The sequence below is a fragment of the Lathyrus oleraceus genome, chromosome 7 (genome assembly GCF_024323335.1).
Source record: "Lathyrus oleraceus cultivar Zhongwan6 chromosome 7, CAAS_Psat_ZW6_1.0, whole genome shotgun sequence".
Taxonomy (NCBI): Eukaryota; Viridiplantae; Streptophyta; class Magnoliopsida; order Fabales; family Fabaceae; genus Lathyrus; species Lathyrus oleraceus.
The window spans coordinates 505172494-505244582 of NC_066585.1; the positions used below are offsets into that span (position 1 = coordinate 505172494).

The following is a 72089-nucleotide window of genomic DNA, read 5'->3' on the forward strand; positions in this document are numbered from 1 at the left end:
AATGAGAGTGCCTACAACAACCATGACAACAGATAGCATGATCCTTCTTCTACCCATGTCTATTGATTAGACATATTGCATAAAACTTCATGCGTGCAATAAAAGATAAGAATCTTCGCAAGAAGGTGGTGAATGATGGGTATGCTCTAACTCAGCCATCATTCCAATATTATCGTGATGAAATTGGATTATCTAATGAAGACGCGGGAAGATCGCTGAATAACATACCAGTAGAGCAGTGGACAGAGGCATTTGACAGAGGTTATCGATGGGGCCACATGACAACAAACCTTGTGGAATGCATGAACGGGGTATTCAAAGGAATTAGAAAACTGCCAATAACCGCCTTGGTCAGATCAACCTATTATAGGTTGACTTCTACGTTCGCAACCAGAGGTGAAAGATGGAGTGCGATGTTAATGTTTGGGCAAGTATTCAGTGAGTGTTGCATGAAAGTCATGAAAGAGGAGAGGATCAAAGCTAGCACACATGTTGTAACAGTCTTTGACCTTCATAGGCAAAATTTTAGCGTCCAGGAAACAATGGACCACAACGAGGGGAGATCAAATTTAGTCTATACTGTCAGACTAAACAGAAGTTGATGCGACTGTGGAAAATTCCAAGCCTTTTGCATTCCTTGCTCTCATGTCATTGCAGCATGCGCATATACTTGTCAAGACGCTTACAACCATTTATCTGATGTGTACAAGTCCGTCACCGTCATGAATATATATAATAAAAGCTTCCCGGTGCTACCAATGGAGGAATATTGGCCTTCATACGAAGGTGACATAGTTTGGCACAACGACGAGATGCATAGAAAGAAAAAAGGAAGGCAAAATAACACACGTATCAGGACAGAAATGGATACGATAGATAAAATGATAAGATTATGTAGTATCTGTCGTCAACCAGGACACAACAAGAACAACTGTCCCAATCGAGGAGCATCATCTGGGTCATAAACTTTTTGTAACATTGTATTTTTGTAACCTTCAATTTTTATATATCATTAAGTTTTTGTTACAACGAGGTTCACAACAAACATCACTACAACATAAGCAAACTGAAAACAAAATATTTCTAACTGATTACAACAATCAAAGTGATGTCATCTCGTCCGTACATCATTTCCCTAGCATCCTTATCAGTTTTCATTCGCATCCAACCAAAGATACCGTCGAGTCTCTCAATACTTCTAATTTTTTTCCCTTTTGGTATTTTCCCATCTAACCAACGAACCAGCTCCCTCTTCAGTTGATCAAAAGTAGTGATGTTCCAGAAGAGCATCAACATCTGAGGTTTGTCTCTAGCATAAATCACCTTTCCATAGCGGCGACAAGCACCAAACATGGTTGCCAAATGATAAAATGAGATGTGGAAAAATGATTCAGACAACAACTCTATTTATAACAAAAAAAAAATTACATAATACACTGAAGTGCCAAACCAATTGACGTCTCCTTTAAAAAAATACACATGGGCGTCAACTAGATCGGCTGCACCATATGCCCTAGCCAATCATATTGGCGCTTGCACTCTATTTTTAAGAGGAGTCGCCAATTGGATTGACGCCTTCTCCTAAAAGTGGGGTAATTTGGGATTTTTTTTGAAAACACAGTTATTTTGGGAATTTTCTTGAAAAATTGGATTATTTTGGTAAAAAAATTCCAAAAATAAAGAGTTTAATTTAATTCATTTTTTAAAAACGTGTTATTAAAGATGTATAAGTTTTATTTTGTATAAATATATTAATGCCAAAAATTAGAATTTACATTTAACTACATATTATCGCAGAAATTTTTGAACATATTTTAAGACGATTTAATAAAATGACATATACTTGATAATTTGATATTTAATGACTTTTGTAAGATGATTACTCTCTGCGTTCCTTTTTAAGTATATATATATATATATATATATATATATATATATATATATATATATATATATATATATATATATATATATATATATATATATATATATATATATATATATATATATATATTGTGTGTGTGTTTTCAAGCTAATTAATTCTAAAATGATCTTTTTAAATCACAATTAAGCAAAATAACAAAAATTAATAGTAAATGTTATTGGGTTTTTTTTTCACTATAGAACATTGAACAATATGAGACTTCTTCTTTTAGAGCAAGACCTTTGTGAGAAATACACCACATATTCACCAAAAACCTTAAGATGATAGGTGAGTGAATTCTCTCACTTATAAATGCTCAAGTCTTCATATTTCTAACCAATGTGACATTATTACCCACACTACTCACACTTGTTACATTCTTAATACACCCCATAAAGCTTAAATCCACAATGCTCCCCCTCAAGTGGAAGTACTTTTTACTTCCACAAACTCTTGTACCGCACATAATGTTTCTTACTCACCACCTTTGTGACGTCGTTGACACTCTTCAACGAAACGTTTCTTACTCACCAACCTTGTGGCGCCGAGAAATTTCTTCCTCTTCTTCCTTCTTCGATAACCTTAATCCTTCTTTCTTCCTCAATTCAATTTTGCTTGTTTTTATTATCAATTGTGCAGCAAAATCTTGGATAATAAGAGAGAATTCGATCGGTGTGATTGAATCTTATTCATCAAGATTGCAGCGGAATTCTCCATAGGTTTTGGTGAATTTCTTGAAGGGAAATTAGTGAATTTCCAACATTTGGTATCTAGAGCACTGACCAAGCGATTCGTAGGAAGCAAAACACGATGGTGATGAATCATCTGAACGGACATATGAAGAAAAGGATGTTTTTTGCGGACATACGAGAATTGGTGCAAGTAGATAAAGGTTATTTTTTGCTATTAAGATCTTTGGGATCTTTTGAAGGTGGGAGTGATGTCGCTTGTAGTAAACGTGACAAATGAAGAAAATGTTGCACACAGATAATTGAAGAAGAAAGATTATAAAGCTCTATTTATGATCCGTCAATATGTTGATGAAAACAAATTTGGAAAAGTTTAATGATGTCGAATCAGCGAAAGAAACATGGAAAATTCAGGAAAAATCGTTCGGAGGCATAGAAAAGGTGAAAGATATGAGGTTACAAACTCATAAAAGAATGTATGAATTGCTTCAGATGGAAGGAAATGAAAATATGACTGATTTTTTTCACTAGGGTTACAAAACTGGTGAATCAAATCAAGGTATGTGGGCGTTGACATCAAGATTGGTTGTCACAAAGATCCTAAGGTCATTGGCTCTAAAGTTCGACCATGTGGTAGTAGCCATAGAAGAGCCGAAAGATTTGTCAACGTTGATAAAGGAAGAGCTTCAGGGACGCTTGAATCTCATGAACAAAGAATGGATGAAAGAGCTACAGGCAAGTTGAAGAGTTATATGGATTTACATGCACAATCAGAAAGATAAGAGAAAGGTAAAGGGAAGTGGTTCGACAACAAAGGTAAAGAAGGATAAAACAATTCGATGATGCGGGTAGAGAAAGAGGTGGTGGTCGAAAACCTGACAAAATTCACGTTTAGTGTTTCAACCGTCAAAAGTATGGTCACTACTCTAGTGATTGTCCTGAAAAACAAAAGAATCAAGATAATGATGCAATATTTGCAAAGCATGAAGAAGAAGAGATGTTGTTGATAGTCACAACAAGAGATGAAGAAAGATTCCAAGACCAATGATACTTGGACTCAGGATGCTCATCACACATGAATGGTAGGAAAGATTGGTTTGTTAACATGAAACCCTCAATGAAGAACATGGTAAAATCTGCAAATGACAATAATATAAGAGCTGAAGGTATTGGTGATGTTCTGATTATGAGGAAAGATGGAAAACGGTCAGTAATTTCCAATGTATTATACATACAAGGCATGAAAAGAAATTTGCTTAGCATTTGGCAGTTGGTCTAAAAGAACTACAAAGTGTCAATCGAAGACAAGATGATAAGAGTTCTCGACTCAGGAGAAAGGTTAATCTTGAAGGCACATATGTCTTAGAATAAAACCTTCAGAATTGAACTTTATGTGATGAAGCACAAGTGCCTTGCAACTGCAACTAGCAGGGATGAATGGATATGGAACTATAGACTTAGACATCTCAATTTCCAAGACATCATAGATATGGAGAGAAGAAATATGGCTTCAAGGTTACCAGAAATCGACATTCCAAACAAAGTGTGTGAGGAATGCGTTCAGGTGAAGCAGCACAAGAACAACTTCAACAAGGATGCAGGAAGCAAGTCGAAGGCAATCCTTGAAGTCATATACTATGATGTGTGTGGTCATATCCATGTGGATTCGGTTGGAGGTAACAAATACTTTATCACTTTCATAGATGATTTATGTCAAAAATTATGGACTTACCTGATCAAGAAGAAAAGTGAAGTGGTCGAGGTATTTTCTAATTTTAAATCTATGGTCAAAAGACAAAGTAGTAGAAAGCTCAAGATTTTAAGAACTTATCGTGTTGGAGAATATGCGTCGAAAGACTTCGACATATTATGTAAAAAGATCTGGTAAGAAATTCTCTACCCCAAAAACTCTTATCTGATACTAATTTATTTAAATAAAATTCTTTAAGTATCAGACTTAGGGGGAGATTGCTAATCTCAGGGGGATTCACTCTCTATCTGACTCTAATCACTTTTCATTTCTTTTATCTCTGAAAAGTACTAAATGTTTCATCAAAATTCTATGTTTTGTTATCATAAAAAAGGGGAAGATTGTTAGAACAAGATTATGATTCTGCAATATATCTCTAAGTTTTGATGATAACAAAGAATGAAAATTTGGTACCCTAACAATTTTCTTAAGTGTGCAGGATTCTAAGTTAAAATGACTATAAGGAAACGAATATCTGGCATTTAACGTAGTCCACAAAAGCTGACCCAACACAAAGAAATCAGATTTGACTCTGAACAAGAACACATCTGAGGAGCAATCACCTGAAGAATCTGAACTCTGAAGTTCAAGCTCTGATATCTAAAAACTACAAGTGATATCTGATGACTGCAAGTGATATCTAAAGACTCTGCAAGAGATATCTGAAGTCTGCAAGAGATATCTAAAGACTGCAAGATATCTAAACTCTAACTCTGAATACTTTGATCACGCTCACTCTGATACATGCTCAACACATCACATGATCAGAAACTTACGCTGAAAGTATTCTAATTCTAGCACAATTCCTTTTTAAGGAAACTATGGATTATGTTCCAAGACTGCTATGGAAAGGACAAGAAATTTAATACCTTTAACTCCCATAGTTGGCAAGAAATCTCCTTTGATTTCCCTCCAACGGTATCATCTCAAAGTGCTATATAAAGGCCTCCTCACAACTTGCTGAACACAATAACTTGATACAACGAAATAACTTTGCTACAACAACATTCTCATACTTCAAATATCCTCACTATCATTGTTGTAAGAAATAGCTTCCATACAAGAGTTGTTGCTCAATATTGTGTGGTTGTGTTTCATAGTTCCTTAAAGTGTGTTTATACTGCTTATCTAAAAGCATCTAGTCAAACACTTGTATTCCTGAAACTCTTTGTAATTCCTTAAGTGACTTGTTTAGGTCTGTAGATTCGAGAGGGATAAGTGGTTGTTAAACTCTTAGACGTTTTTTTAACCTGTTGAGATTATTGGATTAAGTCCTTATTGAAGGCGAAATCACCTTGGCTGGGTGGATTGGTGTAGCTTTGATTTTCAAGCGAACCAGGATAAACTCTTTGTGTTGTTAGTATTTATTTTGTGTGTGTGGTGTTGCAAAAGTTTTTAACTATTATGAAAATAATCCAAATCCCCCTTTGTTGTTTTTCTCTACCTTCACTACACTCCACAGCAGAATGGAACTACAAAAAGGAAGAATAGAACCATCATGAATATGGTGAGAAGTATGTTGAAAGGCAAGTATCTACCCAAAGAATTATGGGGAGAAATTGTGTCGACAGTAACATATATTTTAAACAGATGTCTAACGAAGAACTAGATGGAATCACGCCAGAAGAATGTTGGTCTGATATCAAGTCAAGCTTGAGTCATTTGAAAGTATTTGGATCTATAACATATAAGCATGTGCTTGATCAGTTAAGAAGAAAACTTGATGACAAGTCAAGTCAGATGATCTTAATAGGATATCATTTGACTGGGGGGTTACAAGTTGTTCGACCTAGTGAACAAGCGAGTAGTGATCAGTAGGGAGGTGATCATAAATGAGCTTAAGGAATGGTATTGGACTAAAAATGTCAAGAAAGATTCAGTGATAATCTTATGTGAAGAACCAACAAGTGAAGTTGAAAGAGAAGTTCAACAAGAAGAAGTCAGAGGTCAAGCAAGCACAAGCAGACCTCAAAGGACAAGACACATGGCTGCAAGGTTGCAAGAATGTGTGATTACATCAGATGATGTGGTCGACGATGAAGGTGAGTTGGTACAATATGCTTTCTATGCAGATATCGGACCATTCAATGCAGTTGAAGCATTGCAGGATTCGAAATGGGTGAAAGTAATGAATGGAGAAGTGGACTCCATCAAAGTCAACAATACTTGGTCATTTGTCGAATTGCCTCAAGGAAAGAAGGAAATCGATGTGAAATGGGTATACAAGATAAAGTTGAATCCCAAAGGTGAAGTAACTCGACACAAGGCAAGACTTGTGGCGAAAGGATTTCTTCAGAAGGAAGGAATCCACTTCGATGAAGTTTTCGCACTTGTTGCTAGAATCAAAACAATCATGTTGGTTGTTGGTCTAACAAACATGAACAACTGGGACATATGTCAGATGGATGTGAAATGTGAATTCCTGAATGACCCCTTAGGTGAAGAAGTTTATGTTGCACAACCAGTTGGGTTTATGAAACATGACAAAGAAAGCAAGGTATATGAGCTGCATAAAGTCATGTATGTGCTTAAGCAAGCTCTAAGAGCTTGAAATGAGAAGATAGAAAGTTTCCTAACGGAAAAGGAATTTTTGAAATGCATAATTGAGCATGCAATATATGTAAGAAGAAGCAATAATGAATTGCTTATATGATGTCTCTATATCGATGACCTGTTGATAACAGGAAGTTGCAAGAAGGAGATCGAAGACTTCAAACATGACCTAAGTGGGGAGTTTGAAATGTCAGACTTGGGAAATCTCTCATATTTCCTTGGCATCGAATTCTATAAGAGTGGTAGAGGCTTTATAATACGCCAACGAAGATATGCAGGCGAAGTACTCAATAGATTTGAGATGCAAGATTGCAACCCAACTTCGACTCCAGTTGAGTCCAGATTGCAACTGTCAAAAGACACAAATGAAAATGATGTCGATCCAACGTAGTAAAGAAGACTCATTGGATCACTTCTATACCTTTATCACACAAGTCCTGGTCTAGCATACAGTGTGGGTATGGTAAGCATATTCATGCAGAAGCCAAATGTATCACACCTAGAATCGACAAATAGGATATTAAGTTATCTGAAAGGAACTCTCAACTATAATATTCTGTTTCCTGCAGTTGATGAAGGAAAATAATGCAAGTTAGTAAGATACACCAACTCAATATGGTGTAGTGATGATGAGGAAAGAAAATCCACAACTGGTTATGTGTTTATGCTAGGTGATGCACCAGTAGCTTGAAGTTCAAGAAAGGAACCAGTAGTGACATTACCGTCGTGTGAAGCAGAATACATAATTGCTTCTATTTGTGCATTCCAAGCAACATGTATGGTGAATTTTGTCTAAGAGATTACAAGGAAGAATCACGAAGTAATTACCATGTGTCGCGGTGAAGAATCGGAGACCAAGCTATTGATTAGACTTGACTCATGAATCAAAATATCACCACCGAACTTTAATTTATCCAAGGGAAGGGGAAAAATTCAAAAATAACACAATATGTATATGCAAAGCTATAAGATTAAACTAAAGCTAAGCAAAAAGGGGGGAGATTCTAAAGGTACGGGGGGGGGGGGGGGGGGGGGTATGAAAAAGGAAGGTATTAGCATCCTAATCATCTGTAGTACTCTACAGGAACCTTTTAAATATATGTGTTTGATTTAAAATTGTTTGCTATTTTATTGGGGAGATGAGAAAAAGAACATCTTTTTATTGTTTGATGATTTGGAAAGATATTGAGTCTTATGCCTACGTACCCGTGAAGGATCAAAACCTCGTAGTTCGGGTTCAAAAGTAAGAAGGGATTTGTTGGGGTTGATTTTATGAGAAAGAGACAAATTGTCATCTTAAGGAGAAAAATCGCATTTAAACCACCACAAACATGTGGAAGATAGATATTTGCATCAAATTGAAAGAAGGGCTCTCACTTGGATATAGAATCAACAAGTATGCCACATACCTCTTCCAAATGGAAAAGAATCAATATCAATCTCAACAATGTTATGGGGTAGGAGATTTAAATCTCAACTAGGGATGACTCATGTCTAATCCTTTTATGAAAAGGTTTTAAACATGGAAAAGCCAAAGTGGCAAAAGGGTTTGAATTAAGTTTGTGTTTTTTAGGTCTTATGAAAAGATCTTCGAATATGCTTAAGTGTTTTGAAGCATTTGATTAAGAAATAAAAGGAGAAACAATGGCCTAAGTCAAAGTTTATTATGAAAGTGGTTATAAGAAGGAGAGAGGGATAGAATCCTAAGGTTTAAATTTAGGGGAACCTAAGATTGTATCTAGAAGTTTTTGGATTAAGGGGAATAAAAAGTTGTATAGAATGTAGATGAACACACACATGCAAAATGACAATAATGTCATGATTCTTTTCCCTTGGATATAAACAATAACAAGATTGAACATGCATTAATATTAAGGTACAAAATATGGCTAAGTACAATGACAATCACAAGGTGAGTGAGGTATGGATGACAATATTAATCATGGTTTTTAGGCATTGAGATAAACATAAACAAGACAACGACGAAGTTTCACATAACATCACAAGACACCACATATTGATGGTGAAGACAAAATCATGTTTGACATGGTGAAAGCATTCATTGGTACATGGTAAACACAACATGAATCAATTTAGGTCAAACATGCATCACATTATAAGTCTTAACAAAATAAACATTAGATTTGAATCAAAGTTCATGATAAGACCAAACTTAAGTGGAAACCTAATCACCTCCTAACCATTCACTCTTTTGGCTTATGTCTTATTTGTTCTTGATGTTGGAAGTTTGTATGATTAAAGCATACTCTTTTAACAAGTGAAAACAAGTGAAAACAAAAAATCATTAAACTGCCCAAATTCAAACCCACGCCCAGTAACTTAAGAAACTAGTGTTTTACCACTGGGGCGCAATGCCAATTCATGTATTCAATTACATCAATTAAAATATATATTAAAGTGACTTTTAAAATTTAAAAATGGCTCCAAACTTCATCTTCCTCATTCATCCCGTAGTCCATAGTTTCCACCATTTTCACTTATTGTTAAAACTCTAACTCTCTCAATTCTTAACGAAATCAAAAGTTTTAAAGACCAAAATTGCTTAGAATTTCGCAAGGAATCTAATGGTACTCACCAATTTCATTTATTTTTCATAAATATCCAGAAATCAAACAAAATGCATATGAACCCTAAAAATTGAATTTAAAATTAAATTCCAAACATCACCAATTAAGACCAATGATCATAGGGGTTTTGTTCCTGACATCTTGGCAAGTGTAATGGTAACAAGAATGATGCAAAATGGTGCCTTAAATCATAAATTGCAGGAATGAATACATACCTCAAAATGAAAACCGTCCTTTGAAATAGGGGTGTTCCAGATGTGATTTTATGATCTGAACAGTTTCCTTACACCTATAGGAAGGTGTTTGAATGCCTGACTTGAACTGAGAGTGTGCGGTTCTTCCTTTCCAAATCAAGTTGCAAGCTATAAAAATGTGATTTGGAAGATGATGGTAGGGCTGTTACAGAAGTTGTTCAAGTGTTTGGACAACTTCTAATGGATGTTTAGAAGTTGTTTGAAGTGTTGGTTTGGAGAAAACACAAGCGCAATGGAATTTGGAAGTTTGAGGTTTGGAGAATTGACTACAATGGAGTTTTTATGCCAATTCTGGTGTATTCAATTATGAGGCTTGTCTCTCTATTTATAGAGGTTCCATATGGTTCATGTAACTTGCATAAATCAATCTTGGTTCAATTGGAATGCTAGTTTGGTGACTTGATTTCATTTTGCACAAAAAATCATAATGGATCGTGATGAAAAGGCGGAGTGAAAGGAGGAGTTTAGAGGTACTTTTAGGATGTTGCTTCTGGTTTAGAGGTTAAGTGTGATCAGAAGAAACAAGTTAGAAGTTCAACGCAAGAGTGGTTGGAAAAGTTGGCCTTTATCAAAATGGATATGAAGCTTTTTGCAAAACCTTCCAAATATGGCATCAAGACTTGGTCAATGGCTCAATCCCTTGTGTAATGCATCAAAGGTTTGTGTAATATTCTGATTAAGGTGAGATTTAGAAGCAAGATAGCCTGTAAAACAAGATCATGTAGCTTTGACTCAATGTTACATGATGAATTTGTCATGAAAATGACCCAAAATTCAGATTTGGAGAGCCAACTTCAACTCTTCGAAACTCCTAGCTCAAATATGATAATTTCATGCTCTTGGACTTTTTGAAAATCTAAGGCCATCCTCTACAACTTTCATGTTGGGCGTTTTCCTTGAATCAATGTGGATCATGCTGAAAAGTAAGCCACTTCTTGAAGGCAGATTTGGTTGAAAATTGTTCTAAGTGTTTTAATTTTATGGTACCAACTTCATGGCTTCATAACTTGAAATCCTTGTATTTTTTGGGAATCAATCATCACAGACAAAGTTGAAGTATGAAATAAGACCTTTAATATGATAATTGGAGCAAATAAAATGGTGGGCTGGATCACAAGTTATGGCCTTGGAAAGATGGGTACTTGAACATGTATTTTTTCATAACTTAGAAAAATTTACAAAACCAAATCTTGCCCTTTTTGCAAGTAACCTCAAATTTCTTGTTTACTCTTGATCAAATGCATCCATAAACCATATTTTCATGATCCTTGAGTTGAGAAGTCCATGGTTGACCCAAAATGTCAAAAGTCAAACTTTGACTTTGCCTTAGTTGACTTTGTATCAGATGAATCCAATTCTTGCAATCTTTAATGAATAGGATCTCTTAGGCATATTAGATGATGGGAATGGATCATTTATGATGTATTTGAACCGTACTTCAAGCTTTAGGATCATGCCTTGGCTAAAAAGTCGACCAGTTGACTTTGGGTCAAAACCCTAGTTGAGGGTATCAAATGAACTCTGGCCTTGATAAATTTAAGATGGAATGATCTTGAAATTGATTTTTATCGACGGAAGTCACTTGTGATGAGGAGTTTGAAATGTTAAAACTCATGCCAAGTCTTGATTGATCAATCTTTGAAAGCTCTTGGTGCAAAACCCTAGCTTAAGACAAACAAAGTAGAAAATCTTTTTGTATTTTCAATAGGTTAATAGTGCAAAGATGCTAGATGTCATGCAAATGGTACAAATGATGGTGGCATCTTAGGGTTGAAAATTAGGGTATGACACCATGAAGATCGACAACACGTCTGCTATCAATCTGGAGAAGAACCTAATATCGCATGGACGAAACAAGCACATCAAAATAAGGTTCCATTATCTTCGAGAGCAATTAGCAAAAGCGAAGCTGAACTTAAAACAGTGCGAATAAGATTGCAGACATCATGATGAAAGAAGTGCAAGTCAAAGTGTTCAATAAATTAAGGCCTTTGATCAATATATCACATTATTAGAAAGAGAAATGTATGTGCAAATAGATTAGCCAATGTATGTTCCTTTTAGTTCATCATGATATATGATACGATTCACTTCCAATTTGTGATTTTACTAATTATTTGATGGCAACCTTCATCTCCTCACAAACTTTTTATTTCCCCTGCACCACCGGTTTGGCTTACGAGTGGATAGCAAGGCAATGTCTCACCATTTTAGTGTCTATCTCAGCCATATCAAGGGATCCTCAGGTGAACAACTCGACATTTCTATTAAGTTTGTCGACTAGCTTACGTTCTTCTTCCTTGGTGAGTGAAGTACATATATTTATCACCGAATGGGCTAAATGGCTTATTTGGACCTCATTCAAGTCCTCTGTGGGCATGAACCATTCCACCTTAACGCCTAATCTGGTATCCAAACAACCAAGGTCAACATTTGAAGCATCTAAAGGAAGGGCACCAACAAGGGTGAGCTTTTCTTTCTCGAACACCAGGCTACACTAGTAACATTCATAAGCAATTTGTTGTTCTCATTAGATCATACTCACCAACCTTTAAGACTAAATACAAGACAAAAATGATAAACCCTAGGGAATTGATGGCAAATCTCTCCAAGATGATGTTATATGATTACAAGGCATCCATAATGAGATAGCAGACGTCAATCAACTTGGAATTTGAACCCTCGCCATATGTGGTTTCCAAAGTCACGTGACCATATACATTGACGCCGTTAAGATTGAGTTATAGTTTTTTATAAACATTCCAAAATAGGACCTGAACTAAGCAACTAGGATCTATCAAGACACATTTATCCCATTTGTCATGTGCATAGTGATCACTCAAGTCAATATCATGAAGGTTGACTTTAATGGCATCCACATCTAAAAAGATGATGTTAACCCTCATTTCATATAACACCACATTTGAATCATCTAATTCTATAGAATAATTTAATTATATTGTATGAGTTTTAATTGATTGAGTTAGTAGTGGGATACATTGTACTAATCAAAAGTACATGTGCACATGTTACTTTAAGGGCATAGATACTCAAACTTTAATAAAGGGTTTATTCATGACAACGAAAAACCACTTATGAAACCTTATAACAATCATGGTCGTCCTATTTATTACTAAACATCCATCCAATTTATTCCTAATAACACACCTCAAAGACACTTTAAAAATTTACAACTATTTTATAGCCCTCACCCAAAAAGAAGTTTCCAGAAGTCATAGGCAATCCATACCAAACTCTGGGGAAGTGATTTCGGAATCGAAAACAAATATAAAATTAAAAAAAGCAGTATGAAAATATAACGATAGATTGGATATGGAAAAAGTGAGATAAATGTTTAGGATCAGACTGACGTGCAAATTATCATAATTCAGCAGAGCTAGTGCCTCTGTCGGCGATATTATCATCATTTCCCAAAATCACATATTGTAAACAAATCAAAATTTCAAAATTAAAATGGACAGTATGATTATGATAACAATGAATTATATAGGTGATGAATGAAGGGATTGAAGGTAGTGCAGCCGATGAAGGAGCAGCGTGTGAGAACAACACAATTGAACCCCTCGCCCAAAACGAAGTTTCCATAAATCATAGGCAAACCATATGGTGAGCGTGATTTCGGAATCGAAAACAAATACAAAACATATATAAAATTAAAAAAAGCAATATCAAAATATAGTAATAGATTGGATTGAAAAAAGTGAGATGAATGTTTAGGATCAGACTGACGTGCAAATTATCATAATTCAGCAGAGCTAAGGCCTCTGTCAGCGATATTATCATCATTTCCCAAAACACCGCCTATTGTAAACAATAAATCGATATTTCAAAATTAAAATGGACAACAAAATAAATCTGGAAAATATGGATATGATTCTGATAACAATGAACTGTACAGAAAATGAATGAGAGGATTGAAGGTGGCGCGGCTAGGGTTTGCGACTGATGAGGGAGCAGTGTGTGTGAGAATGAGGCAAATGGAGGCTTTAAATAAGAGGGATGATTGTGGTTGGATTGCGATAGTGGGCGAAGATTTTCGGCCCAAAAAGAGATTTTGAAATAACTGAGGAATATTATACTATGGGGTGATTTCTCTTGTACCCCTATGTTCGACCTTCCTCGCCCTTATAAAATTAAAAGATATTTTCACATTTAAGTAAAAATGTTTTTTCTTTTAGATTAAACAATATTGCATTTGAAAATTCACATGTTTTGAAAAATGTTTCAACTTGTCTTCCTACACCTTTTGAAATAAGAGGAGGGTAAGTCTTCCTCACTTTGCCCCCTTTCCACACAAAAAAAATATATACACAAATTACTTTTTGTTTTTTAATTAATATTTAAAATGTAAATTATTTTAAATATATTGTAATTGTTTGTTGTACTTTGACGAGGACTAGAAATGGTTACATGTGATTATTTGAAACATAAGAGACATATAATTGAGTTCTTAGATAAAGAGGATAATGCCGTAAGGATGTGTGATATTGATATTAAGGGTGATAAAATTTAGTAAGGGAAGAAAAAGTCTCGATAATCTACATGATAAGTTTGGGCAAGAAATTTTAGCTACCAATCTATCTAACTTTGTATTTATTCACATTTCCATCAATCTTGCATTTTATGGTAAAGAGACACTTACATTCTATGTTTCTCTTGCATGCCATGTTTCTTTTAACATGTTTTGTTTTTCTCATGTTTCATTCTATTTAGTGTGTTGTACTCATTTAGGACTATTAATTTTAGTTTGGGTTATCTAATGTCTTCTCGTTTTGTGTAGTTATGTCCTAAAGCTCACACTGAATTCATGTCATGACATGTTATATATTATTATTATATATAATTTTAGATATGTTTTTTTAGGTAATTTTTAATAATTTTCTTTTTTAGGTGGTCCGCATATGAGAAGAATTATTAAAAAACCCCTCATCATATGCTTCTAGATATCGGACGTTCTTCAATCATTTCGAGGCGGATGATGTATTATCTTCAAGATTTATACTAATAATATTTAAAGTTCATTTATAATTTTTTTAACTAATCCTTTTTTAATACTACTTTACAGGTTATATGGAAGTCCTACATTGGACTTAAAGATGAAGATTCAAGTGAAAGTGACATGTAGAGTTCAACAAGATTTTTAATTTATTTCACTTATGTTGAAATGCATCATCCAGATAGGTTTAAACTCTAATTTGGGAGTCAACAAGATTCAGATAAGTTTAAACTCTAATTTGGGAGTCAACAAGAAATTTCGGATCCATCTGGGTGCATGGAGGAATACCACAAAAATCAGACGTCATACTAATGGAAATTTTCAAATTGAAAAGACCATTATAAACAAGAGTGTCAATAATGACAAAATCGTCGCAACACCGTCTTACAAGGAGATATCATATCGACCGATTGTAAACCTAGTAGGGAATACATGGATTGGTATAGATGTGCCCACTTTGTATTTATCACAAAATAGATACATATTTGACCCTCGTAACCAACTCACAACTTCAAACTTTCAACACACTAGACTATCAACTAGCACTTACATTGAACACCCAACATTGAACACCCAACAACTTTTCAACCCAACACAACAACCTTATACCACAAGCCAACACTACCATCAACCATACACATCATTTAACCCAACCTTCTACAACACCGAATAACAAAACCCAATTTGTATCCCCTCAACAACATTCATACAATAACAAACACCATCCACCACCCACTATAACCAATACTCATTCTCATAACCTACCCCACAAGAACACAACTACCAAACACCCCAACCACAAATGTCTTTTTACCACTTACAAACCTTCACCCTAAATTCATCTCAAGATCAACAACCCTACACCCCTACATGAATAACTCAATGCCACCTACCACCCAACCAAATTGAAATAACGAGGAAACAAGATTAAGTTATGGTAGTGCGGCGATGATAAACAAATTTACTGATGATATGATCGCTGAATTTATAAATCCCAGAAATGACACAGGACCTTCTAGTCAACCAACAAATATTGATTAAATTGTAGAAGATTGACCCGAATTGGACAAACTCCTACAATTTAGAACTCACTTATGCTTTCGTTGATCGAGTCAAAATCAAGACTAGATAGGAACATAATGTACTTTTTTTAATTATATTAATGAATAAATATTCCTTTTCATTATTATTTATTTATTTATATTATTATTTTATTTATTAATTAAATATATTAATTATAACAATTATTTTTATTTTAATTATTCTAATACTTAATTAAATATAAATAACTATAATCAATTAATATTAATAAAAATTATCAATATTATATTACTTATAATTAAAACTTACTTCAATTATAATTTAAAACAAAGAAAACAAAGAAAATTTTACTTCAGTTGAGAAAACACGTTATAACATTGCCGCAGGGTTTTTCTTTTTACTTGTACAGTGCCGTCCATTTAATGGGCGGTTTCTAGTGCTGAGTTTGACCTAATAATAACTTTGATTTCATGTTGTTTGCTTGAATGCTGAGTTTGACCTAATAATAACTTTGATTTCATGTTGTTTTCTAACCGTATATACCCATAACACACCTCTTCAAGTGTAGACAAATTCTACAAAAAGAAATGTAAACGTTAGATCAACAAATTTTTAGTTATAAATTAATATTTATAATATCAATATCTTAAACATAACTTTGCAGTAGAGGACACAACAAAAGCCTCCCTGGGTATACAAAAAGCTCACCACATTAGAGGACATCAACACAAATCTTCAGCAAATATTGTATCCATCAAAAATTGAACTGCAGCCAAAATTCACAACCAAAAACAAGCTTATTAGAACTATTACACGGCAGCTCGAACTTTGTTCAAAACAACAATTATACCGCAGTTCCAATTATATTCACCAAGTGAAACTACCTCGAAAGTTTTCTTATTGCTAAATAATCAAGACATCGTCTATACCATACCAGAATTATTGCATACCTTCCTCAGTAACGATATTGGGTTGATCAACCAAGAGTTGCTGTAGGGCACCAAGATCACTAGCACTGCTGCAGTTCATGCAACACAGAATAAGATATTGACACCAACATTAATAATATTAATAAGAGCTTGAATATTATTGACAACAGACAAAAACTTAACTATTGAACAAAAGCAACTACTCAAATCTTAATCACTTAACATAGAAATTATGCTTAACCACCAAAGAAATTAACCATCAAGAGCAGAAGCTAAACACATGAGGCTTAACCACTCAAGAGACCAGAAGCCAAACACATGAGGCTTAACCACTCAAAACAGAAGCAAACAATAAACCAACCAAATTGGGATGAAAACACACCCTTTCATGCTCAAAACTGGATATCTAAAGCGTGAAAAATGCTAGCCTCTAAATAAACTGAGATCTTTACCAAAAGAAACATGTTACATCTTAATGGTGATGTGCAAGTCTTGCAATCCACTGGTGTGTGTTAGAGAGAAAGTTTCTATATGGTCGTCATAGCTGGCTTTAAGGGAGTTGTCAACTTGGAGTTGCAAAGAGATGGGGGTGAGCATGTTAGGCAGTTAGATATTTAGTTTTCCTTGCTCTGATATTGAATTTAGACGTTTGCTTGTTGGAGAATATCTTGACCTCATCCTAATTCTGCACACCCTCAAATAAATAAATTTCCAATCCCAAAATTAAATATTAGAAGTGGGTTTTAGTCCCTACAATTGCTACTGCGCTATTGCAAGAGCAGAGAACAACAAACTGAGGAAACTATAAAAAGCTAGCTTAAAGGGAGATGATTTCCCAAGTCTATAAGGAGTGCATTAGCACCTAGCCGATATGAAATCTTTACACGCCACCACAATTGGACATCAAAAGGAGTACAAAGTTCATAAGACTAAATATTTGAAGGTTGATCAACCACAAGTTGTACATCAGAATTAGAATAAAGAACAAATTTGACCTACCTCAATGCAAGAAGCTAGCTCAGAGGTAAGAAGACTGTCAGCGAAATTATAAGGAGTATTTTGGGCATAAATTTGACCAATATGGGGATACTTACAATTTAGCCATACTTACAATTTCAGCATGCAATATAAGACATCTATGGGTAGCCCAACATCAAATATATAACAGGATGTAATACAATATTAGAATTAAGAACAGGATAATTAGAATTGAGGACAACTTGTGCCTAAATCAACCCCAAACACACACCTCCTTGCCTGGGACTGGACTGTTACAGCATTAACTTTATAGAATAGGACATTTGAGGATGGCCTAACATCAAGACTAGATAGACCCCGGCACCATAAAACAATTGAGAACAAAATACTCAATGCCCCAAAGCTAGCTGGGACAACGAAGATTGTACAGATTACTATAAGGTGTGCACCACAAATTTAGTTTTGGAATTTGGTCCTATAATATTGTTTGAGGGTTTTAGTCCCTCCATTTTCTTTTATTTGGTTTTGGGTCCCTGCTATTGAGTATATCATCATCTCTATATTTTCCTTTATTTGGGTTTTAGACCATACATTGTCTATCCATCAAATGCAAATAGTCCCCATTTTTCATGAACGTCTATATAGTTTAACTATTTAAGATATTGGTTCCTAAAGGATAGAAACCTAAATGATATGAAGCTAGCTATAGAGATCTATACCCAAGAAAAATATTATACGGACCAAAACCCAAATGAATGAAAACTCTCAAAGGCCTAAAATCTTCCATAAACCAAAGTATAAAAGAATCCTAAGAAAATAGTCATATAAAAAGGAAGTATCTATAAATACAATTAGGACTTTTGAATGGTTGGACCTTATTATATAGCATGGGCATCTTCATACCTCGGCATTAAGGCTATTGATGATATTGCTGATACAATTGATGTTTTTAACAAATACCTGTTTCAAAATGAGCATTAACTATTAAAAAAAGAAGATTCAACTAGTAATTCAATTAGAATGGCTTTATTTGAAGAAAAGTCATTTAAAACTATAAAGACATTTATGTTAACAGCTATTAATGCAGAAAGTTACAAATATATTACAAAATGAAACAAAGTCTAAAGATGCTTTTTAAGTATATTACAAAGCTATATATTGATTGGTTCTTTAAAAATATCACCTTACCTAAGCGCCATAGGAGAAATGTGATTAGTATTTACCAGGTACAATAAACTTTATGTCAATCTTCCAGGTTCTTGCATTACATCATGTCATTTCATTTACAAAAGCCCATACACTAATACATTTCTGGATAGTCTAATAGCAAAAATAAGTAGGCATAAAAAAAGAAAAGTAATCAATGGTGTTCCTTACTCTGAGTAGTATATTTCATGCAGAAACAAAAGGCCGTCCAAGCAATCAATAAGTCTAGGTTTGACACCAACACGCTGCTGCAGTTGTTTCATGGTTGGGCGAGAAGAACTACCTTTGACTAGTTGTCTACCGTCACGACTAAATTTCTCAAGAGATAAGACAATACGATGGAACTCTTCCCTGAAAAAGTTCAAATTAAAATTAAACAAATAAGTCAATAAAACTAACACATACTAATCATCTCCTCAAAATATCATTAAGGTGGAAGGCCCTGTGAAGCATTATTGTGATAACAAGTCAGCTATTAATATAGCTCACAATAACAAGATAGAACAAATGAGGAAACATAACTTTTAGAACACTAAGTGAAGGATGATCCAAGCGCAAGTGGTGCAACCAAATTGCTTGATTATTTGAAGTGCTGAGAAAGGATAAGGGTGTTTTTCTTAGATTCTTAGGGAAAATCAAGGTAGTAGAGATCACTTCTTGATAAATCCATTTCAATATCTGCTAGTAAAGGCCACTAAAGAAGATAATTATAATTGCTATTCTGAAAGTAATGTTTGATAAAAGGTAAAGACAATATAAAAGCTATTCTGCATGTTGTTGTACATTTGCTGAATATCGCAGGTACTTCCAATTTTCTTACAAATAATTGTGACAACATTTTGGAAAGTTTACTTTACACGGGTAAAGATCTTTTCGATTACTATAGTTTTGTATGTAAATAACACACATTTCTAAAACATGCGACATATATTCAGTATTTATGTACCCTTTACAAACAAAACTATAGTAGTGGAACTTCCCATGTTTTGTAGCAAATGGAGAGGATCACTACTCAGTTTACACATTCATAAGAGACAAGTAGTTTCTAAAAGAAATACTTAGTGAGAAGAGTAATTTCTAAAAAGTAGCATGATGAACTGACCCATAATTTGGTAATTATTTAAAACAGATAATGATCAGTTTGAGAGATAGTAGTGACTTAGCTCGAAACATAAATACCTATCAATTATGAATATAATTTTAATTCGTCAACCATTCCAAAGTTGAAAAGATTGGAGATCAAAATAGAAACTTACAAAGTCCTTTTCATGGAAATCAAAATGGTATTCAAAGAACCAATCTGCTTTTCCAAAAGACCATCTTTAACACCAGCAACACAATTTAGAATACCATAATTGCTCGATTTTTGAAGCACCTGCCAGCAACCACATCAGTTACTTTAAGATCCCTAGTAATTTAATAACTATAACACTGTCCATATCAAGTTCAAAGAAGCAAATGAGATAAAAAACTATCTACATGGAAAAGTCAAATCACCTGCAACCTATCCAAAATATGGGAAGCATTCCTAAACTGTGAAGTTAAGCGAGATTGAAGATCATTCCACTGATTCATTTCTTCCCTAACTTTTTGGAATTTTGACTGAAATTTTTTCACCATCATGTCCATTTTCAAGGTCTTAAACGACCAGTCAGATGCCAGCAGCAAGCCTCAGATCTTATATAAAGGAAAAAGTCATTACTCATTATTAGTTATGGCTACGGACATGGTTTTATCACCATTCCTAAATCAACATTATAAGGAACTAAGAAGGTTTTGGTAAACAGAACGTAGAAAAACAGCAGAATCAAAGGCAAATAAAACAGATTTTTTTAAAAACGACCCGTCAAACTGATCACTAGTTTGAATCAGTGTTGTCAAAAAATATGTCATGGTCATGGCAGCACCATGGTGAATATTTTGACAACAGCCATAACCAATTTGTGAAGGATGGGGCGCCACGGCTGCTTAAAATGGCAGAATTTTGGCTTTCCATCATCTGTTATCGATAGCACTGGTTAAAAGTGGTTAAAGAATCAGTTTGGCCTAATGAAACAAACTTGGTTACAGTTCAGTTAAACAAGAAAAACTGAATTTATGCGGTTATGCCTAAAGTTGGTTCATCATACAACATTATTATAGGGACATTACATTCACACAGTAAAATTACATATTAAATAACTTCAGACAATAGCCACTTTGAATAGTTATTATGTACCCAAAGAATTAAAGTATAGATTAAAAAATAACAGAGTATGGATGGGTAAGTTATAAAAGAGGAATTTTAATGGTAAGATTAGTAACTAAATGCTCTATGCTTAACAGGATAGAAGACTTCCACCAAGAACAACAGCTTCACTAAAATTAGAAGGTAAGACACCAACCATAATAATTGTTTTTAAACTAATGAATTTCCTGACTCTAAACTAAAGTTACAGCAAGTATGCTTACATATGTGTTGGTCAAATTGCTGTCATCCGACCAATAGCATTAAGTTCACAAAATGTATGGAAAGGAGGACAGTATCTACACAATCCAAATCTATAATGTTTTACAATGGTTTAAAGGAGTTAAAACAATAAAATTTATCTATAATGTTTTGTAACGAAATGATTCATCTAAGTCCATGCACACCATTTGTGTTTAAACTCCATCATAGGGTAAAATTCAGTCAAATGTTATTACAGACTCCTACAAAGAAAATTAAACCACATTGAAAGTGCTAAATTGTACTCATCCTCTACTTCTACCCAGAACTTGCCAACATTTTGTAGGAATTAACCAACTACATTCATAAAACTCTATTCATAATTCTCTAGATCCTCATATTGTACGCTAGAATCATCGAACTCACCATCATGATTTCACTAAAAGCCAAGCACTTCAACTACTTAAGATGGAACACCTACAACTAAAGCATACTATAAGATGGGACATACTATAGAATAATATTAGTAACACATTGGTGAATTAATATGGTAGCATATATAGATCAGTACCTCCAAACTCAAAAAGCAATGTGGTTAACAGCACAGTCCATTACTAGAGCAATATCAGGATAAAAAGTGCGGCTCTATGGTAAAATAAAACAGAAACATTATCTAAACCCATCAATGTGATTCTCTTCTCTTAGCTCCAACAACATTCTTAATCAAACACAAACTAACATTTATGAACCTCAATGAGGCATTTTCACAAACAGCTTGTGAGTGCATATATTAAACATTTCTATTTTTTTTCATATAACATGAAGATTTATAACTATGAATTCAAATGAGATGAAGAATGAATGTTGGTTTTGGAAAAATTAGAGATTAAAGAGAGATGGAGAGAGAAGAGTACCTCGGTTGAAGAAAAATAGAACTGTAAAGGAGATTACACGATTAGGCGGAGTGGGGTTGACGGAAGCGGAATGGGGTTGACGGAAGCGGAATGGGGTTGACGGCGGTGAAATGGGTTGACGGCGGCGAAATGGCTGCGCTAGTCGTTGTTGCTGCTTAACGGAAAGAGAGTTTGCTGAATGAGAAAGAGAAAGAGAAAGAGTAATGTAGCTGAATTTTTTTGGAACAAAACGAGCACCTGTAAAAAAATATACATTAAAGAGAAGCTTAAAATTAGGGAATAATTATTTTTCTTACCTTAAATATTTACTTGTGCACCTGAAAAAAATCAAAATCACCTCCAAAATTCTGAAATATATTTATATATCCAATCTCATTTACACATAATTCATTCATTTTTTTTGAGTGAGGTCATAAGGTTATAACAAAAATATAATTTAGATAGGTATCTTCATTTTGTGGATATATATTTCTGAAATTCATTGAACTATGATTAAAAATGTAAAAATAAAGATAAATTAACATCGATAATTGTTATGACATACGTAAAAAAGGAAACATTACATAAATAATCGTTAAAGTAAATCGAATAATACATTTTATCATCAAATAAGACGTTTCAACATCTTCAGAATATTTTTGGTTGATCTCGCAATCTTCGTATCCAACTTGATTAGATCTTTTGTTTTGTAATGGTGAAATATACTCCACAGAACCCTTAAATATTCATTCGTCTTCAACTCATACTCGCATAACTGAATCTTTCCTTCATTATCAATCGACGATGAACGATACTCGAGCTTCACAATTCTTTGATTATTTTAGTATTATAGGAGATTCTCTATCGTGAATTTCATATCTATAAGAGAGGTGTACTCTATGGCCTTAAATTCAAGTGAGACATTCGCGTTGTTGAAGTATACATTTGCAACATACAATATAGGTTGATTATGGTGTGATGTGGTTTTGTTAAAAAGATGAGATGATAGACTCATATTTATACAAGTTTTAGGCCAATATGGAACTTAGAAATTCAATTTTGTCTAAAGGGATATTCTAGAATACGAAGGAGATTGCATTATTGGATTGTCACTTAGTGTTGGTTTGATTTTCTTAGGAGAATATTTTATTTTTATCGATTGAGACGCTGGTTTCAAATATGTGATTTTTGGATAAGCAATCTTCCTCATTTACTCTTTGATGTGGAGTTTCATATTGTCATCGACTTTCAAAACTCTTTAGTATCACTTCTGATTTGGTCAAGATAAAAGTATTTGATCTATCGTCCTTCATCACACCATTATCATCAAATCTGAGCCTTTTCCAATTAGTACAAACCTCATCCATATGTATTGGGCTATCATGTTTTCAGCTTTTTTGAAATTAGACAAGCACGTGAGAGACCATGCATTTTCCTAAGTGTTCAACCATACTTTGAGCTATCGGAACCTACATTCTCAGTTTGTTTGGCTTCGTGAAAAATAAAATTCAATCCTGCTCGATATATTGTCGACCAACTGTGAATATATTGTTATCTTTGAATCTGTGCTCTAACACTATGATGATGCAATCAAATGGTGTATGTATCTCATTATGCTGATTTTGAATCATTTTGTTAACAGAGTCTTAATCTCTACACAAATCACACTTATTATTTTCCAACCAATTATTCATTATAGCATGGTGTCGCACCTCGAAAAAATGGGGATATGACTTCAAAGCGAAGCGCGATCGCACGCTCGCAATGATGGACTGAACAGAGTCGCCACCGAACTTTATTTATTCCTAAAAAGGAAAGGGGAAATATCGATAAAACCCAAGACAAAAGAAAGGATAAGATATGGTCATCGCAACCGATATCAGGGTTCGAGAGTCGATTACGCAAGGGGAAGGTATTAGCACCCCTCACGTCCGTTGTACTCAACGGGAACCATTAGGTCAGTTGTGTGCATTAGTGTTAGTTAAAATATTAGGCTTTTCAAATTATTAGGTGGGAAAGAAAGAATAGAAGAGAGAAGAAATGTTTTTGGATTTTTGACGAAGGACTAAACCTAAGTTTTTTATTAGTGGGCCTGACAAGATTTATAAATCCTGCTCCTACGTATCTCAAAAGAGAAATCAAGGCTTACGTAGTTCTGGGTAGAAAAATGTTTGTTTGTTGGTCGATTTTAGCGAAAGCTATATTGTATTAATCGACAAAAACATCGTTTTACCCAAAATAGATGAGGAGTGAACGCATACCACACATCGAACGGATTTATAAATCTACATTCGGAAAAGCGTCATTTATCTCTACTCAACAATCGTGGCCGAAACATTGTTTTGTATCTCTTAAGACAATATATCTTTCATTTATGAAAAAGGTTTTTTGATTAATCGCACGGCGGCGAGAAAGAGTTTGATTGGTTGGATGTATTTTGAGTGATGGCGAGAACTTGGATGAGCGAGATATACATCTCGAATCCTAGCCTCAGGAGTGCACGGTATACACCATGTTCCATTTCCATCTTTATTGAAAGAGTTTAAGATAGGAATTAAGTATTTTGGAATTTGATTGAGAAAGGGTTTGAAGAAACCGCATTGACAATTTTAGGCGATGGCGAGAGTTAAGATTGGCGAGGCATACGTCTCGAATCTTAACCTCAGGAGTGCATGGTATACACCATGTTCCATTTCCACCTTTATTGAGAAAGTGTTAAATAAGAATTAGGTATTTTGAGTTTTGTTGTGAAAATGACTTGACCTAGATCAAGTATTGATGGACGTTTAAGAGAAATTTGAATGAGTGTTTGAAAGAAAACAAAGTGGATAAACTTGGATGATGGCGAGAGCTAGGATTGGCGAGATATACATCTCGAATCCTAGTCTCAGGAGTGCGTGGTATACACCACGTTCCACTTCCATCTTTATTGAAAAGGTCTTAATTATGAATTAATATTTTTGAGTTTTTGATTATGAAAAATGGCTTGACGTTGGATCAAGCATTTGATGAAGTTTTTTTTGAAATGGGATGGAATAGGAGGGAGAAATGAGTTGATTTGTTTATTGAGAAAATACTCGACGTCGGATCGAGTCATATTTTTGTATTTTTTGAAATTGTTGATTTTACTCTTGTGTTAGTATCTAACTAAACAGTCAAGTAAATAAAGAAATAAAACAATACAAGATTATTACACATCGGGGGAGTGGGGTACATCTTGTTAAATGGGGATTAAAAAATCATGAAACAATTAAATCGGGCCCAAACAACAAATAATGCAATGCATGAGTGTAAGTGCAAGAGAACCGGCTAATTGTAAGAAAGCCCAAGAGTAAGCTATGTGAGGTTGATGGCGATGCTTAAAAAAGCAATCGACTTACAAGGGTGTGGAAATGGGCTCGATATTGAATCGAGAAAAGAAATGATTTTTATAGTTTTAAAATGGTTTTGCATGCATGACGAATTTAATAAAGAAACATGGACATAAAAAAAATATTAAAAGAAACAAAATGCTAAAAGACAATAAAATACTAAAAAAATAAAATGCTAAAAGAAAATGAAATACTAAAAAAGTGCTACATACGAGTATTGAACCCACTCCTCTTGAGACTATGGAAACCACCCCTCTCCACCAGGCCACTTATGACTAGTTGTTACTTTGATGTTAGATTGGATAAATAAACTAAAGTGGACTAAAATTAGAATTAAACTAAAAAAAAAACTAATAAAAAACTGTTAGACTAACCTAATTAAACCCAGTCGTTCGGCTGTTGGGTTTACAATGGGAAAGTGAATTGAAAAGGAGGAAATAAATTGAAAATATAAACAAACATTTATTAACTAAATACCTAGGGAAATTAAATGGATTTTAATAGTTTTTTTAAAATGGATTATTCTATCTAAAATAAATTAGAGAAAAAAATTGAAAAAAAGAAAAGAAAACAGACTTCATCGTCTAGCTCTCTCGCTCTTCTTCTCCCAATCTCACTCACAATCTTACCCTCGCGTCTCTCACAATCTCGCGAGTTCTCAACCTCACTCACAAAATCGTTCTCTCCAACTCACGTCTCTCTCATCATAATCCTCCCTCAAACACGCGTTTCTCCTAATCGCTTCTGAATCGTACAAAAAATCACAGGCTGAAGCAAAAGAGAGCTCACCTCCGGCGGTGACCACGACAACGATGAAGCTCACAGGTTTGTCCTTAATTTGGTGATTAGGGTTTCTATCGTTTATGGTCGCCTCCCTTTTTCGTTTTTCGAATTCTCCTCCCCTTTTCTGTTGTTCTCCCCCCTATTTATCCCTCATGAATTAGGGTTTGAATATGTGTCTTTGGTGTTACAGGAAGTTACTCTGCGAAGCTCCTTTCGTGCTCAGAAATTGGAGTGGCCCTTTTTGATGCTAGAATCGGAACGGTAATCTGAGCATGAACTTTTTCCTTGAATTTTGTCTTAATTCCAAATTGGGGATTTTCTGGATTTTTGCATCTTTTACTAATTAATTTGTTCTTTTTACTGCAGTGAAAATTGGTTAACGCAGGAATGGCTGAGGTTGAGGTTCAAGGTGAGTAGTGCTACGATGGTGGTTGAGTTATGGTTGTTCTGTTAGAGTTTACATGGGCGACCAAAGCTTGAGTGGTTGTGTGGCACACCAGGAGCTCATTCAAAGTGCTTGACAGCCTTCCGAGCATTTTTGGGACCTCTAAGAAGAACCGTGTCTTGGCCTGGAGGAGCTTAAATGGCCAGCTGATCAAAAGTAAGGTACTCCCCACCAGCCTTCACAATTCTAACTCTGGCAGTTTCTGTGAACCTTAAAGCAGTTACTTTGATTGCAGGCACTTCATAAACGCGAATATCGTTGGTCACAGCCCCCCCACAACTACAGCAATCTTACCCTCGTTTCCCTTCATGTGGCGAATCAACCTGGAGCCCTCCGAGCAAGGAAACGGTAAAGCTTGACGAGAAGCTTGAGATAGATATCATCAGATTTTGGTGTGGTTCCTTTTGTCTTCTTGGACTTGCCCCCGGCCTTCAAATCGATACCCATTGTGGATGGAGCTTCTTGCTGCTGCGAGTGAAAAGGGGATGGATAGAAGTTACATGCCCCAGATGCCACGAGCTGTTGCCACTTTGTTACTTGGTCGAGATGTTAGTTCATACAATATCCTCGCAAACGTGTCAGAATATTTGCTATCTGTGAAAAGTATCTCAGAAAAAGCATTCTCATAGGCTAGCAACAAAATTCTGTTTTGTGGCTCAGAAACAAGACTCTCTAATATCATGGCAGCTTTCCGACAAACTTCTGGAACAGGATGTGGTGTCTTAATTACTTTGAGCAATCGATCTATTGCCCATCGCTCACTAGCAATCTTCAACCTGCAATCCATATTAACTTCAGCAAGGTTATAGAGTGCACCTATAGCAGCTGCCTGAGCATCAATTGCCGGTAAGCTGATAAGGTCAATCAAACGTTTGTGTATCTGTGGAAAAAAATGATAGCAAGAAAGGTTCGTTGTCAGGATTAATGATCAATCGGCCAAGTAACTCAGCAGCAGCACAATGCCAGGCTTTGACAGGAGAATTCAATATCCCCATGATGACCTGAACTGCACGTTTCTCTCTATTGTATGATCTTCAATGCATTGGAAGGCTGTTGGTTTATTAATTTATGCTGGCTGTTGTACTGCTGTTATGTTAATTATTGTTTGTTGCAGGTGAACAAATGGTGCTCTGTTCAAACGCATCTTCCTTAAATGGCTGATAGAAATAAGGCAAGCAGTACTCGCATTTCTATCCAACTTCAGGTGCTTTAAAGCAGACCTTCTTTGGGTGCAACGAAGTATAAATATTTCAGTCTTCAGTCTTTCCACTTGGCTATCTCGGTCCTTCAGGGGAATGGACGGAACCCAGTCCATTTTCATTGGTTTCATGGGAATTATCTCTTCAGCCTCTCTCTGAACGGAGTTAATCCCAATTTATCAGATGGTGGAAAAGGTGAGACAACAGCTACAACAACCGGAATGCAGATAACTTTGTTTTCCTGTTTGTGCATAAGACCAGTAACAACTGCCAAATCCAAGGTTGAAAATGCAACACCCTTCCGTGATGATAACAATGAAGACCATTGTAGGAACTTCACAGAGTCTGAGACAACCACAAAAACCCAAGATAGAACTACTGCAAGAAGTTTTATTGGTCGCCGAGTATCCTGTAGCTTTAGATCACTGAAAGTATCATCGGCTATGTGTTTGTCTAACAATGCATCCTTGTCGTCAACCGAAGCATAACAATTAACACTCCATTATAGCTTCTGCTGTGGGGAACCAAACAATTATCAGCAGTTACGGTGAGTTTTTTTCGATGCTGTCATGTTCTTTCCAATTTGCTATTGTGGCTTTTGTAAATGAAACAGGGACTGCTGTGATATTGCAGGTTTCTTTGGAAATGAAGAGTGGTTTCCCCTTGGCAAGCCTGGCTGCTTCAAAGATAGTGAGGGAAATAGCCAACAGATGGTTCAGATGGTTATCCGGCAATGTACCATACTCTTGCAGGTGGTTACGGGATGCTAGCTTTAGAGTTTCCGTGACTTGCGTTTTGCTTACCTTGCATCGCCGTTTACTGCAGCTGGCTCGTGTTGATGCTGCTAGCTGGAACAGTTTTGGATACTTGGTACATAGCAACTTTTTGCATTTGGCTTGTATGCCGTCTCCCACTGTTTTGGGTTGTTGTGTTGCTGCTTTTGCTTTTCATTCACTTTCCAATTGTTATTTTATTTATCTGATTTGGACATGTACGCTATTTGGATAGTTAATGGCTAATTCTAATGTGAAATTGGACATAAACTTAAGTAAATGAGTTTTGGTTTGTATAGTTAAAATGGGTTATTGGATTAAAAAAAAAAGGATTTAATTGTGGGTTCAAAGAGTTTGGATATTTGATTATAAAATGGATATGGATTTTTAGGAATAATCCAAGATTAATTTAAATATCAATTTAAATAATAATAACAAATCAGCAAAAATCAAATTAAAATCAAATTAATCTATAATTCGTTAAAATTACTTTGATATCAACTCTAATATTCATTTGGAAATTAAAATCAATTAGAGTTTGATTCATTAGTAAAATAAACAATTAAGATTAAATTGAAATTTGGAATTAAACTTAATTCGAAATTAAAATCAAATTAAAATTAAAAAAAGTCAAATAATTAAAATTCATTTTATAATCAAAAACACCATGATCAAGAAGCTAGATAATGACCAATGTCTATCAATAAAAAAATGGATTTGGCGATGAATGTATGCAAATGAACTTTAGGCCAAACGCCTAAGTGAAAAAGAAAAAATGAAAAAAAATTCAGGACCAAAATCGGGGTATGACAGTTGCCCCTATTTAAACGTCTTCAACTAGAGAATATGAAGCAGGACACTCTTCATATGATCATAGTGGGAGATGGTTAAATACTAAGAAGACCCGGATTTTGATCCTGAATCCCTATGACATGATGTGATATGATATGATATGATATGACATGATATGATATGCATGACATGATATGCGTGGATGCATGATTTTTTTTTAATTTTCTTCCCTGCTAGGGATATGGTGGACCCTTGACAGGGGATGCTACAAGATAGACCAATCTGTGGGGAATACTGATGATCCCAGGGAGACAGACAAATGGGGTAAAACCAAACTTGCTGGAGAAACAGTCCTGCTGGAGAATCAGACACACACTGGGGAGTATTCAAAGTGAGATTTGATAAACGACACTTAGAATACAAGGGATTTCGGTAGTAAGTTCACACATGACTTACTAAACCCGAATAAAGGAAAAGATGCTACAACAGGTTCATATACAACAAACAGGTTCATATATGACCTGACAATGCTGGGGAATAACCATGGAGAATAACTCTTCAGAGCAGGTTCATATATGACCTGACACCGGAATAAGGGTTCAACGACAGGTTCATATATGACCTGAATAGTATTGAACAAAAGTTGGAAAAACTCTTCAGAGCAGGTTCAAATATGACCGGACCCCGGAATAAAAGCTCAACAACAGGTTCATACATGACCTGAATAGTATTGAACAAAAATTGGAAAAACTCTTCAGAGCAGGTTCAAATATGACCGGACCCCGGAATAAAAGCTCAACAACAGGTTCATACATGACCTGAATAGTATTGAACAAAAATTGGAAAAACTCTTCAGAGCAGGTTCAAATATGACCGGACCCCGGAATAAAAGCTCAACAACAGGTTCATACATGACCTGAATGGTATTGAACAAAAATTGGAAAAACTCTTCAGAGCAGGTTCAAGTATGACCTGACCCCAGAATAAAGCTCAACAACAGGTTCATATATGACCTGAATAGTATTGAACAAGAATTGGAAAAACTCTTCAGAGCAGGTTCAAGTATGACCTGACCCCGGAATAAAAGCTCAACAACAGGTTCATACATGACCTGAATGGTATTGAACAAAAATTGGAAAAACTCTTCAGAGCAGGTTCAAGTATGACCTGACACCGGAATAAAGCTCAACAACAGGTTCATACATGACCTGAATGGTATTGAACAAAAGGAAAAACTTTTCAGAGCAGGTTCAAGTATGACCTGACCCCAGAATAAAAGCTCAACAACAGGTTCATACATGACCTGAATAGTATTGAACAAAAATTGGATTTGAAAATGACTGCGAAAACCGGATGTGGGTTTAAGGGCACCAAATACAAACTGGAATCAAAGGTCAAAGGATCTAGGATCGACAACGAGACCTGGGTCAATGCAAAATGAGCACGAAGTACATTTCGGCTATGCATGATTTGAATTTCCTTTTATGCATGATATATGAATGATCATGATTATGAGAATGCTGACACTGGGCAGACTGGGAGTTTGTAAAGGCTTTTTATGGAAGCTCATGATTCCTCAACACCGAGAACTCAACCGAATATTTTATGATAGATGTTGTCAAGGGAGGATTCTATCCAGTTTGATAACCACAACTTTGCCAATGGGATCCTTTGGGAGGATTAATGAATCGTGCTAGCATAATTTTCGGGCACTCGTCTTAAACTCAATAGTTGTTGACGTATGGCAGAATTTGTTTGAGCAGTTTGAAAGCACGAAGAAAGAGGTTCTGCCCCTCTGTGGCTCATCTTGCCCCAGTTTGTTGGGTCTTTGAAAATGTTCACCTTGAAGGTGGGTTTGAAAACAACTTGCCATGAGACTACCTCGAGATGTCCTACCCCAAGTGTTTGAAACTTGCAGTGGTCTGAACTTGAATAACCAATTGTTGGAATGGCAGACTCTTGGTTAGCTGTCCTTTGGATAGTTGGACTCATTGAGCTCTGAGGTGGCTTGCCCCAGTCTAAATATTGAAGCAAATTACTCTTGGCTAACTGAACCATGGAGTGATTGGACTTACTGAGCTCTGAGGTGGCTTGCCCCGGTCTGATTCTTGAAGTAGATTACTCTTGGCTAGATGACCCTTAGGGTGATTAGCTCGAATTAACTGATGCTCAAAGTGATTTGCCCCTGAATAGACTTCTTTCACTCCATCAAGTTCCTCAACTATGTATTGAATTTCTTTGATGCTAAGTGTTGACTCGCAAATAAGATTGTTCATTCAAAAAATGGTAATTTTAATTCAATGCTTATGCAAAAATTTGAAATCAAAATTTATTGATATGAACGGGTGAAATACAGTGAACGAGTCGTTGATAAGAACACAATGGTGATCACGTCATTCACAGTATGCAAGTTGGTGCTATCACCTGATTAACAAAAATCGTTTGGAGTCAAGTTAACACAACCTTGTTATAGTATGCTTTCAAAATAAACCCTACCTCAATTAGGTCTTTTAAGGGTTATAACGTGGTCTGGTTCACGGTTTTTTTTGAAACAAAAGGATATAAGGCTCAAAATTTATTTTTACCCACCCCTTCTTCTTGATGATCTCCAATTCCTATGTTCAGTTAATTCAATACACGCATTCGACTTCCAAGAGGGTTCGAAGGTGTGATGGGGATTCAAGACGAATTTTCTTGAAATGGCAGTCCCCTTATTTTATTTTTTGTTAAGGATTTAATGACCTCTTTTGATTGATTTTCTTTATTCCCTAATTTTTCTTGGACCGCTTCTTTGAAGCTTTCGGTCCATAGGGATGCCCTGACGTTTGCCTAAGTCATTTTGTGGCATTTGACTTAGCGGGCCTTTTTTATTCTTTAAAGGTATTGACTGCCACATTATTGGTGGATAAGGATCAACCAACACTAATTTTAACTTTTCTTAACTTCTTCGACACTTCAACATGTGCGCGAAGGATAACATGTGGTTGAACCTAATTGGAGGGTGTACATATGGACGATTTTTTTTTTGAAAGATCGAATGCACGATCAAACTATCTGAACATAACTACCCTGCCCCAGGTTAAGATTAAGGGATTTAGATCCGAAATAAACACCAAATTCTAGGCTCAAAGTGGTTGTCTAGGGATTAACTCCTTATCACTCTAGTGTTTGGGGATTTGAAACAATGCCTTACATCATCGACAAGGTTTTACTCAAAAGCATACCACAATAGTTTCAGGTGCTTTATTTTCATCATCCTCCTTCCAATCTTTGTTAACACAACGGTTTGATAAACAAAAGTGAATGAGAGGAGTATTTTTGTTTTTAACATAAATGAGAAACTAGTGAATACGAATGGATCAATTCAAAAGATGCATAAACATTTCATTAATCTTACCAATTCAAAGAAAACAACAATGTTTAAAAGCAAATAACAACCAACATGCAAAGAAACTACAAAAGAAGTGTTGAAATAGCCAAATGATTGCCAACTTTAGGGAATTGACTTCTTCAAACTTGAAGGTTGGGATCAACAAGCTTTTTGACATCAGCATGATGATCCTCAAATTCTTTTCCTTCAATCTCATCGTTGAACGCAACCCTCCTGGATCCACTACTCACTTCTCCTTTTCTTTCATTGGTATGGGTCGTGACATTGGAAATCCAAGGTGGTATCTCAATGCTCTTACCAGGAAACAATGATAGCTCATTAGCCACATCCCTGACATCTTCCTTGTGGTATAAAACCTTGAGGGGTCTCAAGGGTCCTTTCCCTTTCTCATTACCTGGCTCAGAAATCAAGGTATATGTACCTGAGCCTTCCTCCTTGAGTGTTAGTGACCTTATGTCAATCAATCCTTGCAACTTGAGCTTAAAACTCTTGCATTCCTCGATGGAGTGTCCCATTGTCCCAGTATGGTATTCGCACTTGACCTTGGGATGATCTTCTTCAAAGATTAAGCTCTTTTTGTTGATCAACCCTCGCACCAAGGCTTTCAGCGCTAAGCAAGAATCCATGTCATGTCCCAATGCTCCTTTATGGAATTCACATGTTGCATTTGGATTGTACCATGACAGGTATGGTGACACAGGTGTGAGAGCTCGAGGGGTTACCAAAGCATTTTGGATCAGTTGCGGGTAGAGCTTGCTATATGGCACCAGAATCGAGTCATTGTGATCCTTGTTCCTCTTGTTCTGATTCTGATTTTTGTTCTGAACCTGGCTTTGGTGACTTTGAGGACCAATATCCAGAGGATGTTGATGATGACGTCTTGAGGGAGGTCCATATACTGGTAAATGAGGAGTTGCCACATAGAACTTCCCTTGACTTGGGGTAACACCAGATGGGTGCGGGGTAGTAGCTCTCTTTGTTGCAGCAGTGTATATTGGGTGACCCTCTTTTCTCAACAAGACTTGTAGGGTTTCCAAGACCCATCTCATTTGGCTCTTCAAAAGATTAAGTTCCCCCTTCAGTGCTTCTTGGCTTTTCCTTAGCTCGTCCATCATCGCCTGAGACATGGTTCTTTGTTCTAAACGCGTGTTGAGAATCACTTTGCTTCACGGACAAAGGATGGATGAGTTTTTTTTATTTTGTCTGGAAAATGACATGCGTTATGATGAGATGCAGATGCAATGAGATGTGAATGAATGCAATGCAGGCCATGCATATTTGTGTTTTTTCAACACACGGGTTCAAAAGTCCGAAGTATGGATAAATTTGATTGCTTTTCCAAAACATGGTTCTCACCGGATATGGTCTAGGGCTTTGTTACAAAGGATCCCCAGAGTCATTGATTCACAAGAATGTTTGACGCTTACGGGAAATACTTTCCGGTCGTCAACTCCATCAAGGGAATCTATTCTGGGTGAGGTTCTCGTACCGACTCTTACGAAGTATTCACCTCGGGAGTCCGTACTACGCAACCATCGACTGGGTTCTAGACAGGGTACTCAGAGTCATGGATTCAAAAGACTGTTTGACGCTTACGGAAAATATTTTCCGGTCATCAACTCCATCTAGAGAATCTATTCTGAGCGAGGTTCTCGTATCGATCCTTACGAAGTATCCACCTCGGGGATCCATACTACGCAACCATCATTTCTAGTTGGTCAAAGTTTCAATGTTCTAAAAGGTTCTTAGAGTCATGGACCCCTTTGAAACATCGAAGCTTACGAGGTATACACCTCGGGCGACAATATTTGCAAAAGAATCTACTCTAAGTGAGCTTCTCGTACCGACTCTTACGAAGTATCCACCTCGGGAGTCCGTACTACTCAACCATCATCCTATCTTATGTTGTTTTTTTTCACTCCAGACTCGGGTGTAGAGTCTTTCCCACATGGTTTGCAATCAAGATCCAAGTACCCAACACGGTGGAACCAATATGCAACAAATATCAATATAACAATAAAGATATTAAAAAGCAATAAATAAGGGAAAAGCCACATAATTAAACAAACAAAGGCACACAGACGTCCTAACTAGGCTTGACTCACTTAGGGATTGAATGTCTTCCCCAGCAGAGTCGCCATCTGTCGCACCTCGAAAAAATGGGGATACGACTTCAAAGCGAAGCGCGATCGCACGCTCGCAATGATGGACTGAACAGAGTCGCCACCGAACTTTATTTATTCCTAAAAAGGAAAGGGGAAATATCGATAAAACCCAAGACAAAAGAAAGGATAAGATATGGTCATCGCAACCGATATCAGGGTTCGGGAGTCGATTACGCAAGGGGGAGGTATTAGCACCCCTCACGTCCGTTGTACTCAACGGGAACCATTAGGTCAGTTGTGTGCATTAGTGTTAGTTAAAATATTAGGCTTTTCAAATTATTAGGTGGGAAAGAAAGAATAGAAGAGAGAAGAAATGTTTTTGGATTTTTGACGAAGGACTAAACCTAAGTTTTTTATTAGTGGGCCTGACAAGATTTATAAATCCTGCTCCTACGTATCTCAAAAGAGAAATCAAGGCTTACGTAGTTCTGGGTAGAAAAATGTTTGTTTGTTGGTCGATTTTAGCGAAAGCTATATTGTATTAATCGACAAAAACATCGTTTTACCCAAAATAGATGAGGAGTGAACGCATACCACACATCGAACGGATTTATAAATCTACATTCGGAAAAGCGTCATTTATCTCTACTCAACAATCGTGGCCGAAACATTGTTTTGTATCTCTTAAGACAATATATCTTTCATTTATGAAAAAGGTTTTTTGATTAATCGCACGGCGGCGAGAAAGAGTTTGATTGGTTGGATGTATTTTGAGTGATGGCGAGAACTTGGATGAGCGAGATATACATCTCGAATCCTAGCCTCAGGAGTGCACGGTATACACCATGTTCCATTTCCATCTTTATTGAAAGAGTTTAAGATAGGAATTAAGTATTTTGGAATTTGATTGAGAAAGGGTTTGAAGAAACCGCATTGACAATTTTAGGCGATGGCGAGAGTTAAGATTGGCGAGGCATACGTCTCGAATCTTAACCTCAGGAGTGCATGGTATACACCATGTTCCATTTCCACCTTTATTGAGAAAGTGTTAAATAAGAATTAGGTATTTTGAGTTTTGTTGTGAAAATGACTTGACCTAGATCAAGTATTGATGGACGTTTAAGAGAAATTTGAATGAGTGTTTGAAAGAAAACAAAGTGGATAAACTTGGATGATGGCGAGAGCTAGGATTGGCGAGATATACATCTCGAATCCTAGTCTCAGGAGTGCGTGGTATACACCACGTTCCACTTCCATCTTTATTGAAAAGGTCTTAATTATGAATTAATATTTTTTGAGTTTTTGATTATGAAAAATGGCTTGACGTTGGATCAAGCATTTGATGAAGTTTTTTTTGAAATGGGATGGAATAGGAGGGAGAAATGAGTTGATTTGTTTATTGAGAAAATACTCGACGTCGGATCGAGTCATATTTTTGTATTTTTTGAAATTGTTGATTTTACTCTTGTGTTAGTATCTAACTAAACAGTCAAGTAAATAAAGAAATAAAACAATACAAGATTATTACACATCGGGGGAGTGGGGTACATCTTGTTAAATGGGGATTAAAAAATCATGAAACAATTAAATCGGGCCCAAACAACAAATAATGCAATGCATGAGTGTAAGTGCAAGAGAACCGGCTAATTGTAAGAAAGCCCAAGAGTAAGCTATGTGAGGTTGATGGCGATGCTTAAAAAAGCAATCGACTTACAAGGGTGTGGAAATGGGCTCGATATTGAATCGAGAAAAGAAATGATTTTTATAGTTTTAAAATGGTTTTGCATGCATGACGAATTTAATAAAGAAACATGGACATAAAAAAAATATTAAAAGAAACAAAATGCTAAAAGACAATAAAATACTAAAAAAATAAAATGCTAAAAGAAAATGAAATACTAAAAAAGTGCTACATACGAGTATTGAACCCACTCCTCTTGAGACTATGGAAACCACCCCTCTCCACCAGGCCACTTATGACTAGTTGTTACTTTGATGTTAGATTGGATAAATAAACTAAAGTGGACTAAAATTAGAATTAAACTAAAAAAAAACTAATAAAAAACTGTTAGACTAACCTAATTAAACCCAGCCGTTCGGCTGTTGGGTTTACAATGGGAAAGTGAATTGAAAAGGAGGAAATAAATTGAAAATATAAACAAACATTTATTAACTAAATACCTAGGGAAATTAAATGGATTTTAATAGTTTTTTTAAAATGGATTATTCTATCTAAAATAAATTAGAGAAAAAAATTGAAAAAAAGAAAAGAAAACAGACTTCATCGTCTAGCTCTCTCGCTCTTCTTCTCCCAATCTCACTCACAATCTTACCCTCGCGTCTCTCACAATCTCGCGAGTTCTCAACCTCACTCACAAAATCGTTCTCTCCAACTCACGTCTCTCTCATCATAATCCTCCCTCAAACACGCGTTTCTCCTAATCGCTTCTGAATCGTACAAAAAATCACAGGCTGAAGCAAAAGAGAGCTCACCTCCGGCGGTGACCACGACAACGATGAAGCTCACAGGTTTGTCCTTAATTTGGTGATTAGGGTTTCTATCGTTTATGGTCGCCTCCCTTTTTCGTTTTTCGAATTCTCCTCCCCTTTTCTGTTGTTCTCCCCCCTATTTATCCCTCATGAATTAGGGTTTGAATATGTGTCTTTGGTGTTACAGGAAGTTACTCTGCGAAGCTCCTTTCGTGCTCAGAAATTGGAGTGGCCCTTTTTGATGCTAGAATCGGAACGGTAATCTGAGCATGAACTTTTTCCTTGAATTTTGTCTTAATTCCAAATTGGGGATTTTCTGGATTTTTGCATCTTTTACTAATTAATTTGTTCTTTTTACTGCAGTGAAAATTGGTTAACGCAGGAATGGCTGAGGTTGAGGTTCAAGGTGAGTAGTGCTACGATGGTGGTTGAGTTATGGTTGTTCTGTTAGAGTTTACATGGGCGACCAAAGCTTGAGTGGTTGTGTGGCACACCAGGAGCTCATTCAAAGTGCTTGACAGCCTTCCGAGCATTTTTGGGACCTCTAAGAAGAACCGTGTCTTGGCCTGGAGGAGCTTCAATGGCCAGCTGATCAAAAGTAAGGTACTCCCCACCAGCCTTCACAATTCTAACTCTGGCAGTTTCTGTGAACCTTAAAGCAGTTACTTTGATTGCAGGCACTTCATAAACGCGAATATCGTTGGTCACAGCCCCCCCACAACTACAGCAATCTTACCCTCGTTTCCCTTCATGTGGCGAATCAACCTGGAGCCCTCCGAGCAAGGAAACGGTAAAGCTTGACGAGAAGCTTGAGATAGATATCATCAGATTTTGGTGTGGTTCGTTTTGTCTTCTTGGACTTGCCCCCGGCCTTCAAATCGATACCCATTGTGGATGGAGCTTCTTGCTGCTGCGAGTGAAAAGGGGATGGATAGAAGTTACATGCCCCAGATGCCACGAGCTGTTGCCACTTTGTTACTTGGTCGAGATGTTAGTTCATACAATATCCTCGCAAACGTGTCAGAATATTTGCTATCTGTGAAAAGTATCTCAGAAAAAGCATTCTCATAGGCTAGCAACAAAATTCTGTTTTGTGGCTCAGAAACAAGACTCTCTAATATCATGGCAGCTTTCCGACAAACTTCTGGAACAGGATGTGGTGTCTTAATTACTTTGAGCAATCGATCTATTGCCCATCGCTCACTAGCAATCTTCAACCTGCAATCCATATTAACTTCAGCAAGGTTATAGAGTGCACCTATAGCAGCTGCCTGAGCATCAATTGCCGGTAAGCTGATAAGGTCAATCAAACGTTTGTGTATCTGTGGAAAAAAATGATAGCAAGAAAGGTTCGTTGTCAGGATTAATGATCAATCGGCCAAGTAACTCAGCAGCAGCACAATGCCAGGCTTTGACAGGAGAATTCAATATCCCCATGATGACCTGAACTGCACGTTTCTCTCTATTGTATGATCTTCAATGCATTGGAAGGCTGTTGGTTTATTAATTTATGCTGGCTGTTGTACTGCTGTTATGTTAATTATTGTTTGTTGCAGGTGAACAAATGGTGCTCTGTTCAAACGCATCTTCCTTAAATGGCTGATAGAAATAAGGCAAGCAGTACTCGCATTTCTATCCAACTTCAGGTGCTTTAAAGCAGACCTTCTTTGGGTGCAACGAAGTATAAATATTTCAGTCTTCAGTCTTTCCACTTGGCTATCTCGGTCCTTCAGGGGAATGGACGGAACCCAGTCCATTTTCATTGGTTTCATGGGAATTATCTCTTCAGCCTCTCTCTGAACGGAGTTAATCCCAATTTTATCAGATGGTGGAAAAGGTGAGACAACAGCTACAACAACCGGAATGCAGATAACTTTGTTTTCCTGTTTGTGCATAAGACCAGTAACAACTGCCAAATCCAAGGTTGAAAATGCAACACCCTTCCGTGATGATAACAATGAAGACCATTGTAGGAACTTCACAGAGTCTGAGACAACCACAAAAACCCAAGATAGAACTACTGCAAGAAGTTTTATTGGTCGCCGAGTATCCTGTAGCTTTAGATCACTGAAAGTATCATCGGCTATGTGTTTGTCTAACAATGCATCCTTGTCGTCAACCGAAGCATAACAATTAACACTCCATTATAGCTTCTGCTGTGGGGAACCAAACAATTATCAGCAGTTACGGTGAGTTTTTTTCGATGCTGTCATGTTCTTTCCAATTTGCTATTGTGGCTTTTGTAAATGAAACAGGGACTGCTGTGATATTGCAGGTTTCTTTGGAAATGAAGAGTGGTTTCCCCTTGGCAAGCCTGGCTGCTTCAAAGATAGTGAGGGAAATAGCCAACAGATGGTTCAGATGGTTATCCGGCAATGTACCATACTCTTGCAGGTGGTTACGGGATGCTAGCTTTAGAGTTTCCGTGACTTGCGTTTTGCTTACCTTGCATCGCCGTTTACTGCAGCTGGCTCGTGTTGATGCTGCTAGCTGGAACAGTTTTGGATACTTGGTACATAGCAACTTTTTGCATTTGGCTTGTATGTCGTCTCCCACTGTTTTGGGTTGTTGTGTTGCTGCTTTTGCTTTTCATTCACTTTCCAATTGTTATTTTATTTATCTGATTTGGACATGTACGCTATTTGGATAGTTAATGGCTAATTCTAATGTGAAATTGGACATAAACTTAAGTAAATGAGTTTTGGTTTGTATAGTTAAAATGGGTTATTGGATTAAAAAAAAAAGGATTTAATTGTGGGTTCAAAGAGTTTGGATATTTGATTATAAAATGGATATGGATTTTTAGGAATAATCCAAGATTAATTTAAATATCAATTTAAATAATAATAACAAATCAGCAAAAATCAAATTAAAATCAAATTAATCTATAATTCGTTAAAATTACTTTGATACTAACTCTAACATTCATTTGGAAATTAAAATCAATTAGAGTTTGATTCATTAGTAAAATAAACAATTAAGATTAAATTGAAATTTGGAATTAAACTTAATTCGAAATTAAAATCAAATTAAAATTAAAAAAAGTCAAATAATTAAAATCCATTTTATAATCAAAAACATCATGATCAAGAAGCTAGATAATGACCAATGTCTATCAATAAAAAAAATGGATTTGGCGATGAATGTATGCAAATGAACTTTAGGCCAAACGCCTAAGTGAAAAAGAAAAAATGAAAAAAAATTCAGGACCAAAATCGGGGTATGACACATGGGCAGACTCAAATCAGTTAGTTGTTGTATTTCCAAGGTGTCTAACCTGATCGATTCAAGCACAAACAATCTTCTAATTCACCTGATCCAGAATTATACTTTCAACAAATATGGATATTTCTCACACACGTTTCAGAAAAGTATAACAATAACATCATATAGTTCTTCTCTAGAATAATTTATTATAACATTTCATGCATCCATTATTCTTTCCACTATCACACTCCATTTCTTTGTCTTCTTCCTTTATTTATATGGTCCCTATCGCAGGTTTAAGTCGGCTACTCACATTCTTTTTGATATGCAATGTTTACTTCTGTTTTTGTGGGAGATATCCTTATAATGTGATAAACATTAATAAGAAAAATCATTAAAAAAACGAAGTATAGGTCATAATAATGATTTTCACCTCTAGAAAAAAATACATTTATATAAAAAATTTAAACGTCGATTTTCTATGAAATGGAAACAATGCAAACGTTGCCTATGATTAAATTTAGAATTAATATTTTTCAGAGACTTATATAATAACACATTAAAACGATCTTCAAAGTTTCACGACATTCCGAATAGTCAAGATTTATTTTGATTTTTCGATCGTAACGTTACATATGTGTTTCGATCAAAAAAATTAAAATAAATTGAGACTTATTCGGAATGCCATGAAACTTTGCACATCCATTTTATGTATTATTAGATAGGTTTCTACAAAATATTATCTCAAAATTCAATCATATACCAGCATTTGCAATTCATATTTAATTCATCTCAAATAAAACAAAATTCAATTTTTGTGTGAGACATTCTTATAAGATTATAAAATTTCATGCAAAAAAATCATGAAAATAAATAAATTTTAGATCATAAGAATGGATCAGGATCCTCTCTTGCTCTCTTTCTCGAATATAGTATATGCAACATCTACTACATCTCTTAGATTAATTATATATTTTTTTCACTTTTAGTCAATTTTATTTACTTAATTTTTTGACCACTGAATTTAACGCATGATAGACAGTTGAATGAGATTGAAAGATACATATACCATAAGAATGGTGCGTTTAAATTAAATACAAACTTTGGATTTACTTATGATTTTCATCTTAACTATGAATTTAGTGACGGACTTTTTGACGCTCTAAGTTTAATTAATATAAAAGATATATATAATGAGAATTATTCTTTAATTTTTTTTTTAAAATAGACTAAAAGTAAATCCATATCCCCTGTTTTTTATGTCGTTACTTTTTTTGTTTTGTTTTAAGACTTGAGAATGCTAGCGTATTCATTTTCTTCTAACTCTATCTATGTAATAGTAGTAGTAGAAAACACTCTACAAAACTTGTTTCATCACTTTACTATACAATCTATTTCTAAACATTTATTTTAGGGTTATGTGATTTCATTGTGAGCATGTTAAAGTTAAAAAGTAATTTCTTATCAATAACATTCCTATCATTGGTATATTTCTATTCACAGCTTGAGACATTTTTTTTTTGGAAGTTCTTAGAGTGTAGTTGTTAATATAGAGGTTGAATAAGATTGAGTTTCTCGGTAATAAGTGTACGAGGAATATTAATTTTTTTATAAATAAAATAATATATTAAAGAGAGTATAAATAATATTCAACTCAATATAAAAAAAGAAGATAAAAACGACTGAAGCATTAGTCTCCAACCACATAGCTAATACATAATAAGGGATTGTCAAATTAATCTGACAAACTAGAATGAATATAAACGTTACAACCAATCCCAAACCAATCCCAAGAACGAAGTTTAACTAAATAAATTAACTCCTTCTCGTTAACCAATCCCCCTTTTAAAATAATAGTATTCCTAGCTAGTCAAAAACTCGATACAACTTAGAATCAAAATAATACAATAAAATCCTTATCAATTCTCCCTAAAAATAGAATATCAAAGTTGAAAAAGTGATCTAAAATTGGTGTGGAAACAAGAAAACCTTCAAACTCTAACTAAATCAGCATTAGATGCCAAATACAAGCAGAAATCGGATAGAATAAAATAAGGTGAACAATATTTTCTTCACGATGAAAATAAAAAGGACAAACCAGGTCATGAATTGATGACTCTACGTTTCTTAAGCTCAAAACGAACAAGGATCATAAACATTGTTAGGCATCTTGGTTTTCTAATTGATCTTCAATGCAAGAGAAAGGGACGAAGAAATGGTAATCACATACAAGGAACATTTATGTAAACTTGGGTAGATTGCTTTCACTGAAAAATCTTTGGGATCACAACACCAAACAAATAAATTATCGAGCTCAAGGATCTGAGTTACCTCATATAGAATGCACAAGATAACATTCAACTTGGCCAACTCTGAAAGTGATTTAGAGCAAATATTCAGGTTCCAAGTCCATAATCCATCGAATCAAACACCTAAAGAACCCATCTTTAATCTCGAAGCAGACACGATAACCGCATCAAATAAATTTGGGAAGTATAAAATATATGGATTTAGGGTTGAAAATGTGGTAACATGAAAATAAATAGTGTAAGAATAATATGTGATTGAAATTGGATAATACATAGAAGCATCGCTTTAAAACTGAATCGGATCGGTCGGTTGAACCGAGAATTGGAGGGATAAATGGTCGCTTTAATACATAGATTCTGATGATGATCCAATAAGAAAGAAATTAGCCCCTGGTATTGCTAAAAGATTAAAGAATATGAAAGGGAAGGTTGTTATGTCTGCAAGCAAGCCTTTTAAGGTGTCCAAGAAAAATGTTGGTGTTGGACCTGGAAAAGGGTGGAGCAAATTTGTGACTCCTACTACCAAGAAAAGGTCCTTGAAGAGGAAGGAAGTGTCATCAAGTGAGTCTTAGTATGATGTCGAACAAGATGTTCAAGACATCAGGCCTTCAGCTAAGAAGGGAGTTGCTGGGAAATAGATTCCTGCGAATATGTCTGAAATTTCCATTGATAACATTTCTTTTCATTCTATGGAAAATGTTGAAATTGGAAATATGTGTACCAAAGAAGACTAACTTTGGAAAGAAAGCTTGGTAAGTATGCTCTTGAATTCCCATTTACTTTCGTTATCTTGTCTTCGATCGACACTTTGTAGTTCTTTTCGATCAACGACCATATGCTGAGAAAATTGTTTTTCATGTCTGGTATGTATAGTACATTGGAAATTACTGACCTCTTACCATCTTTCCTCATAATCAGAATATCACCAATATCTTTAGCTGCTAGAGTATTGTCATTTGCAAATTTCACCACGTTCTTCATCGAAGGTTTTATGTTAACAAACCAAACTTTCCAACCAGACATGTGTGATGAGCATCCTGAGTCTAAGTACCATTGGTCCTTGAATCTTTCTTCATCTCTTGTTGTGGCCATCAGCAACATCTCTTCTTCTTCGTGTCTAACAAATTTTGCCACATTTTCTTGATTCTTTTGTTTTTAAGGACAATCACTAGAGTAATGACCATACTTCTGATAATTGAAGCACTGAATGTGACTTTTGTCAGGTTTTCGACCACCACATCGTCCTCTACATGCAACACCACCTCTTTGGTTATTTTGGTATGAGGGACTTCTCTGGTTCAACGCATTTCCTTCTTGCCGGTTTCCTCTACTAGTTGAATTATTGTAGCCTCATCTACCTTTGTTGTCGAACCATTTCCCTTTGCCTTACTTTTCTCTTACTTGCGTCTGCAAAGCCACATCACTTTTTGACTTACTTACAGCTCTTTCAGCCATTCTTTGTTCATGAGATTCAAGCGTCCCTTAAAGCTCTCTTGGTCAATGTGACAAATCTTTCGACTCTTTTATGACTACTACCACGTGGTCGAACTTTGGAGCCAATGACCTCAAGATCTTTGCAACAACTGATATTGATGTCAATATTTCTCCACATACCATAATTTGATTCACTAGTTTCTAACTCTAGTGAAAAAATCAGTTATGCTTTTCACTTTCTTCCTTCTGAAGCAATTCATACGTTCTTTTGTGAGTTTGTAACCTCACCTCTTTCACCTTTTCTGCACCTCCAAATGATTTCTCCAAGATTTTTCATGCTTCTTTTGACGATACTACATCACTGACCTTTTCGAAATTATCTGGAGCAACACATTGATGAATTATATAGAGCTTTATAATCTCTCTTCTTCAATTCTTTATGCACATCTCTTTCTCCATTCGTTGTGTTTTCTAGAAGCGGCGTCACTCTCTCTTTCACAAGATCTCAAAGATCTTTACAATATAAAGCAACCTTCATCTATTTACACCAATTTCCATAACTTCGACCCTCCAGAATTTGGAGACTCGTCGAAAAATATCCATTCAGATGATTCAATGTCAGCGTGTTTTGCTATCCACAAATCGCTCAGTCGGTGCTCTAGATACCAAATGTTAGAAATTCACCAAAATCTATGGAGAATTTTGGTTTCTTTTTTTCAGCAATAGGGGTTACTTCTTATTTGTAGGTTGAGTTTGCTTACTCACCGAGCAAAACTCCAACTAACCTAATTCAACTAAAATTATAAAATAAACCTAAATTAAAATCTCTGTCGAACAATAATATACTTCGATATTTCGACATTCTCTTGCCTCTGCCGAACAACCTACTTCAACACAAAGAATTACAATTCTATATATATATATATATATATATATATATATATATATATATATATATATATATATATATATATATATATATATATATATAATGATATAAAAATATTTGACATAGTTAATTAACCATAACTGTTAGATCTTTAAAAATATGACTTTTAGTCAACAACAAAGTAGCTTCTATGAGCATATAACAAAATATATAAACTTATTAGAGCCATTAAAGCCAAATTAAAAAAAGATCTCTAGTTTCTAATGCATGAAGTCAACACAAAATGTTAATAATATTTCAAAAGATAAACTAAATGAACTCTTTGCCTGTTTGAATTAATTACTATCATTGAATGACACACAGAGAAGAACCTGCTTCTTGCTTGCGGAGTTTTTCTTGTGCCTCCTTAAGATGATTTCTGAGTTCCTTAATTTTTTCATTTGATCTCATTTCCGCTTCGAGTCTTGCAGCTCTTTCTTGCTCAACACGTGCTTCTTTTTTGAGTTTTTTAATTTCATCTTTTGATCTCATTTCTGCTTCTTGTCTTGCCGCTTTTTCCTGTTCAAGACGTGCTTGCTCAAGATGTTTTCTGAGTCTCTCAATTTCATCTTTTGATCTCATTTCTGCTTCTTGTCTTGCCACTTTTTCTCGTTCCAATTGCTGCTCCAGCCATGTAATTGCTTTCTTCAACTTCGACTCTACCTACAAAACCACGTATTGTGTACTCAACAAATTCAACAGCATGTGTAATATGCGTGCATTGACAATTCAAAAAGTTTTAATAATATCTAATAAAATGATTGTCAAAAAAATAATCAATAAAGATGAAATAACGAAGATTGCGCAATATAAACATGAAAAGTACCATCTCAGTTATTCGATTAAGCTGGTCATCATATGCTTGCTCCCTATGTTTTTTAAACTCTAGCATTTCTTCTTCCGAGTATCCTTCCAATGTAGCAGCCTGTCTTTCCGAGTATCCTTCCTGCCGCCAAATAATGAAACTCATTGATACCTAAACACTTTTTTCCAAAATTTAAGAAATGAGACTGTCAAATCTGCAAAATCTCCACCTTTAGTTTTGTAAATAACTCATTTGTATAAGGCAGACCATGATTCTTTGCTACAATCAATTTCACAAAAGAGAGAAGTTCTTGAAGTTGTTGAGATTGCTTCTTTTCATCCTTAGTCTTGTTATCAAAAAGCACACATCGATTCTCACACAAAGAAAGAATTGACTGCATGCAACATAAAATCAATATTTAACCATTCTAAAAAAGAAAGCCATAGAAAAGCTTCATCACAAAAGTTATAATACTAAATACAAACCTTTAAAGACTCAGGACATTCACGACCTAAATAATCGTCCAATGTCTCATCATTATCTTCTAAATCATCTCCACCGGTAAAGACCACAACCATGTAGTCAACAATTTTGCTTCCAAACAATGTCTGCAAGCTACGTAGAGCTTTTTCTTCTTCCACACTGAAACGTGATCTAACAGAGAGCACTACAATGATGGCATGGATTCCATTCTTAGCCAAATCAATGCACTTGACTATTTCTTTCCCAATAAGCTCGGATTTGTCAGAAAGTTCAAATAACCCTACAAAAAATTTCACAAAGTGACAGAATTAAATAAAAATAATTAAAATATTAGCAATCATAACTAGCACCCATTCCATAACTCAATAAACCATATTTCATGTTAATACATTCTAATACAAAGACCAAGTTAACCTGGAGTGTCAATAACATTAACAATCTGCCCATCACTCATCACAGTTGTCTCCATTTTGCACGATGTGGTGACACCGGAGGAACTAGACCTTGACTTGAATTTTTTCTCTCCAAGAATACTATTACCGGTTGCACTCTTGCCGTTGCCGGTGCGTCCAAACAAAACCAATGTCTTAACATTATTAGGCGAGGAAGCAAATTCCCAATCATCAATCGAAAGAACAGAACTTCCACCCATCACAGCTTGAAATGTGCTGAAAAGATTAAAAAAATTCCATTAGATATTAATTCTGATGGAACTAATAAAAGAAAATTGAAAATTGCAAATACTTCTTATGTATTTAGCTCAACAATGAGAGAAGTTTATTTGAATTTGATCATATTAGTTGAATGTAAAAATGTGAAGTATAAAGTTGAAGTTTCTAACCTTTACTGGTTGAAGTCTCGAACTATACTTAGAGATGCGGAATTGAAGTGATCGAATTTTCTTTCTGATTTGTAAAACTTACCACTTTCGTCGAACAACTTATTACTAGAAAACACTAATGAAAAATGTAATGTAATGCAAAATCTACCTATATACTCCAACGGTTCAGTTTTAGTTTTTCAATTTCCACATTAAACACTATTAATTCTCTCTCACATTAAACCCTTCAATTTCTGTGTCAAAAAATCCTTAATTGCCTCTTCATTTTCTTAATTGTTTTACTCCAAACCCTTGATATTCTTTTTTCAAATTAACCAAAATTAGACGCCCAAGTGTTAAACATGATTTATAATAGGATAATAATAACTTGTGTCCTAAAGGTATAGGTTAAAAAATCCAAAAATAATAAAAGATTTATATTAAAAAAAATAATAAAATTATTAATTATAAATTTATATTAAATTTTATACATAATTTTCAAATTTTTGTTTACTATATTTATATCTTAAGTGGCATTCTTAGGAGACAAGTTAACTAGCCTTCTTTTTATTATGTTTGACCCCCACCTTATTATTTTGCAAGAATGTTTATGATTTAGATTAGCAGCTTCAACTATCTTACTCTATTTTTTAAAGATTAACATATCCATTTACCATCTTTAGATAAGTAAATTATATATATAAAAGAAAAATATTTTAGTTTTGAATTTGTCCTTAAATCAAATTCCATTGATGAAACATCTCTATCCAATAATTTGAAAAGTTCAATTGCTTTATACCAAGTCTCTCTAAATATTTTAGAATCACATGAATGAAACATCTAAAATTAGAAAATTAGAGTAGAAAACAGAATAAAATAAAGATTTTATTTTAATGTTAGGATATTGTATGAAAGAATAAACTAAATTCTATGTCTATAAAGTTGATGAAATCTAATAAAGATTAACTATTCTTTTAGATCTCTTAGTTAAAGTTAAATAAAGTTGCCACATGATGTATACTTAGTGTTGATGTCGAGACCAACTTAAAAGAAATACTTACACGTATTCTTGATTTAAGAAAAAGGAAATGTATTTATTTGTCATTTTTGTTTTTCATTTAAGAAAACCCTAATAGAACACTAGTTCATAGAGGAGATGAAAGTAGTTGAGACGTTCGAGAGAATGTCTGTTTAGGCGAAATCGAAGGTGAGAAAGCCTTTGCTAGAGAACACGAGGGTGAAGGCACATTTAAGGATTCAGTTTTCAAACAGATTGATAATTTGTATCTCATTTCTAATTTAGGGTTTACCGTATTCAAATGCTTTATGTTTTAGATTTTGTGAGTTATAGGTTTCAAATGATGTTTGTATTTTAATTTTCTGTTCGTTTTCGATTTTAGGTTAAGTTTAATGTTAAGTTTTAGGTTGTAGGAAATTTGTCTGCCCCCTTACTAATTATAATTGTGTTGGACATATGTAGTAATGGAAGAATATTTTCTTTTGTTAATTCATCATGGTGGTTTATTTTTGGATAATGAACTAACTATATATGAAGGACGAATAATGTAGCAATATCTTTGTAAAGACCCATCAAGGGTTAGGTCATTGCCTCCAGTATGGGGAGACACCCTTCAACCGTCCAAAATAAGGCAACCTTGCCTTAAAATGCTCCCTACTCGCTTGTTATGGAAAACGTGGAAAAAAACACGCCTCAATCAAAGGGAATTTATAGTCAACAAAGTAAACAGTGTCTTCCTAAGAAGTAAGGATACAACGGTCCACTGCAATGACTAAGCAACTGGTTATCATTTCCAAGAAACCATAACTCCAGGCTCACGAGCCTCTATAAATACCTTATTACTAGCATGAGAAAAGATAACTCTGCACAAATGATAATGAACTAACTATATATGAAGGACGAATAATGTAGCAATATCTTTGTAAAGACCCATCAAGGGTTAGGTCATTGCCTCCAGTATGGGGAGACACCCTTCAACCGTCCAAAATAAGGCAACCTTGCCTTAAAATGCTCCCTACTCGCTTGTTATGGGAAATGTGGAAAAAAACACGCCTCAATCAAAGGGAATTTATAGTCAACAAAGTAAACAGTGTCTTCCTAAGAAGTAAGGATACAACGGTCCACTGCAATGACTAAGTAACTGGTTATCATTTCCAAGAAACCATAACTCCAGGCTCACGAGCCTCTATAAATACCTTATTACTAGCATGAGAAAAGATAACTCTGCACAAATGGTTTTTTTGTTGCATTAAACTTTCTATTATGTGTCTGATCTGTTTGTTCCAAATTCTTATCACGCCTATCATCAAGCTTAAGCTTTTCTAAAGAATGACCAATTTTCTTGCAATAAGTACAATAGTGAGGTAAGTTTTCGTATTCTAACTCTGTAAAAAAGGAAAAAAACCTGCCTTTTTACCAAAGTTTTGTATTCGATGTTCGAAGTAAAATCCATATATATCGGTACTCTAATAAAGTGATCAAAGCTTCTATCTATCATGTGCTTAGTAGATGCTAGATTAAAGTAGATCGACGTACCTATGTTACTTGCGATTGCAAACAAATTTCTACGGTACTACTATTCTTGAGCAAGATAGTAGAACATGACTAGACGTCAGCTGTGTTGTTTTATTGCATACATGAAACAAAATCTTTTGGCTAAGGAAAAAGTTTTAGAAGACCTGCTGATAGGTTCCAAGCACCTGAAACACACACCCTTCTAACATTTTCAAATGAGGTGAAGGTAAATCCAAAAAAGACCTTGCCGACAGAAATCACACACTATTTCCATAAATCCTTCCACATAATAGAGAGTTTAGATTGTAGGCTTATTACCGATAAATGTGTTGAACCTTTTGGCCAAAAGATTCTTCCATAAAAATTATGTTTACACGAATTTACTCATGTTTAATTTCGTCTTTTGGTGTTGTTATCGAAAGGAAATCCCCTTTTAGTACTCACACACTCTATTGAGGATGTAAGCAAAAATTTCTATTTGAGAACTTCCATAAGTGAACTAATGTTTGATTTTGAAATAGGATTGGGCGCGAGACATAACAAAGGTATGTTGAAAGTTTGCATAGTTAGATTTCATGTGGTCTAAAAGCTTATTTAGAGTCATTATTAAAGGACGATGAATAGCATTATGTAAAATTCAAACATGCTCATATTAAAAAAAAATTGAAATTTATCATAAAAGTAAAATATTTATTTTTTGTTTTAAAAAATAATTTAAAAATTTCATAACAAACTCACAACAAATATTAATTAATATAAATTAAAAAATGAATTATTAACCTAATTAATATATATGATTTAATTGAAATACACTATTTTACATCGTTTGGATATTGAAATAAATTTTACGTTGGATATTAAAATAAGTTTGACTTTTATTTAAAAAAAAAAACTTTAATGTGATGATGATGAATCGACCGTGGACCCTATATTTATAAAGTCTTTAATCGGTAGACCAAAAGGAAAAAAAACTTTAATCTAATGGTTATAAATCATAGCCTATCATGGACCCTATATTGTGTTGTTCCACCGAAGCACTACTCCCACTCCAATATATTCTTAACCCAGCCAGTGTTTGGATTACGTGTTGCTGGGTTTTGTTTTGTGCCGTCTTCTACTTTTTGCTTCAGTATACTTTGTTTCTCTCTTTTCAGGTTAGGAATTTCTTTTCAGGTTTTGTTTTCTTCATCATCACCGTTTGTTTTTCAGTTTTTGTTACTTGATTGCTTAATCTTTCAATAATCTATCTATATAACCTAAGCGTATGTTGGTATCATGTGAAAATCATCACGTTTAAATCTAGGAATTCAATTTATAATTTGTAGCTATAAACTGTTTGTAGGGTTTATATTGATCACTAGAATTAAGAAATTTTAATTTAGTGGATTTGAGTTACTTATTGGCCTGATTCATTACTTACTATTTATTCTAATTTAGGATTTTATTTATTTATTTATTTATTTTATTTCTGTTAGAATGGGAAGTTATGTTGATGATGATTGGGAGTTTGCTTCTTCCCCGTCCAAGGTTACTCGGACGGTGGTTTTGGTTGGACGCACCGGCAATGGAAAGAGTGCCACCGGTAATAGTATTCTTGGAAGAAAGGTCTTCATGTCGAGGGCAGGCTTATCCGGTGTCACGTCCTCTTGCGAAATGCAGACATCGGAGCTGAGTGATGGACCGATCGTCAATGTTATTGACACTCCAGGTAATTGGCGGTGTATGTATGAACTATTTATTTTTCCGTTTGGTTAAAAAGTTTGTGTATCCTTTTAACCTGGAAACTTTTACAGGATTATTTGAATTTTCGGCTGCGGGTAAGTCTGAGTTTATTGGAAAAGAAATAGTCAAGTGTATTAAATTTGCTAAGGATGGTATCCATGCCATCCTTGTAGTGTTATCCGTTAGAACAAGATTTAGCGAGGAAGAAGAAAATGCTCTGAGAAGCTTGCAAAAATTATTTGGAAGCAAGATTGTTGATTACATGATTGTTGTCTTCACGGGAGGAGATGAATTAGAAGATAATGAGGAGACACTCGACGGATATTTAGCCCGCGAATGTCCGGAGCCTTTAAAGGTTTTTATTAGTATTATAGTTTAAATTATTTCGATCCACTGATTTTGTTTTAACCTTTGTCGTAATATACAAATAATTATTTTCTATGAATTTTCTATATGCATGTATTAATAGTTTTGTTGATCTTTAATTGATTTCAATAATAATGTAGGAAATACTTTCTTTGTGTGGGAATCGCCGTGTTCTCTTTGACAACAAGACTAAGGATAAAAAGAAGCGATTTAGTCAAGTTCAACAACTTCTCGAGTTTGTAAACTCGGTAGTATCGCATAATGGTGGACGTCCCTATACGGATGAACTATTTACCGAACTAAAGGTGGAAGTTTTGCAAATTTCACTATCTTGTTTCTTAACTCTTAAAGAAGTATGATGATGTTGATCTTTTGATTGCAGAAAGGAGCAATGAAACTTGAAATCCAGCAAAAAGAAGTTGATTCCTTAGAAGGATACTCAGACGGGCAAATCTCGGAGCTTAAGAAGCATATGCAACAATCATATGAGGCCCAATTAAAGCAAATTACTGAGATGGTACTTTTCGTCTATATTTTCTGATATGAATCTTCATTTCATTTTTTACTTAATTTTGTCTACTGTGTTTGATGAATTATATGGTTTTGCAGATTGAGTCAAAGTTGATGGCGGCAACTACAAAGCTTGAGCAACAATTGGCACATGAGCAAGCTGCAAGACTAGAAGCAGAAAAAAGTGCAAAGGTAGCTCAAAAGAAATCCGACGAAGAGATAAAAAAACTAAGAGAGCATCTTGAGAAGGCACACGAAGAACTCCGCAAACGCGGTGATAAAGGTTGTGCCATTCTATGATAGAGTGAGTGACTACTTCAAACATTTTAAGAGTGGTTTAATTTTTCTTCCGAATCTTGACATCTTGTTGCGTTTGTTAGTATTTTGTGCATAAATACGAACTGCGACGTAGCATTACTATTGTGTTGTTTTCCATTATGGATTGAAGATCTTCTCTATTTTGGCTTTCAACCGGTAGTTATTTTGTTATGTTAATGTTAATTTCTCTATACAGTCAATTACGATATTTACTCTTTTATATTATGCATTGATAATTTTGACAAACTAACCTATGTTTTTTTTTGGTATTGAGGGGTCTTTTTAAAACTTTTTAAATCATAACCATGTCATTTAATCTAGCAATTTTTTTTTGTATTTTGACTACTAACAAATTTTGGTAAAAGAAAGGTAAAACAAAATATTTAGTTTGAATAAACTTTTGGTATTCATATTGTGTTAAATTTCAGTCCTCATTTTTTTAAAAATTGGATATTTGATTCATTCTTTTCGATTATCCATGTTAAACTATAATTTATATTGATCATAATAAAAGAAAAACAAGATAAATGCAGAAATAAAAATATATAATTATCTTTAAACATTATTATAGTGATGGAGTGTATTGCTCTTTGGACTTCTAAGCTTTTAGTCTTCTATATAGGTTGTGAATTTTCTGAATAGTAAAATTAAAGAGAGTGAGGTTAGGGACAAAAGGTTATTTATAGACTTGATTTACCAAAGAATTGATAATTAAAAATTAAAAATATTTATCATCTATAATGACCATTAAACTTTACACTCTTTAAGATTAAAACTTCCTAAATCTGTGAACCTATTAAATGCAGGTAATTGTTAATAATCAATTTTAAATCGGTTACATTGTCCCACTTAGTCTATAGAATCCAATTATTGACCTAAATTGAATCATCATATACATTCTTTAAGAAATAGACATGTGAATCATGGTGATAATTAATTTCATGAATAAATCATATATTTATTCTTGATTCAAATAAATACATATTTTTCAAAAAAGTACAGGTGTGTGAGTGTTTTCCCTGCAAGGGCAAAGATATTCAGAGGATTGCGTAATAGCAAGTGTACTATTTTTACCGATGTAGTTATAAGGAGTTTTATTCCCAAGTATCGATCTCAGGGATTGCATAGAAAATACTTATTTTACTTCTGATTTTATTTGAACAAAAACACAATGGTTTGGTTGGTTTTGGGAATTTATAACAACAAACACAAAAAGATAGTAAAGAATAATTGATTAAGATGAAACGTGCTACGGTGAGTGGTTGATTTAACTAGTTATGAATTCAAGTCAAGATTTCCTCAATACACATGAAACATTCAATTACCTAACCTTAGAATGTTCTTCCTTAAGTCCTTAATGAAGAAACTATTAAACTATCAATTCTTACTCAAATGTCCATTCAACTAATCATTGGTTTTAATCATAAACAATATCAAGGTTTATGGTGATTCACAAAAGTTCCTAATCCTAGGTGATGCAATTATAAACCCAATTGTGTGAAAACCCTAACAATCACAATCCTGTTATTGATAGTCATAGATCTAATTGTATTTGTCCGATATAAAAGCATAATAACATCACACAATTGAATTGAAATACGTAACATAGTAATAAGAAAATCCATGGTTTGAATTCATAACATAAGATCAAATCAGGACCACCCCCTAGCATTGGGGGGTTTAGCCTCTCATAGTATTCAAAGAAATCATAGTGTGGAAATTAAACATTACAAAGAATTAGGAGATTTTGATCTTCAATGGTTGATGCCCTTGAATCTCGCCGTCTTCAAATCCTCCGTAGTAGCTATATTCTTCAGTGCAATGTTTTTTTCTCGTACGTCAAAAGTCCCCTTCTCTTTCTCTCCAAAGTCTTCTAATAGCCTCAGATGGTTTTTTCTCCCAGCAAGAAGTCCAAAATACCCTTAATGAATAGGGCAGATCCACACAACATAAAATAAAATTTCTCAGCCGCGTCCATCAACACGGGCCGTGTGGATTCATACGGGTGCCCGTGTTGCTCTTCAAAAGTTGTGTTTTTTAAAGCAAGCTACAGAGGCATCAACACGGGCCGTGTTGTTGTACACGGGTGCCCGTGTTAACCCCCTGACTCCCCTTTTTGAGTGCTCCTTCCTGGCAAACAACACGGGCCGTGTTGATGTACACGGGAGCCCGTGTTGACATTCTGCATCTTCATATTTTGGCCTTCCGGAGCATCCAACACTCAGCTATTAGTCATTTTGAACCTATGCAACAACCTGCAACACTAACACTACCAAATCGAAGCATAAAAGAGACTTTTTGACACAAACTTGTAACAAAATGCAATGCAATAATAAACTAACGAAACATGTTAAATGACTTTAAAACAACTAAAAACAACCACAAATCTTACCAAAGTAATGAAAATATGTCGGATAAAAGGTGGGAATTCAATGGAAATGGTGACCGATCACAACCTCAAACTTGTCTAATTGCTTGTCCTCAAGTGATGTATTGAGTCCAAACAAAGGTCACCCACGAATTCACTTTCCACAATGCAACCTTGTCCTTCACAACTTGTGTTCTTCCTTTCCAATCAAGTTTCCAATTTTCCCGACTCAAACTGTTCACCACATTTCCTCATCAGAGGCCTCGTTACCTGCAACCTTTTTCACATACTCACAACATCTCTCATGGTTAGGGTGTTTACACTCACAACACAACATGCAATACCAAACTCTTAAATTTGAATAAATTCTAATTTCACTACAACAACAGATTCCACACACTTTATGAGGTCTTTTCGGTTGTAACGGGGCTTGGGTACGGTAGGATAGACACAGAAATGGATAACAAATGGTTTTGAACTCGACATTCATGTTGTTTGATTTTCTCTTTTTTTTTCGTGCTTAACTCATAACTCTAGAGGTTTATTCACTTTTGACTCTTTTTAACTCAATTCTCTGTGAGCATTTTACAGGTGTTAGAGTCTTAAGTCTCGGCAAGTGCATTTCTCTTTTTTTTTTCTTTTCTTTCTCTTTTTTTATATTAGGACATACACACGTCTCTTCTTTTTCCATTACTTTTAGATCTCTTCTTATGCACTCGCCCTTTCTTTAAAGATTACCACCCCAAACTTAGGTTTTTGCACATTTTGTAACTTACAACAATCATGCCGATTAATGGAAGAAATGAATGATTAATGGTTAATATGGGGTTTATTACGAACAAAAAGGCTAAGGCTTAACGGGGTTCACGAAGGGTAAACATACAAATAGGGATGGCTAGAAAGGCTCTGGGCTAAACAAACAACTTGCCTCAGTGTGCGTTGTCATGCTGTGAAGTGTCAAAAGAACATACTCAAAGTCAAAGTGATAGAGTCATACATGGCTGAACTCTCATGATGATATTTAGTGTTTGGCCTTTGTATTCTCACCATGTTGGTTAAACTTACAAGCTCTAAAGCCTTCTAGTGTCATGTGGTTTCTTTTCCGATTCGGTTCTACCATACCGCTCTCTCGGTCCAGTGTCACCAAATTGTGTCCGACTTTTACTTTCTCATGGTTGCATCAACTTCCGGGATACCTTAACAGAACAAGTATGGGGAGTGTCTTTCATCCACTACAATCGATTTCGGATTCGTCCAACAATTTCTCATCACTCTGTACACACAGGTAGACAATAAAAACAAAATACTACGACAACAGAAGCAAAAACGAAAGCCAAAAACGATGAAGGAAAACATGAACAAAATGAAAACGAAATAAAACATGAAAGGAAAACCCCCCCACACCTGAACTAAACATTGACCTCAATGTTTAAATCTAGATACAAAGGGGACTCACAGCGACTACTGTTGTGGAGGAGGTGGAGGATCATGCGGGAAATGCAACATCAGACGTTGCATCATAGCTTGCATGTCATCCATAACCGTCCCTTGTCGGAACAATTCCTCACCTTGTTTAGTTTGCTCGGTGCGGAGGACACCCATCTCAGTTTGTATCCAACCCCATTGGTCCTGAGACATAGAAAAGGACCCTTCACCTTGTCGGTTCGAGTCTTGTGGGGGTGGCACAAATTGCTCCTCTGGTCTATCATCTTCCTCCATCTCATCACCTGAAAAATCCTGGTCATTCTGAACATTGTCCCCTACAGATGGGGCGGAAGCTGCATAAAGCCAGTTAGCAACATTTGTAATACTAATAGAATCAGGTGCTGGTAACGCAAGTACTTCCACATTATGAATTACCAGAGAATAATATTTCGTCATGATTACAATCATTTGTTGATTCACAAGAGTGTTCATGTCAATCTTTGTCTTACCTGCCACTGCTGGTTCTTCCATCAAGAGCCGGCCATAACCAAAGTGGTCTGCAATCTGAGTGATCATGCCACCCACAGAAATTTCACCTGTACTTGCATAGCCAACTTGTTTCAAATGATTAGCAGCAAAAGCGGCTGCATTGACTCTCTCATTGGTGGCCATGCAATGTAAGAAAAACAACTATCTCTTTGCGGCCACACCGGTGCTATCACCCCGTCCAAACAAGGTGTAAGATAACCCCTTCTGTGCATACCTGAAACAAGGGTTATGAATCCCAGAAGCCTTGCCAGAACTCGGGTTGTAACCATTTTTACCAGTAATGGCCCTCCAGAAATCAACCGTTGAAAAAGTGTCTGGGGGTGCTCCGGGTCCAGATACTGAAGTCTCAGAATCCCCCCAAGTTCCTCCACAGACAACTCATGGTCCTCATCAAACAATCTGAAAGTCAACTTACCATAAAACTCCACTTCGGAACCAGTCCACCTGCGTCTCATCTTAAACTCAACAGTGCTAAAAAATTCAAGAGTGATGCGTGCAAAAGTCGGTGCTTCAAATTGCATAAATTCTAGCATACCTATATTGTGAAACATTCAATGCACTTCTTCCTTTAATCCTAGCTCATCTAGTGTTGCATCACACATATATCTTGTAGGAACGAGTCTTCGTTGAGCAAGTATCGCATACCTTTCATGGTGATCTGGTTCCTCAAACAGGATGCCATGTGCATTCGGGTTGCGTCTCGCACGTTGCTTTGGCCTGGAAGTTGTGGCCACAACCTTTCCTTTGTTTGCTCTCTTCGGGGGCATAATGGGTACCTACAAAATATCTCAAAACCCAAATAACGAATTAGTAAAAACGGTCACCGTCACTACGTAGAGGACGGAGAGTAGAACAATTTTTGTGAAAGGGAGATGTGGTTTTATGGAGTTGATAGTGGTGAAAAGTAAAGCTTTTGGTGGTGGAGGCTAGGTTAACAATGGAGGAAGAGAGAATGAGAGTCTTGTAAAACCAGAATAATGAAGGATAAGTGGTGGAGATGAGTTATAAGTCAAGTGGGTCCCACCACTTAAAACAAAAAAAATTCAAAAATTTCAAAAATCCATCCCGTACAAAACAACACGGGCCGTGTGCATCTACACGGGTGCCCGTGTTGGTGATCTGGTTTCCTCCTCTCTGCACACGCCCACTTCTTTGGTTCAGGGCAATCAACACGGGCCTTGTTGTTCAACACGGGCGCCCGTGTTGGTGATCTGGCTCCCTCAACATTTGAAAATTGTTTTGCTGTTTTACTGCACTTGTGTGGTTTCCTTCCATTTTGAGGTGTTTGTGACTTTGCCCTTCTAATTCTCCTCCTCCTCTACAAAATTTTTTTAGCACACACAAAGAAAAAACAAAATGAAATAAATTAGAAATCAAACGCGTGGGTTGCCTCCCACGAAGCACTTCGTTTAACGTCGCATGGCTCGACGGTCGTCCACCTCATTAGGTGAGACACACATGGTCAATCAATCCAGATTCTTGTCCTATGTAATAGGGCTTTAACCTCTGGCCATTCACCTTGAATATATCCCCATTGGTTTGATTCTTGATTTCTATCGCTCAGTGGGGAGATACCTTAGGCACAACAAATGGCCCGGACCATCTTGATTTCAATTTGCCAGGAAACAACTTGAGCCTAGAATTGAACAACAACACCAGTTGTCCTTCCCAGAAGTCTTTCTTAATGACTCTTTTCTCTCACACGGGTACTTTGAGTATTTTCAGGAATTTTGTACAAGTAAATTTTCACACCCTTTTTTGATAACAACTACCCTATTTATATACAAATAACATAACTGCTACTAACGACCAAATCCTAAAACTGTGACAAATGGCTTTCTTCTTTTCGCCAGATGCTTCCACGCGTCTTCTGCCAAACGTCACAACTCTTCTGAATTTGAATATTTACACTTTACGTCGAAATGACGTCTCTCTCCAGACCTTGTTGAATTGTCGAAATACTACAACATCCTCCATGTCTGTCAAAGGTGCCTTTCCATCTGCAGATATCTTGTCGAACTGTCGAAGCTTCAATTTTGTCGAAGTGTCGAACAACACTTATCAACCAAACCGTTTATCCCATGTTGTCATATGTCGAAAGACCCATTCTGCATACCAAATCTCATGACGTCGAAAACGCATGTATACAAATTGCCCCCCAGCAAAGATGTTTCGACCGTTTTTCTGGAGAAACAGTCATTTGTTGTCAACCAGTGTTTTGATGCCATGTCATTTAATCTTTATTAAATCCAAGTCTGATAATATCAATTTCCAACACAAATTCATCATTACACTTTCTCCAAAATGTCACGTCTAGCCCACGTTCAGAGTCCACTTCCATCATTTCCTAACATCATGGTCTCTTTTCAATTTCCACCTCTTTAACACCCCCATCAAAATCGGCCACGTATCCCACTATCAACATTACCATTTTTGAAGCGTTTTTCATCATCTTTCTTCCTATAAATACCCATAAACCTTTTTCTTTAAACCCTTTTTCGCTTCAGATTACTTTTCTTCATACCCATTTCTTAAGCTTTCATACTCTCCCGAGAAAAATTCCTAAGTTCTTCCTAACAATGGCGCCTCAAAAACCTTCAAGCAACAAACATTCCAAGAAGAAACAAGACTCAACTTTCTCTCCTGTGCATGATTTAAAAGGACCATTAACTATTGGAAATCAACAGTATGTTCTAGAACCTCCAAATGAGAAAGAAAAAGAATGCATCTATAAATCTCAGGTATTAATCCCTGTTCTTATTTCTGGAAACTGTCATGCTATATTAGGTCCTCTTCCAAATCCTGAGATTAAACCAGAATGTTTAAGAGAATTTTTCCCATCTTATTTCCATACAAAACCCATAGGCGTTGGAGTGAAACCTCAGCCTAAGGAGAAAATTGTAGAACAAAAAGACCCATCGAGTTCGACGGATACTGGAGAGTTGGACTTAGCCTATTTGAATTACCCCAGGATATTTAGAACTTGTCCATGGTCGAAAGACCCTTCTGACTACGTATCTTGGTTAGATAAAATTGAAAAGGTTAAAGGGGCTTTTTGGAAAGAAGTAGGCATTTTCGACCTTATTCAGTTGTCGAGAGTAGGACTTAATATCTGCCCAAATATGCTTTTGGCTTCTCTCTACTTCTGAGATAGTACCTACAACACCTTTCACCTCCCTTGTGGGATGGTAACGCCCACTCTTTTCGACGCAGCAACCATTGTTGGTCTTCATCCCAATGGTATAGATTTCGACCCTACTGTCTTAAATGAAGATACCATTGCTTTCGAGACTAGCCTCGCCCCATACTCTTTATTTATGTCCTATTATCATGATAAGAGCACCACTGAAGTTTCAGATGTCGAACACATAGCTTTTCTAACTCTGTGGCTATCCAAATATGTGTTTTGCTCTCGTTCCCTCTAGGTCGCTAAAAGATTCATCACCATAGCCAACCAGCTTCATGCAGGCACAAAACTATGTTTGAGCGAAATGATTCTGGCGAACCTTTATGAATCTCTGAGTGAGAGCGTACATCTTTTAAAAAACGCCAAAACCCAAGGTAAAATCAACTTATCAGGACCTTTCTGGCTCTTGCAATTATGGCTTAATGCCACATTCGAAGCTAATCTTCCTGTAGCGCCAGAAGTAAATGAAGAAGAAGTGAAAAATAGGAGTGTCGAATGGCCAAGGTTGGTGCAAATAACCCCAACTGACGAAGGGATTAGCCTTCGACAAGCTTTCAAAAGTTATGTCATGATGTTTGCCAAGAGGTATCAGTTTACTTAGACCATGGCACCTTTTGCTGATAGAAAAATTGGACCCAACTGGTTTACCCAACAACTGCCTTTGGAGATGCAGAAGGATGAAAATATATTTCTGAACGTTTGGGAATCATTCTTAACCCCTAGGCTCCTTTTTTCTTATCGTAACACCACTAAAAACCAAATTGCTTTGATAGTTTATCAACCCAACCTTGTTTCTAGACAGTTTGGCCTAATCCAGATAAAACCTCGACCTATATTCCCCAAGAAAGGATCCATCATTTTTTATAATTCCCTTCATACTGAAGACGAGGGCAGAGAACTGTCGAAGAAACTGACTGATGACTCTCTCGACATTCGGCCAGTTATATTTCGACCGTCATTCCTATGTACTCCTGAGTTTGATGAATGGTGGAAAGACTATTATTCCAACAGATTTTTCGACGTAACTGCCTTTGCTACACATTTAACAAACGCTTTCGCTTTTGTGCAGGATCGGACCAAAAAAGGTATTCAAAGACACATTAGGGAAATACAGAAATTTCAAAAATATTTCAAAACTGCGTATAGACCTGATGATCTTAGTCGAACCATACACGAAGCAGCAGCAGAATTGAAACGCAAACTGACGGAGAAGTTTGAAAAACTATCATTGCCTTCAAATCTTCGGCCAGAGGCGCGCTATGACCTGACTTTAAGTTGTCATCCACCAAAATTTCCTCCTTTGCCAACTGTTGAATTTGGCGTGGCTTTTAGCCCTCCATTTCCAGATTGGTTTGTTTGTGGGGACTTTATGAAAATTCTTCGTCAAAAGTACCAAAAACCTGCTGAGCGTGTGGTTCCGACTAAGTATCATCTGGACGAATACCAAGGACACCTTCATATTGGAATAGAACACGTTCGCGTGGAAGATCCCATTCTTGAAGGTGTTCACAGAAAACATGATTTTTCCTTTTGTTATTCTAACTGTATTATCATGTATTTCTTATCTGTTTCTGAATCTTCTTTCTTTCCTTAGCCGTGAGGATTCCTGCCAAGAAAACTTCTGTCGACGCATCACCAAGCGCTGCGAAGAAGCACTCGACAAAGGTACAACCCTTTTCTCTTCTCATTTATTCTTTTCCCTTTTAAGAAACTAACTGGCTTTGGTCTGCATGACTAGGTAAGTCGAAAACCCCCAACAATCCAAAAGAGAAAGAATGAAGAGGAGAAAGAAGAGGATAAAGTCCCTAATGAAGAGCCTGGTGACGAATCTCCAGAATTAATCCCTCCCCCTCAGAAGAAGAAGAAACTCACGAAGGTCTCTTCCCAAAGATCCATCGTTAAATCAACTAAGAAGGATTCTGCCAGTACTCCCCCTGCTAAGCCTCAGTCGAAAGACACGGAGAGTGGGAAATCCAGCTTTAACACTGAGATTCCTGAGGTAATTTTTTATTTCGACAGTATATATTCACCTTTCCTGCATCTTTTCTTCTAAATCTTAGAATTATTTTCAGGAACAAGTGGCTGTCGAAAGAACACCTGAGAAAATTTTGGAGGAAACAGCCCCAGAAGACGATATCCCCACAAGTGATCATGACATGCAAATTGTAGCAGAATTCAACACTACAGTGGGTGAAGCTTCTGAAGATGAATCTCCTCCTCATCCATGATTAGGTACTGCAACTCAGGGTGATGATACTGACATGGGAGTTGGGGTCGAAGATGATCATGAAGACGAAATTGCCCAAGATGTGGGAGACCAGTCGAAACAAACGGAGGCTGAGCAAACTTTAGAGCGAAACACTCCATCTGCTCTTGACCAGACCCAAGGGAGTGGCAAATCAACTGGTTCGACTAGTTTCTCTCGCGAGGAGCTTGAAAGTCTCAAAGTGCAGAGACCCTTAGAGTATCTGAAGGCTATGCTTAGTACTCGTTTTAATTTTCAAGATTCTTCACAGAGCAGTTCGACTACTTCTGGGGCCACTTCTGAAGCACCATCTCTTGGCAACATGTTGACCAAGATTAAGACGAAAATCCTTGATGTCGATTTGGTCAAAGTCTTGGAAGAGAACTCCCTTGCTCACCTTGAACTTAAGAAAATTTTGAAGCAAGTGAATGTCTTGGAAGCTTCTGCTGAGGTTGGAGGTTTCGTGATGGAGCTGATGACCCTCATTGACTTGGCCACTGCAGATCTTCATCGTCAAAGAGATCTTACCAATCAAATCTCCTCAAAGTCTGAAACTCAAACTGCTGAGTGGGATGCTGTTTCGAGTTCGACTGACAAAGTTTCAAAGTTGCAAAAGCTTTCTGAAACTTATGTCAAAGAAGTTGCTGCTTGTGGTGACAATATCCAAAAATGGGAGAAACAGATAGCAGCACTTCAAGAAAAGATCTCTCAAGAGAAAAAACGTAAGGCATCCATACAGCAACCTAAGCAGAACGGGATTGATGAAGAGTTGAAGGTGGGGATTCGACATGCTGAGAAGGCCCATCAACTTAGTCAAGAGATTGAGACTCTTGCTACTCACAAAAGTCTTTGTGATCATCGACTCCAGTTTCAAAGGCAGAAATTCGCCACTTTGAAGGAAACTTTTGCCAGTATTAATTTGTAGTCGAATTGATTTAACAATTCTCATCCCTTTGAGGCTTTCTTTGTAATGACTTTAATGCCATTTTTATTTGGCAAATCTTATCACAATTATGTTTGCAATTATTCTATCATTATTTTTACTTCCTGCAATATTGGCTTATATTTTTTCAAATACTTTCCATTTATCTTTAGGATTCTCTCATCCTTCTCTATTTCTTCAATCTCATACGCACCATTTGAAAATATTTTCAAAATCTGGAAAGGTCCTTCCCACTTAGGAGACCATTTTCCCATTAACTTATCTTTTCGATCCATAGGAAGGATTACTTTCCAAACGAGATCACCAATTAAGAAGGTCTTGAATTTTACTCTCTTATTGTAAAACTTTTCGACTCTTTCTTTTTGTCTTCTTATTAGATCTAACGCACGTAGTCTTTCTTCGTCCAGATCAACCAATTCATCCATCATCATACTCCAATATATATCTGATGGGATTTCATGATGCCTTTGCACTCTAACTGACTGCAAATATATTTCGACTGGTAAAACTGCATCATGTTCGTAAGTCAACTTAAATGGAGTCGAATTCGTTGCTTCTTTAGGAGACGTTCGACAAGCCCACAAGACTTGATCTAGAGTCTTATGCCAATTTCTAGGTTTTTTCCCTACATGCTTCTTGATCAAATTTATCACTACCTTGTTGGCTGCTTCGACCTGCCCATTGGCTTGAGCATAGTAAGGTGTCGAAGTAAGGAGTTTAAGACCTGTTTCTTGTGCAAATCTCTGCATGTTTTTACTAGTGAACACATATCCTTGATCTGTTGTTATTGTTTCAGGTATCCAAAATCTGTAAATTATGTATTTTTGGATAAAGTCTATGACTGCTTCTTGATCCACATTTACTAAAGGTATAAGTTCAATCCATTTAGTGAAATAGTCTATCCCAACCAAAATGTACCTTTGTCCTTTTGAAGAGGCTGGTCGAATTTCCCCAATCAAGTCTAAAGCCCATCCTCTAAATGGCCAAGGCTTTATAATTGAATGCAACTCATTTGCAGGAACATGAGGTATGCCTGCATGTACTTGACACTCCTGACATCCTTTTGCAAATTCGACACAGTCCTTCAGCATTGTTGGCCAATACATTCCTTGTCGAAATAATAACCACTTCATTTTGTGACCTGCTTGTTGTGCGCCACACGCTCCACTGTGTACATTCGACAAGGCTATGTAGGCTTCGTCTTCACCTAAGCATTTCAACAAGACTCCTTCTGCAGTCTTTTTGAACAATTCATTTCCCAAAAGTACATAATTCAAAGCTCTGTATTTTATCTTTCTTTCTGCTTTCTGATTTGGGTCTTGTAGATAATTCTTGATAGGCTTTCTCCAGTCTGTAATTCCTGAATCATCTATGTTGAATATCTCAAAGTTTTCTTCGTCACCGTATCTTAATCTTATTGACTCCAGATCTGATGGGGACAACTTGGTGGATACGACTCTTCCTCTGACTTCAATGGCTTCTTCTAACTTTTCCTTCGACACTTTATATCCAGATGCTAGTTGAGCAAGATCGTTCGCTTCTTGATTCTCCAACCTGGGAATGTGCCTGAAGACCACATTGTCGAATTCCTTGAGAAGTCTATTGGCTATTACAAAGTACATGATTAAATTTTCTTTCACGCACTTATACTCTTTCGTCAACTGCTTTATCACCAGTTCGGAATCGCCCATTATTTCGACTCTTGTTGCCCCCAATTTCAACAAGATTTCAAGTCCAGCAATCAAAGCTTCATATTCTGCTTCATTGTTTGAACACAGACTTTCTACTTTGTACTTGAATTTTGTTGGAATTTTGTCAGGAGAAATAATCAACATCCCAACGCCAGTTCCATTTCTATGACTGGAATCGTCGAAATACAGTTTCCAAGGTTCTAATTCGACATATTCTACATCCTCGTCTATAGAGTGGTCGGCTATAAAATCAGCGACCACTTGTCCTTTCACAGCTTTTAAAGGCAGATATTTCAAGGAGTATTCTGTTAATGCTAAAGCCCATTTTCCAATTCGACTATGTAAAATAGACTTAGATAACATATATTTTATTACGTCGAAATGGGATGAAATATATACATCAACAGGTTTTATATAATGCTTCAATTTCATACAAGAGAAATATACACATAGACATAGTTTTTCTATAATACTATATCTAGTTTCAGCATCATTCAGGACTCTACTGAGATAATAAATGGCTCTATCGACGCCATTCTCATCTTCTTGACACAACATACTTCCTAATGTTTTGTCTGATGCCGAAATATACAATCTCATACTTCTTTTTCTGCAAGGAGACATCAGGATTGGGGGACTAGCCAGGTATTCCTTGATTTTGTCGAAGGCCGCTTGCTGTTCTTGCCCCCATGCAAAGTCTTCCTTCTTTAGTCGAAGTAGAGGAGAGAAAGCTTGCGTCTTCCCACTGAGATTAGAGATGAATCTTCTGAGAAAGTTGATTTTCCCTAGCAGAGACTGCAACCCCTTTTTGGTTGATGGCGCTTTCGCCTCCATTATGGCTTTGGCTTTGTTTTCATTTATTTCGATCCCCTTCTTGTGGACCACAAAACCTAAGAAATCACCCGCCTGCACACCAAAAGCACATTTGAGTGGATTCATTTTCAAACCAAACTTCCTCATCCTTTCAAAGGACTGTCGAAGATGATCTATATGACTTTTTCCTGAAACAGACTTAATCACAATATCGTCAATATACACTTGCATGAAAGTTTCAATAAAGTCATGAAAGATGGAGTTCATAACACGTTGGTAAGTTTCTCCAACGTTCTTCAAACCAAAAGGCATCACTACCCATTCGTACGTTCCTATTGCTCCAGGACAGCGGAAAGCTGTTTTAGGAACATCTTCTTCAGCGATAAAAATTTGATTATAGCCAGAGTATCCGTCTAGCATACTTAAGTACTCATGGCCTGCTGCATCATCTATAAGCATTTCTGCCACTGGCATAGGATATTCATCCTTTGGGGTAGCCGAATTTAAATCTCGAAAATCAATGGATACCCTAAGTTTGCCATTTTTCTTAATTACTGGAACAATATTTGCAATCCATTCGACATACCTGGTTGTGCGGATGAACTTGCATTTTAGAAGTCTTTCGACCTCTTCTTTTATTTTCGACAGGATTTCTGGTGCGAAGCGTCTCGGAGTCTGCTTTACTGGCTTCTTTCCTTCCATTATCGACAACTGCATTTCGACCAAACTTCTGTCGAGACCAGGCATCTCGTCATAATCCCATGCGAAACAGTCTTTGAACTCTTTCAGCAACTGGACTATTTCGACCTTGAACTGGGGGTCCATTTTTGCGCTTATGTAGGTTGGTCTATTTTCTGCCCCCACTCCTAAGTTTATTTCTTCTAATGGATCCTGCGCCACCATCTTCTCGTTAGTTGACACTGGATCTTTTTCGAACCCCAGAGGTTCGTCATCATAAATGGCGTCAAGCTTCTGGTGTTGCCATTCGCCCATTTGGTTGTTATCATGATCTTCTGCAACGTCTCTTTGGGGACATTGTTTGTCGGAATTTTCTTTGCTGGCTTCGACAGCCATGTATTTTACTTCAGCCTCAAGGGCCTCTTTGAGTTTGTTTTCGGCTATGTAAGCCGTAATCTTTTCGAGCGCTGATTGTTTACTCGTCATCGTCAAATTCGCTTCCCCATCCTGTTGGCGCTATGTGAGTAGTTCCCCACATGTACGTTTCGCCAATTACTTCTTTATCCCACTGGAAACCATGTGTAGGATGAAGGTACATGGAGCAGTAGGCATTGTCTGTTGCCTTTAAGTCGAATTCGGCTGGACTGCATGGAGGTATGTGAGCCAGGTTCTTGTCGAAGCTTTGACTGTTGACATTGTTTATCTCTGTCATGAAGTAGCTTTGATCAGCCTCAATGTTTTCGACGATCCCGTCTGGCCTCCATATGGCTATTCGCTGATGCATTGACGAGGGCACGACTCCTACGCCATGAATCCACACCCTTCCAAGCAGTGGGTTGTAGTTCGCCCTTGAAGCAATGACCATAAACATCGTTGGCCTTGTTATGGTTCCAACAGTCAGATTCACCTGGATAACGCCCATGGTGGTTCCTACTTTCCCTTCATAATTCGACAGCACCATGTTGTGAGGTTTCGCGTCTGAGTCGTCTTTCCCGATCTTCTTCAGCATGAAATGGGGCATTAAATTCACTGCTGCTCCCCCATCCACCAGTATCTTATTCACACCAACATTCTCCACCTTCCCTTTTATGAACAAAGGCTTCAAATGCGCTTTCATGGAGTCACCTGGTCTTTCGAAGAAAGCGTTCTGCTCTTCGATGCATCCGTTATTCATAATGTAATAGCAAACGGGCCTGTGTGCCATTGTTCCCTCTTCCATCTCGTATTCTTCGTCTTCGACCTCCATAACTCTATCATAGTCTCTAGGGAGAACAGAGACCACGTTGCAGATCACATTGAAGGATGATTGTGAGTCGGATTCGAAGTTGTCCGTTATTTCGTCGTCCTCCTGCATCTTCTCTTTCGACGCCACAGGTTCAACAATGCTGCCAGGATTGATCTGGAGGGAAGCCTCTTTTCTGCTCCTTATCTGACGACTGTTACTAGACTCCGCTTTATCTTTGCTGTCAGTGTCTTTTTCATTCACGCTCTTTTCTGCAGCCTCTTTTTCTGCCCTCTTCTGCCTCTGGAATCTCCTCCATTGGGATCTGAACATGGGGTTTTTGCCTTTGTAATTCTCTGAAGGATATGCTCTTGGCTTGCGCTTTTCTATTTCCTTCTTGCCTTCCATCGAAGCGCCTCTCTGAACTTCAAACTTTCCCCATTTTTTCTGCCCCTGGGCATCTCTAATGGGCTGAACCCATTTGTCGTCCGTTGCTTTGTTAGATGGTTTATAGGTGTTATAGCGTCTTTCTCCATGCCTCCACTGGTGGTGATCACTTCTCCTTGGGTCGTATCTTACTGTTCCCCAGTTCTCTTTCCTCTTGGCTTTATCCACTGCTTCCAGGTTGGTTGCTGCCTTCCTGTCGAAAATTGCACTGCAGCGCGGACATAGCATTACTTCGGTTTTCATCCTTTGGCACCTCTTGATGAATTCTATTAAATTTTCCTCCTCTCTAGGATACGCCAGCCTCTGGTGCTCCTTTCGACGATGATCTTCGCCCACTTCGGCCTGGTCCCTCTGAGATATTTCCACCATGTTTACCCCAACATTTCGTTCGTCAGTGATGCTTAATTCGTTCATCTTTCTAATGAGTCTCTCTTCTTCGCCTTCGACACCTTTTGGTACTTGGTCGAACTCTTTCGCTGGGCAGCAGCACCAAGATATGCTCCTGGGACCATGTTTGCAACAACATTTGCTCCAATTCCTTCTGGGGTCTTCCATTATCCTACGCAGAATCCCACTGACCACGGGCTTCAAAGGACCGTTAACAGCTTCCGCTTTAATTTTTGTGACTTCTTTACTGAAAGGCCCCATAGTGTTGACGCAGTTTGCGACATCACCTGTCTTTGTTTGATCAAGATCAAGGCCTTTAGTAGCCTTGTTTTCGATAATGAGGTCTTCAGTAACCCTCTTTTTCGTATTAGGGGAATTCTCGATTGCCTCATCTGTTTCTTCATTGTTGTCTGAAGAAACATCTCCCCAACCGCTTGGTTGGATTGTGTTGATGTCGATTTGAGAGCTTGCCGGCGCATCGTACTTCACGAGATAATCATACTTCCCACTTGGCTGTCCCAAGCGGTCCCAATTCTCTCCTTGTCGAAACTTCACATCTTCGACGGCATCGTCACCGTCCCTTTTGTCGAAACCTTCAGTAGTTTCCATCCTTTTCTGGTTGTCGAAGCCTTCAGTGACTTCAACTTCGTTCTGGCTTATGAGATCATCAGCAATCTCAACCATGTTGATGTTTGTGTCGAAACTTCCAGGGGCCTCCACCATTTCCAAATTGCCGTTAGGAGCAACTTCGATCTCCACCATGTTTACGATGGATGGTTCAGCGTAGTGGACTTCGACTGGCTGCATAGGATTCGAGTCGATCCTCATCTGTGGTTTTGGTTTGTCACCAAGCTTTAGCCTTCCGTCACGGATATCATTTTGAACGAGATCCCTGAAAAGGAAACAACGAGACGTTTTATGGCCTAGAAAATTATGGTATTTACAAAAACCTCTCTTTTTCTGTTGTTCCATAGCCGGTTCTTTAGCGCCTGGAGGTTTTATTAATTGACCATCTTTAACCAACAGATCGAAAATTTCGTCACATTTGGTGATGTCGAATGTATAAGTCCTTTTGGGGAACTTATCGTTGGTTTCGACTGGGTTTCCGTTCGACGGAGTTAGTACTTTACATGAATAACGTGGGCCTTGTTTTAGTTCTGCTAAATCAATCTCTTGTTCGTTGAAATTACTTGGTTCGTTTTCGTCGTACTCATCATCTTGGCGAACCCCTACGTAGGCCACCCTTTCCTTTTTATTCTTATTTGCTCTGAATTTCTCGTCCCTTAACCTTTCGACCTGTCTCACTCTATCTGCTAATTGTGCCATATCCCTCAGATACTGGGTATCTAGTTTCTTCCTTATAGAATAATCTAGCCCCCCTGCGGCCATTTCGACTAACTCATGTTCTGGCACTGGAGTGAAACATCTAGCCTTTAGCAATCTGAACCTATTTAAATAATTGTCTATTGGTTATGAGTGTTTTCTCTTAACGCTGGCTAATTCCTTCAGACTTATTTTTGTTTGTCCCATGTAAAATTGTTCATGGAACAACCTTTCTAATTGGATCCACGTATACACTGAGTTTGCAGGCAAAGATGTAAACCAAGTGAACGCGTTCTTCGTCAAGGAACTAGGGAAATATTTTATTTTCAAATTTTCATTACGGGCTATTTCCCCCGCTTCGATCAGATAACGTGCCACATGTTCTATGGTGGACTCACTAGTATCCCCTGAGAATTTTGTGAACTTAGGAACTTTCCACCTTGGTGGCAGTTCTTCTTGCATAATATATTCCGACAGTGGGGATGCGTAACTAGGCCTTTGTAATCCCATGTTCATCCCATTTTGTGCCATTATCATTTCGACCATGGCTGCCAAATTATTTTCGACAGGCGGATTATTATACCGTATCCGTTGTTGCAACACAGCATCCGCGTCTTGGCCTCTCTGGATTACTATCCTTCTAGGCTCTTGTGGAACATGGATTTTGACACAAGGCTGTTCGACTGCATCCTCTTGGTTTCTGACGTTTGTTTGAGGATTGTCCAACGGTATTTGGTTTATCGTAGGCTCTTCCTGGACCGCTACCTCTGGGTTATGAACCACTTGTTCTCTGTGTCGAGTTTGAGGAACCCCGAAAAAGTCAGCAATGCGCGTCATTTGCGCCGCCAACAATTGGTTGGTTTGGGTGGTGTTTTGTATTAGAGGATTAAACACCGCCCCCATTTGTTGCGTCAACATTTGGACCATATCATGATTACTCTCGTCCATTTGTTGTCTAATTACCTGCGCAAAATTATTTGTTATCGGCGGCACGTAAAGTTGTTGTTGATTTAGTCTACTCATGTTTCCGCCATATCCTGACCCTTGTAAAGGTGAAGACATATTGGCCATAGAATCAGAATATACTACCGGGGAATTGTGTAGATTTTCCATTACTGAAGTTGGCATTCCAAATGGTTGTTCCCTTCCAGGCGGAGGCATGGTGAAATTTGTCACAAAGGGCCTAGAAGTGTTTCCCATAGGAGGGGGTGTCCCAACGGGCATTTGTTGTGCCCTAATGGACGAACTAGGCATACTTTGCGATATTGAAACCGCTGGTATTGACCCTGTTGACGAAGGTATAGCCTCAGACACAGGGACTGATCCTGCATTGCCTCCTGTCGAAGGGATATGATTGGATACTGGGATGGCTTCATTTGGATTATTTGGCTGATTCGCCATTTTCCTTACTCTTGTTCTTTTAGGTATTTCTACGTCGGATACGGCTAATTTACCGCTTCTCAGTCTCATACAACAAAAAACAATTTTTTGACTAACAATTATCTAAATTTCTAGATTTCTGCACTGTCCCACTGGGCGTGCCAATTTGTTCGCTGTGAATTTTGGCGAACAACCTCTGGTTTACCAAAACTTGTAGAATTGGGTTACTTGCAAGATCAACCATACAAATCCTAGGACATGTGCAGATCTATATGACTTTGAAGATTTCTAGAACAACTTTTGTATCTTTCATTTTGATTCTCTAAATATTTTATGTCGAAAGATGTTGATTAAAGACGTTTAAACAGATGTAAATTTGACAAGATAAGATAAATGG

The 72089-nt window shown here is 36.5% G+C and overlaps 3 protein-coding genes, 2 non-coding genes and 1 pseudogene across 7 annotated transcripts; 1 reads left to right on the top strand and 5 right to left on the bottom strand.

Annotated features, from left to right (window-relative positions):
* Positions 1–13112: 13112 nt before the first annotated feature.
* On the bottom strand, positions 13113–13194 carry LOC127109571 (small nucleolar RNA Z122). The gene has a single exon (XR_007796845.1). It is a non-coding gene; the product is annotated as a small nucleolar RNA Z122 (small nucleolar RNA).
* Positions 13195–13491: 297 nt separating this feature from the next.
* On the bottom strand, positions 13492–13573 carry LOC127109572 (small nucleolar RNA Z122). Its single transcript, XR_007796846.1, has one exon. It is a non-coding gene; the product is annotated as a small nucleolar RNA Z122 (small nucleolar RNA).
* A 2573-nt stretch (positions 13574–16146) lies between these two features.
* LOC127105941 (uncharacterized protein At5g43822) lies at positions 16147–22516 on the bottom strand. Of its 3 annotated transcripts, none has more exons than XM_051043160.1 (8): positions 22272–22516; positions 20427–20606; positions 20186–20304; positions 19101–19280; positions 18627–18683; positions 16767–16831; positions 16525–16582; positions 16147–16391 (listed from the first exon to the last, which is right to left on the bottom strand). In XM_051043160.1, exons 2-7 carry the CDS (start codon positions 20556–20558, stop codon positions 16539–16541), a joined length of 597 nt encoding a protein of 198 aa, XP_050899117.1. In that variant the 5' UTR covers positions 20559–20606; positions 22272–22516; the 3' UTR covers positions 16147–16391; positions 16525–16538. The 3 variants fall into 3 exon arrangements, 2 of the variants coding, with proteins under 2 accessions (XP_050899117.1, XP_050899116.1); XM_051043159.1 differs by having other exon boundaries at positions 16149–16391; positions 16767–16834; positions 22272–22515; XR_007795188.1 differs by lacking the exon at positions 16147–16391 and having other exon boundaries at positions 16540–16582; positions 16767–16834; positions 18598–18683.
* A 4823-nt stretch (positions 22517–27339) lies between these two features.
* LOC127104619 (armadillo repeat-containing protein LFR-like) lies at positions 27340–28164 on the bottom strand (annotated as a pseudogene).
* Positions 28165–38537: 10373 nt separating this feature from the next.
* Positions 38538–47417, bottom strand: LOC127104620 (uncharacterized). Its single transcript, XM_051041799.1, has 8 exons — positions 47180–47417; positions 46768–47045; positions 46512–46676; positions 46304–46423; positions 45810–46140; positions 44916–44929; positions 39126–39707; positions 38538–38921 (listed from the first exon to the last, which is right to left on the bottom strand). The coding sequence occupies exons 1-8, from the start codon at positions 47415–47417 to the stop codon at positions 38538–38540; spliced, it is 2112 nt and encodes a 703-aa protein (XP_050897756.1).
* A 3730-nt stretch (positions 47418–51147) lies between these two features.
* LOC127105944 (immune-associated nucleotide-binding protein 9) lies at positions 51148–53187 on the top strand. The gene is made up of 6 exons (XM_051043161.1): positions 51148–51291; positions 51594–51826; positions 51912–52195; positions 52347–52511; positions 52589–52723; positions 52816–53187. Exons 2-6 carry the CDS (start codon positions 51595–51597, stop codon positions 53014–53016), a joined length of 1017 nt encoding a protein of 338 aa, XP_050899118.1. The 5' UTR covers positions 51148–51291; position 51594; the 3' UTR covers positions 53017–53187.
* Positions 53188–72089: the final 18902 nt, after the last annotated feature.

Coding starts and splice junctions, on each gene's coding strand:
- LOC127104620 (XM_051041799.1), bottom strand. CDS start 47,417: ATGGGTGGAAGTTCTGTTCTTTCGATTGATGATTGGGAATTTGCTTCC. Junction 47,046..47,179: donor TAATGTTATTGACACTCCAG/GTTAACTTGGTC, acceptor AATTTTTTGTAG/GGTTATTTGAACTTTCTGAC. Junction 46,141..46,303: donor TTAATCGAATAACTGAGATG/GTACTTTTCATG, acceptor GTGGTTTTGTAG/GTAGAGTCGAAGTTGAAGAA.
- LOC127105944 (XM_051043161.1), top strand. CDS start 51,595: ATGGGAAGTTATGTTGATGATGATTGGGAGTTTGCTTCTTCCCCGTCC. Junction 52,196..52,346: donor AATGTCCGGAGCCTTTAAAG/GTTTTTATTAGT, acceptor ATAATAATGTAG/GAAATACTTTCTTTGTGTGG. Junction 52,512..52,588: donor AACTATTTACCGAACTAAAG/GTGGAAGTTTTG, acceptor TTTTGATTGCAG/AAAGGAGCAATGAAACTTGA.
- LOC127105941 (XM_051043159.1), bottom strand. CDS start 20,558: ATGGACATGATGGTGAAAAAATTTCAGTCAAAATTCCAAAAAGTTAGG. Junction 19,281..20,185: donor ATTTCCATGAAAAGGACTTT/GTAAGTTTCTAT, acceptor GAACTTTTTCAG/GGAAGAGTTCCATCGTATTG. Junction 16,835..18,626: donor TCAATAGCCTTAATGCCGAG/GTATGAAGATGC, acceptor CATGAACTGCAG/CAGTGCTAGTGATCTTGGTG.